The 68,145-nt window shown below is 58.4% G+C and overlaps 4 protein-coding genes across 5 annotated transcripts in view; 1 reads left to right on the top strand and 3 right to left on the bottom strand.

Moving 5' to 3' along the window:
• The window catches only part of TBCD (tubulin folding cofactor D), a 130,618-nt gene extending 112,648 nt beyond the window's left edge, over positions 1-17,970 (bottom strand). Inside the window, exons 1-7 of the mRNA XM_036034290.1 lie at positions 17,669-17,970; positions 16,554-16,604; positions 14,309-14,406; positions 13,282-13,383; positions 10,646-10,792; positions 8,602-8,657; positions 2,735-2,867 (exon numbers count right to left, since the gene is read on the bottom strand). Coding sequence (XP_035890183.1) covers positions 2,735-2,867; positions 8,602-8,657; positions 10,646-10,792; positions 13,282-13,383; positions 14,309-14,406; positions 16,554-16,604; positions 17,669-17,864 — 783 coding nt within the window. The 5' untranslated portion in view covers positions 17,865-17,970. The remainder of the gene's footprint in view (positions 1-2,734; positions 2,868-8,601; positions 8,658-10,645; positions 10,793-13,281; positions 13,384-14,308; positions 14,407-16,553; positions 16,605-17,668) is intronic.
• A 1,346-nt stretch (positions 17,971-19,316) lies between these two features.
• On the bottom strand, positions 19,317-28,131 carry FN3K (fructosamine 3 kinase). The gene is made up of 6 exons (XM_028520381.2): positions 27,801-28,131; positions 25,502-25,653; positions 24,633-24,724; positions 24,183-24,265; positions 20,617-20,739; positions 19,317-19,788 (listed from the first exon to the last, which is right to left on the bottom strand). Exons 1-6 carry the CDS (start codon positions 27,939-27,941, stop codon positions 19,450-19,452), a joined length of 930 nt encoding a protein of 309 aa, XP_028376182.1. The 5' UTR covers positions 27,942-28,131; the 3' UTR covers positions 19,317-19,449.
• A 3,246-nt stretch (positions 28,132-31,377) lies between these two features.
• Positions 31,378-40,286, bottom strand: LOC114503158 (fructosamine 3 kinase related protein). 2 transcript variants are annotated; one of them, XM_028520586.2, is made up of 6 exons: positions 40,053-40,286; positions 35,748-35,899; positions 35,256-35,347; positions 34,201-34,283; positions 32,874-32,996; positions 31,378-32,591 (listed from the first exon to the last, which is right to left on the bottom strand). In XM_028520586.2, exons 1-6 carry the CDS (start codon positions 40,191-40,193, stop codon positions 32,253-32,255), a joined length of 930 nt encoding a protein of 309 aa, XP_028376387.1. In that variant the 5' UTR covers positions 40,194-40,286; the 3' UTR covers positions 31,378-32,252. The 2 variants fall into 2 exon arrangements, with proteins under 2 accessions (XP_028376387.1, XP_035890182.1); XM_036034289.1 differs by lacking the exon at positions 40,053-40,286 and adding an exon at positions 37,073-37,622 and having other exon boundaries at positions 32,200-32,591.
• Positions 40,287-46,982: 6,696 nt separating this feature from the next.
• RAB40B (RAB40B, member RAS oncogene family) lies at positions 46,983-67,845 on the top strand. Its single transcript, XM_028521087.2, has 6 exons — positions 46,983-47,228; positions 62,857-62,917; positions 64,177-64,237; positions 64,928-65,005; positions 65,710-65,932; positions 67,241-67,845. Exons 1-6 carry the CDS (start codon positions 47,066-47,068, stop codon positions 67,510-67,512), a joined length of 858 nt encoding a protein of 285 aa, XP_028376888.1. The 5' UTR covers positions 46,983-47,065; the 3' UTR covers positions 67,513-67,845.
• Positions 67,846-68,145: the final 300 nt, after the last annotated feature.

Here is a 68,145-nt window from a genome sequence, read left to right as displayed (position 1 = left end):
GCCTTCTCCAGCCGAAGAATGTGCCTCAAGGGAAACAAAAATCAACTCACAGGCCTGGCCCAGCAGTTCAGGGGGTCAGAGCATCACCCGCGTGTGCCCAGGTGGCAGGTTCGGTCCCCAGGATCAGGGCACGTACAAGACCCAGCCTGTGAGTGAGCGCATGAATGAGCAGGACAACAAACCAGCGTCTCTCTCTCTCTGAAACAATCGATAGTAAAAAAACAAAAATCAGCCCCTAGTTTCCGTGGTACTTATACGTTCGCCTGGCTCACCTAACCCACACTGATGATCAGGCGGATAAAAATAAAGCCAGAGTCGAGGGACCGGGAAGCCATCAGGGCGTCTCACGGTGGCTGGAGCACACACGCCCCACTGCCCAGCACAGGGCACCTGCCCCCTGGCCACAGCCACGCCGCTGGCTCCAGCTCGCTCGAGGGCGCTGCCCCTGCAGAAGCAGCGTCACGCTCAGGCGGGACTCACTGTCCCCCCTGCAGGCCACATTGGACGGACAGGCTCCGGCCACGTTCTGTCAGACCTTCCACGGTTTCTCCATGACCTAAGACTTCTCCATGCGACTCATGGCAAGAAATCAGGAGTCCACTTACACCAAAACCTTCAAATAAACCATCTCAACCCCATCCACCCTCCTCCACCAGAACTGCCTAAACACAAATGCATCGCCCCAGGACCCAGACCACGGCGGCCGGGGGCACACGCTGTGACCTGCACACCCCCACGCCGCACTCCGCACTGGGCAGCCTCCCAAAGAGCCTCACCCCCATCGACTTCCACCACAGCGGTTAGCCACACGTCCCAGGGAGTCCAGGGCACCCCCCAGGTCCAGCCGGAATGAGAGCCACCTGAAGGCACAGGCTGGGCACCCACATGTGTGGGCACCCCACCATCAGCAATACGGCAGATGTGCAGACAGAAAGTGTTTACAGACCTCGTAAACGAGAATACTGAAATTGTTAAATGTACTTCAAACGCTGCTGTTGTGTGCCCAAGGGAAGTGCGCACTGGTGCTCAAACAAAAACTAGCACAAGGGGGTCCAGGGCAGCATCGCCCGCGGCAGCCAGGACACCCGTGAAGGGTGCATCACGTGGCATAAACGGGAACGAGGACCGACATGGGCTGCAGCACGGGTGAGCCAGAACGCACACTCAGGAGAGAGGCCAGGCCCCGAGGGGACGCCCGCGGGTCCCATGCGTGTGAGACGACGGAACGGCGAACCCACGGCTGCAGTGAGGGAGCGGGAGCGACTGCGGACAGGTGTGGGCTTCCTCCAGAGGCGATGAGAATGTTCCAGAAGTGGGCAGTGGTGGCGGCTGCACGGCCTTGTGCACACGTAAAATACGTGCACTAACCGCACTAACTTACACAAGTTTCTTTAAATTGAGGCATAACATTTACATAAGATGGAAGAAAAAATAAAAAAACATTACTTCAATGGGAATCCTGGAAATATTTTATTTTTCTAGATTTCCTTTTTTTTAATTTTATTTACTTTATTTTTAAACAGGGGGAAGGGAAGAAGAGACAAACATCAGTGTGTGGTTGCCTCTCACATGCCCCCTGCTGGGCACCTGGACTGCAACCCAGGCGTGTGCCCTGACTAGGAATCGAACTGGCGACCCTTGGTTCGCAGGCTGGCACTCAGTCCACTGAGCCACACCAGGCAGGACTCTACGTTTCCGTTTTTACATGTCTCAGATATTCTCATCACTTGAAAAGGAATCCCCCCTGAGGACAATGGTAACAGGAATGAAGAGGGACAGACATGGAGAATGTCTCCAGGAGAAAACCAGGCAGTCAGCTCCCGCCGGGCCTGAACCCTGGGGAGAAGGGTTAGGGTTCCCCTCGGGGCCTGCAGCTGGCCACCAGCACCCTGCCTCCCACACCCCTGCCCACTGCCCCGGGTTATCACACCATCGCTCCACTTCCCACTGGCCCTCCCAGCCTCCCACACCACCTCATCAGAACCTGCAACAGCCGATGAGAGCAGACAGGCACACCCAAGAACCCGACATCACACTGAGTCACGGGCCCCAACCCCTCGATTTAGACACAGCCCACAGCGCCCTGCTCTCCTGAAAGGGGGCGGGGGGCCTCTGCAGCCTCCCGGAGGGGGACAGCAGTGGCAGCTCCCCACTGCAGTCAAAGAGCAGCAGGCGGAACAGGAGGGCATGGAGCTGGGTGCTCTCCAGGAGGGTGCGCTGGCCCACAAGCCCCTGGGCATGGACGGCCGGACCCTTTCTGCGGAACCTGAACTAGAAAAGGCAACGCCACAGGTGAGCAAAGCAGGACAGCCAGGAAAGGTGAGGTGTCAGGTCTGTGTTTAACCCAGCCTTAGACACCCCAACCTGAGCACCTGCCTGATTTCATCAGAGCCCGTTCCAGTAATTACACTCCTCAACACCGGTGAGCAGTAGGAAACCAGAGGAGGACACACCCTGCCTGCCGCCCGGACAGCTCCGCAGGCACCACTGCCCCCTGGTGGCGACCAGCAGGCCGCTCAGCTCCTTCCCACAGGAACGGAGAGCCCTCGGCAGCCTCAGGTCCCGTCCAAAGCAGCGGAAAGACACTCGGCTCCCTGCCCTGTCAGGGCTGGACACCTCCCTGCGTCCCAACTACTTCAGAACGGAGACAACGGGACTTGTCCCGCTGCCTGGACAGCGCGGCACTCTGGCCACGGACAGCTGCCCCCCACCCCCACCCCAGGGCCACGTTTACCAGGGCCTGCAGCGTCCCATCCATGGCGATGACCCCCTCGATGGTCTGGAAGGAGGCTCGCGCCAGCGTGCACAGGCTCCAGTCCAGGAAGTCCGCCATCATCTGCTGTCTGACGTCAGGCCGCGTGATGAACCTGCCAAGGAAAACACAGGCGGGCAACAGCTCGACCCGGGCCCGGCCATGGAGGACTCGCCCCACCGCCCACCCCGTCCCGGTCCTCATCCTCTGGGGCCGGGTCACGGGCAGACCCCGGCAGCACGGCCGATCTAGGGGACGAAGGCGCTGCCCAGACTGTGGTCCTGGGGGCGACTCCCGACCATGACCTCTGAAGCCACACGCAGGCCACACACCCCCCTCCCCCTTACTGGGACCCCTCCTCCCGAGGCCCCGTTCACCACAGGGCCACCTTCACTGGCCCCCACGGCTGCCCGGGAGCCCCACCAATGCCCACGCCTCAGCCCTCCTTCCTCCGCAGACACTGCCCAGCAGCAGGCCCGCACCTCTCGCCCTGCGTCCGTGGTGGGTGCCCTTCCCCGCGCAGAGCTCCAGCGGCTGTCCACGACCCCACGTGCCAGGCCTGTGCTCAGCACTGCGTGTGTGCCCCCAAACCTCGGACGGGGGTACTGGCTCTCGTCCGCCCACGCAGACACCTGGTCTGGGCCTGCAGCCATCCTCCAGCCCCCACACCAGAGTCAGGCGCTCCTTTCCTCCCCTGTCCATCCACACGCCAGCCCCCAGCTCTCCAATTCCGTGTCCTGCGCTGGGCCCCCGGGGGAGCTCGCACTCTGGGGGCAGACACACAGGAAACAAGCAAACTGACACAAAGCAAGCAGCCGAGGAAGGGGGGTGGCAGGCAGCACAGGGCCAACCTCCCAAGGGGATGTGCGACCAGAGAACAGCAGGAGGAGGGCCCCCAAACTCTGGTGAACGGTGAGGATCTCACACTCCACTCAGCAGCCCCCAGAACACTGAGGGAGGGTCAGCCCTAATCCCTCTTTCACGACATGTTGACATTCTTCCTCCTCCTCAGGTGGTAAAGCTCCACACTCTCCCCCTTGGCACCCTGGGGAATCTCCTGCCCTGCCCCCCAGGCCGCTGCCCACAGGACAGCCACAGCCCGTGCCCATGGCAGCAGCGCGGCCTGTGATTGCGGAACCCCAGAGACAAGGAGCCGAGCAAAGGCCCCAGGACTGCCTTCCTGCCCCCGCGTCAGAGCGCACACCTGGAGATCGCCAGTCACCAAGTATGTCCATGAAACGTCAGGATGCCAGTGACAAAGGCCAACTCATGTGTTCACCGCAAAATGTGGTGTCTCACAGGTCTGGAGGGGCGCCCAGGGTTCTCCCTCACAGTCTGCACCTCCGGGTGCCTGTCCACCTGCACGGGCATTACACAGACCCTGCAGCAACGTCCTCAGTGGCCCTGCTTCAAATCCCACGCTCCCAGGGGCACAGGGTGAGGGCTACGTGTGCAGCAACCTGCTCCGCAGCCCGACCCCCACCTTGGCCCTCGGGCCGGAGACCGCAGGGCAGCGTGTACAGGCCCAGGGACCACAGGGTGCTGAGCCCCGGACAGAAGAGGGCCCAGGGCTGACGGACTGGTCACAGCACCTGACACTCAGGCCACCCGCCCCTCCAGAGGATCCTGCCCATCCTGCCGCCACCGCGACCTTCGCCTGACCATCACACCTGTGCCTCCGCGCCGCAGCACCTGGCCAGGAGCTCAGCGTTCTGTGTGCTGCACGTCAGGGGTTCCCCCTCGAACAACCTCACAAGGTGAGTTTGCACATTCAGGTAAAAACTTAAGGCTCCTCTGAAAGAGTTAAGTATGTTACTTTATGTTTTTCTCACTAACAAAGGAACACGTTTACAGGAGAGGTCCAAAGACACAGGCGAGCAACAAAGAAAACGGTCTACCCTGCCCAGAGGAAAGGGGGCCCTGGCACACAACCTGAGACCCCCTGAACCCTCGCCCCCTCCGAGGGGACCTCGCCTCTCAGGCCCCGCAGCTCAGTCACCCACCCCGTGCAGGAGGTTCAGAGAGCAGCCCCACGACATGGCCAGCACGACGAGCAGCAGAGCCGGGACCAGACCGCCAGCACAGGACATGCGGGGCACAGCCGGCCACTCCAGGTGCTCGTCGGTGCTGTCAGCACACCCCGAGAACTCCGTAGCCTGGTCTCAGGGGGGAACAGCACAGGGGAGGTGACGACCCTATTCTGCTGAGGACCTGCCGTGCTTGTAAAGAGTATCATAAGTTAACGGAAAAGCTAAACAGGCACAGAATGGCGCTAGAACAATTAGCCACCTGTGAGGGGAGAAGACCTACTGTGGAACCCTATACCAAAAGACATTCCAAATAGGTTAAAAGTTGTATATTAAATAACAAAAAGATAGATAAATGTAAATGACTATTTGTAAAGTCTCTTAATAAGATAAAACTACGCCCTGGCTGGCGTAGCTCAGTGGATTGAGTGCGGGCTGCGAACCAAAGCATCGCAGGTTCGATTCCCAGTCAGGGCATATGCCTGGGTTGCAGGCTACGGCCCCCAGCAACCGCACATGGATGTTTCTCTGTCTCTCTCTCTCTCCCTCCCTTCCCTCTCTAAAAATAAATAAATAAAATCTTTAAGAAAAATAAGACTAAACTTAAAATAAAAATAACTAAATAAATAAAAGGGAAAAACTGCCCTGCATGAAAATTTTAGTCCAAGGAAGAAAGTGGAAGGCACGGACCCCCTGGGGCCATGACCCACCTCGCCGAGGCGAGGAGCCCGAGCCAGTGGAGACAGAAACGCCCCAAGGAACCACAGATGTTGGAATCCGGGTCACACGGGGCCACTTAGAGCCACAGGGAAGACGAAGTGTTAGAGCTCACTGGCTACCGGGGCCCCGCGCCAGGGGGACGCGGAGGCGCCCGCTCCACGGGGACGGGAAGCCACGGGCAGCGAGTGTGCGGTGCGAGGTCGACGTGAGACCGGCACCGAAAGCGGCACAACGACCCGAACGCGTGTGTCGTGTGTCGGAATTACAACTGTCGGGGCTTTCCCTGCTCCTCTGTGCCCCACAGTCTCCAGCTCTTCCACACTGTAGGAGCAGCTTCTACAATCACACAGACACACCTGCCTCTGACACGATGTGACCAGCAAGGGTAAGGGCAAGCCGCTCCATTGAAGAGCTCCTGTAACGGAACACCCGACTCTAAAGTGACAGAAAACAAGCAGAGGACAAAAGCCACAGGCGACCCACCCTGCCCACCCACCCATGACCTTATCATAGCAACCCACAAAAAAGAGACTGAGAAACGCGTGGGTCAGCACCCGCCCGGCGCATGCCACGAGGTGGGAGGACCGAGGCCAGCTCTGAGCCTGGCCCACGAGCGCACCACCCTTCCCGACCAGGAGCACCAGGGTGGGCACGAGGGCAGAGCAGTCCGAAGCGCTGAGAACCAACCACAAGGAGCACTGGCTCGCACCCACCACCAGAGGGCGAGGGCGAGTCCTGCCCGGGGCTCAGCCTGTCCCCACACAGCACCTGAGTGGGTAGCTGTCACCTTTCCTAGGGCCCACCCGGGAGGAAATGAAGGTTTAGCGTCTCACCTCCTCGGGCCTCGGCCTGAAGCTACACAAAGCCAGGCCCGGCACAAGTCTACCAAACCCTCCGCATCTCTGGTAATAAACAAACGTTCTTCATTCGTGAGGTGACACACAACTTACGGGTCCATGAGGGGAGAGGTCTGTGGCTTTCGCCTTGCTTGGCCTTTCCAGTGATTTCATTTGAAACCCTGACATGCTCGTCCCACTCCCAGAAACACACCCCTAGGAATCGCCAGGAATGGCACAGCTTCACGCAGGATGTTCGTGGTGGGACTGACCATACTGACCAACAGGAGGCTGGAGAGACAACCTGGTCGCGGGGTGAGCACGTGGGAAGAAGCCGAGGGGGCCCCAGGGCTGTGGGACCAGGAGGGCGCGCGCCCACCCACGCCGGCAGGGCTCCGGACACGAACGGCCGCGTCTCCAGGATGAGAGCACATGCGAGTTCACCCTGCACTCTCCTTCAGCTGCCAAACACACGTGGTCCCTTTCACAGTCCTCGGGAAAGCCACGCGCTTCTCAGCCTCCCTCACAGCCAGGAGGGCTCTGCCTGGCGAGCGTCCCGGGCCGCTCCCGGCCCCACCACAACCCCACACTCGGCCTCTTCCCCGGCCTGCCCCCTGCTTCAGCAAGTGCCCTCACCTGCGTCTCCCCAGCGCCCACGGCCCTGCCAGGCAAGGGTCTCGTCCCACTCTGGGCAAGGCCATGGCCAGACGGCTAAGCAGGAGGTGGCCCCAAATGAGGTGTGGCCCATTTCCCAATCAGAACACCCACACGTTTTTAGAGCCAACTTCCAACTTGCACAAGTGTAGCGGGAACCCACAAATGCCAGGTCTTCTGACTTACTCTACACACATTTCAACCACACGTCGCACAAAGGATTAACTTAGAAGCCTGCTTCCTTCCATTCTCACGCTTCAGGACACAAGCTTACGCAGCCTCCACGCGTGCCTGGGGCCCACCGCCAGCCTCCCCCGGCTCCTAAGACAGGACCACCCTTGCCTGTGTGAGGCACAGCCCACCGTTCAGTTAGCACAGCACACCTGGGGGTCTTCGCCCCGAGCCACAACCACCCCAGTGTGAACTGCTCTCTAGAGGAGGACCCCAAAACCCAGAATTTATTTATAAAAAACTGTGTTTGCTTTTAAAGATTTCATTTATTTACTTTTAGAAAAGGGGAGGGAGGGAGAAAGAGAGGGAGAGAAACATCAGTGTGTGGTTGCCTCTCATGTGCCAACTGGGGACCTGGCCCGCAACCCAGGCCTGTGCCCTGACTGGGATTCGAACCAGTGATCTTTGGGGTCACAGGCTAACACTGAATCCACTGAGCCACACCAGCCAGGGCTGTATTTATTCTCACATGTTTAAACTCCAGTCACTTCAAAGTGCTCTCCAACTGATGCAATACACCTATTGAGACGTTTTCCCACTGCTCAAAACTTTTTTGAATGTGTCACTTTTGATGCCTTTTAGTGCTTCTGCCATTTTTTGTTTTGCCTCTTCCACATCAGCAAAACATTTCCCTTTGAGGACTTTTTTTCATCGGGGAAACAAAGGAAATCCCCTCGGGGTGAGATCAGGTGAACAAGGAGGGGAGAACACGGGAGCTGTGCCGTTCTTGGTCAAAAACTGCTGCACACTCAGCATGGTGTGGGCGGGTGCACCTGTAAACCACCCATCGTGAAACGGGCAAACACGCTGAGTCTTCGAAAAAACTCACCGAGACCGAATGTAGCCTCTCACAACAATGCTAGCCGGCGCACTGATCCAGATGGGGGAAGTCTGTCCTGCATGGAGCCCTCCCTCCAGAAGATGACTGGTGGGGTTTTTGGGTCCCCCTCGTAAGTGACATTCAAAAGCTCATGTAACTGCCACCACCATAAAAGTGAGCTCACGCCCCAGGTGTAACTGCTACACCTATTCCAAATCTGCCCTCCACTCAGCCAATGGGCTTGTCAGATGGCCTCCCTGAGCCCCCAGCCCAGTGTCAGGGGACCTGTGAGGCCCCCAACCCAGCACTGGGAGACCTGTGAGCCCCTAGCTGTCATAGTCAGTGGTCACCGGAGGCTCAGAGACCCCCACACCCTAACAGAGCCGGTGCTCCCTCCAAGAACAGGGCAGGACGAGGGAACAGAAAAGACTTCCCCAACCCAGCGTCCTCGTCTGCAGACAACAGACGCTCGGGGACACTGTAGGTAAGACACACCCTCGCAGAACGCGCCAGTCACACGTCGACCAGCAGCAGCGCACCAGAGGTCAGGCGGGCACTTACTTGGACACGAGCACAGCAGCTGCGTCCCGGGCCTTGTCGCTGACGACCAGGTAGGACTACGAGAGAGGACAGAGGACAGGGTGAGTCTCCGGGGCCCGCCCACACGCAGCAGCCTCCCGAGGGCCCCGGCTGGAGAGGCCACAGGCAGAGGCCACAGGCCAAAGCCGCACAAACCGCTCCCAGACTGGAACCAGCGGTGGCAGTGGCCCCGTGCTGCGCTCACCCTCAGTGAGGCGCCACACCCACACACGGCGCGTGGGACCCGCCAACGCACTTGACAAAGCAGAAGAAGAGTGAGCCCCATGTCACCCACCCGCACCGACCGCGGAGTGCCCGTGGAGCAGGCCTGGGCCGGTCGGCGTCTCGGGTCAGAACGGTCAGCCGGCCCCCTCAGACGGAAGGACGCCTGGGTCTAACACAGGCGACTAGCTTTGCTCAGGAGGCCCGCCTTAAGCGAGTCCTGAGTCTCATCTCAACGAACGTTCTCTGAAAGAAGGCTCCCCAGAGCTCCTCCCTGGGGCAGGCATTCTGGGGAACAACTGCAGACAGAGTCCCAAGGGGCTGGAAGTGCGCCGCCCTCCCCCAGCGGCCCCGCGGCGGGGAGAGGCGCCCACAGGGCCGGACTCGCCGGTGCTCCTGGCCACAGCGCTAACAGACACCCCCAGAGCAGGACGTCCACCTGTGAGAGGACAGGAGCAACCCGGGGGCGTGGAGCACCTCTCCCGTGAAGACCGGGAGGGGGAACTCTGACACAGACTTTCAGCGCGGGCTGCCAAGGGCCGCAGACAGCAGGACGCCAGAGGCCCGTGCACGTGGGCAGGGAGGAACGCGGTGGAAAGCACACGCTCGGGAGCAGAGCCACCCGGGCCCGAGCCCAGGTCACCATTTCTGAGGAAAGGAGCCACCGGAGTCATCCTCGTGCCCACCGTCCCCTCAGCATAGTGAGGGCTGCGGCCGAAAACCGACTCCCAGGGGAGGGCGGCACGAGTCACGTGTGGTGGGAAGCAGTCACGTGGCGTCCACACGCAGCAGGCACGTGCACGTGGGAGGCGCCAGGTCCTGCCTGCAGGCCCTCGAGCCCTGGGTGGCCCTCCCGTGTGGGCCAGACAGCCACTTGCTTCTACCAGGAGAATGTGGGGGGCGGGCAGGGAGGTGGGCTGAGCGGGGAGGGAGGTTTCATGACCCCAGGCTGCCATGTTGGGGGCCCACGTGGTAAGGAACAGCCAGCAGAGAACTGAGGCCCCCACTGCAACAACCCTGAGAACTTGCCAGCAGGTCCTGCCGGGAGCCCGGAGAGCTCACTGGCTGGTGTTCAACTGCTCCTGTTCAGGCAGCTCTTTGAGCAGCAGTGGACACCCAAATAATCTATGTCTATTTACATTTGCACCAGAAGTTTGAAAACTATACATAAGTATTATCTCCTCACACTAGAATTTGAGAGATTTTATTGTCTTCGTTGCTTCTCTATTTTTCAGTTTTCCTACAGTGATCATATATTATCTATGTAATATTAAAATGTAAGTTAAAAATGGCCCTGACTGGTGACTCTGTGGATTGAGCGCCAGCCTGCAAACCAAAGGGTCGCCAGTTCGATTCCCAGTCAGGGCACATGCCTGGGTTGCAGGCCAGGTCCCCAGTAGGGGGCGGCGCACAAGAGGCAGCCACACACTGATGTTTCTCTCCCTCTCTTTCTCCCCCCCCTCCCCTCTCTCTGAAAATAAATACTGTAAAATCTTTTAAAAGAACAGACCTCTATTTTCTCTCACCGATGCCCCTGAAACCTCTTATGTTATTATGCTCAGATTATTTGCAATGTCTATTACAAAGAAATGAGGTTTGCTAAAGTAATGCATCCTGACCCCTACAAATTATCACCATTTCAAAATAAGTTATGAAGTAGAAGTTCACCCCGCTGAAAAACAACCAGCAGCAGCTGCAGAGACCCGGAAGTGTCGAGCGTGCCCTGATTATGCCCCGACCGCGCGGCGGCACAGGCACAGGAAAGGACCCGCACCGGGGCAGGCCTCGGCAGGGCCACACCCACCTGTGCTGTCCGGAGAACACGGTCCATGATGGACATGCGCATCTGGCCCGGCTGACAGAGAAGGTTCCCGTCGAGGCGTGAGAAATCGAAAGGGATCAGGCAGATCACGGAGAGCCACAACAGCAGCACGTAGCGGGTCTCCCACGTCTGAGCAAAGGAAAACAACTCCTGCAGAGAGAACTGAGGTGGCCTGCACACCCCACTCCCGGCCCTGACGCCCGCCACGGGCCCCCCCCCCCCCCCGACACCACCAGCTGCAGGGCGAGGGTGGGGGGCCCACGGTCGTTCCCAACACACACACACACACACACACACACACACACCCCGTCACGGACTTGGCTACTGCGGGAGATCAAAGAAACAGCAAAGTGAACAACGAATAATCGTAACAATCCCTCTCACAGCTTGTCTTCACCCTTCAGCATGCAACCAGTCTTTTGAGAAAGCGGAAAGCAGAAATCAGGTAAAACAGAAGACTTGAGAAGAAAAAGAAATTCAACCTCGATCAAAGGCAAGTGCCTCAGTTTCAGCAGGAAGATGGGGCTCCGCTCTGGCCCTCGAGTCCCCATGGGGGCGCGAGCAGCAAGCGGGAAAGGCGCGCCCCGCCGTCCACCGAGAGCAGGCAGACGGCCGGCTGCCCTCCTGCAGGCGGGGCTCTGGGAACCTGCTCCCTGACGGCCCGGGGGACGGACGAGGCTGGTGCTGATCGCCTGCTTCCCTGCTGTGAGCCTGAAGTTATAGCGTGTGCTAGGCAGAGGCAGGGTACCCACGTGACCAGCCCCCACAGAAACCCCGGGTGTCTCCATGACCTTTCATGGGGGACACGTCACACGTGTTGTCACAACGCGGTGCTGGGGAAGTACGAGTGCTCGGTGTGACGCAACCAGGAGAAGGCTCTGGGAGTTTGCTGCTGGTGTGACCTCACCTGTGTGCCTTTCCCTTTGCCGATGTTGCTATAATAAACCCCAGCCATGTAGCACCACTGCTGGGATGGGCAAAACGTTCATTTGTGGGGTTTTTTCCCATATGATGGCTCTAGTGGTGCTTAGGTGTCCTTAACTTCATTCAAAACAATTTTGTTAAACTGTACTGTGAAAGCTGTCATGTCAGCGTGCATTAAAAAAACTTATCAAAATTGGTGAATTTTTGTGCAGACTTTTTAATATTGAAGAAGGAAGAAAATATGCAACATTTTCAACAGATTGTACTTTATTATTTCAAGAAACATAAAATGCAACTGAAACACACAAAAAAGCTTTGTGCAGTGTATGGAGAAGGCGCTGTGACTGATCAAACATGTCAAAAGTGGTTTGTGAGGTTTTGCGCTGGAGATTTTTTGAGGAAGATTTTTCGCTGGACGATGCTCCACAGTTGGGAGGACCAGCTGAAGTTGACAGCGATCAAATCGAGACATTACTTGAGAACCATCAACATCATACCACGTGGGAGACAGCCAACATACTCAAAATATCCAAGTCAATAAAGCTGAACATGAAAAATGTGTCTTCTATTTTATGGAAAAAACTAAACGGACTTTTTGACCAACCCAACACGTGCTGACTCCTGTGAGTGGCCCTAGGAAATCGAACTTGGGGGTGGTCTGGGTGACCCCAATGTAGTTCATTTTAATTCTTCAATTGCAGTTTACTTTCAATATTATTTTGAATTAGCGTCAGGTGTACAGGGTTGGGGTTAGATGATCGTACTTCACAAAGGGACTCCCCAGTACTTCCAGTACCCACGTGGCACAGGGCAGAGTTACCTCTGTATTCCCTACACTGCACTTCACGGCCCTGCAATGATTCTGTAAGTACCAATCTGTACTTCTTCTCCCAGTCCAGGGGTGTCAAACTCACCTTCACTGGGGGCCGCATCAGCCTCACTGTTGCCTTTAAAGGGCAAAATGTAGAGCTCCTTGCCCCTAGTTAGGGAGAAGTTACATTTACACAGTCCTAAAATTACATCTGGCCCTTTGCAGGCAACTGTGGGGGCAATGTGGCCCCGGTGAACATGAGTTTGACACCCCTGTCCCAGTCCCTCAAGCCCCGTACCCTCTGGCAACCACCCGTTCCCTCTATGTCTACGAGTGTGCTTGAATTTTGTTTGCTCATTTACCTTCTTCCTGAGGTTCCACAAATAAGCAAAGTTACACAGTATTCGCCTTTCCCTGACTTAGTTCACTAAGCAAATATCCTCCAACGTAGTTGTATTTCAAGTCAAAGAAAACTGGATGGTGATATAGTTATCACCATACTGTACAGGCATTTTTTTAAATCATTTTATTTATTTTTTAAAAAGAGGGAAAGGGAGAGAAACATCGATCAGCTGCCTCTCGCACACCCCTAACCCGGAACCTGGCCTGCAACCCAGGCGTGTGCCCTGACTGGGAATCACACAGGCAACCCTTTGGTTCGCAGGCTGATGTTCAACCCACTGAGACACACCAACCAGGGCCCTATTTTTGTATAAAGGCATTGTTTTAAAAGAAAGTTTAAATATGTAAAAGTAAGAAAGCCAAAGAATAAAAGAAATGAGAGTGACCAGATAGAACCGAAAGAAACGGGCAGCCGACGGCACCAGAGCAGGAGGGGGCGCACGGGGAGGGGGGCTGGGGGTGGGGGACAACAGACACTCACCTCGTGGTCTTTGGGATTCTGGTTTGCCACCATGTCCAGAACCGGACACACGTCGGCTACTTCATGAGGAAACAGGCGGAGAAATGTTTTATACCCTCGGACCTACCAAATGAAAAAAGGCACTGAATTGTCACATGATTAAAAAACGCTGGAAGGAGCAAATTACTTTTCCTCATCGGAAGTCACCACCTGCGCCACCCGACGATCAAAGACAACCCACTGCATCCCAGTGACACAACTCAGGAAGAGCGAACAATAAGCAAACCGTCTTTGTCTCCTCAGTCACCTCCCACAGGCATGCTCGGTCCCCGTCTGACCGACACATCCCCCCGTGGCTCACCGCAAACACGCTACGAAGAAGTCTGGCCCCAGCCTTGTCTGTGTGAAGACAAGTGCTCGGGTCAACATGAAGACTGAGTCCCAGAGGACCTCGCAGGTCCCAGGCTCAGGAAGACTCCCGTGAAATGCAGCGGCACCACACCTTCGGGGGGACCCTACTGCCACGTGTAACCCCCAGAACCACAAACCCACCCCGAGATGGCTGAGTCGCCCCCTCCTTCAAAACCCCCGTCCGTGAGTGCAGGCCAGCACAGGGGCCTCTTGAGAGCTTGTGAAAACGAAGCCCATCGGGCCCCACCCCAGACACGCCCACAAGAGCTTTCATGACACCGAGGTCCCCAGGACATTCATCTCAACACTCAAGTTTGGGGAGCACTTGCATTTCCACCAAGTGTGTCTGCTTTTCCCTCGCACAGAACTCTGCTGGATGAGTCGCTGAGTTCCGTCTCTCCTCCTTTCTAGTTAGGTGGTACTTGCTCTGTGCAAATGCAAAACCCTCAGTGCCTGGGACACTGCTGCAGCGGAAGGAACCCCTGGGTCACTAATATCGGGTCCCAAAACAGGGTAAAACTCACAACTTGTGGGTCCAAACCACCTTTTCCAAGAAATAACATTTTGAAAGGTAACTTGTGGAAGAAGTGTATTAAGAAAGTGTTCTGCCAACCACGAAGTACTAGGTAGGTGTTACCTTGGTGATGATGTACAGAAATTTAAAAGCCAGGTGTACGAGGTCATCTGGAGACGTCTTATCTTGCACTATGTCCATCAGCATATTCATCATCCACTCTGGAAAAAGAGAGATATAAAGCATCTGCTATAAAACTGTTAATTTAGACAAGTCACAGAGCTTCCTAATCAGGCAAAGACTGAAAACTGAAAGGAGAAATACGCAAGCCTGTACCTACAGCGGAAGAGCTCTGTGCTCCTCTCAGGATCCGACAGAACGAGCGGAAGGAAAGCCAAAGAATACAAAACCACACGACCATCAGGAGGTGCAGAAAACGCATCTGACGAAATTCAGTGTCCTTTCGTGACCCAAACCGTCAGCTAAGCGGGAGCACACCTCCACACGGCAGGGCCACGCATCACAGCCCACAGCCGCCACCACCCTCCGCCGAGAGGCTGCGAGCCCCTCCTCCGGAGGACAGGCGGCCGACTGGCCCACACGTCGCGCCCACGGCACGGCGCTGCAGTCCCTCTGTGCAGACGACAGACGGCACGGGAGCCTACAGGCTGCACAGGAAGCATCGGAGTGAGTGACTGCAGCGGAGATGCGGGATGCAGAATCGAGAGGGCTCTCCAGAAGCAACACCACCGGCAACACAAGCTCAGAAACAGCGTCCACGTGCGAACCACAGACCGAACGGCGGAGCCGTGAGGAGAAGAACCACCAGGGACCCGGAGGGCAACTCCAACGCCCAGCCCCAGGTGCAGCAGAGAGGGCAAAGGCAGAGCGATGACCGCGCACACTCCAGACGCAGAGCCCCTCGTGCTGAAGGACACAGCCTTCAACCTCAAACTGCCCGGTGCGGGAAAAGGCGGCCCGGAACAGGGCGCACCCTCGCGAAACACCAGGTTCTAGAAGCTCTTAGGGGAAAAAGAGCACCTGAAACAGAAACTCAGCCCTGGGCCTGGGCATCACTGGATGCAGGTCCCACCTCACCAGCCAGGCGGCCAACCAAGGACGGCCCCGCCTGAGAGCGCAGGGACCTCAGGAAGCTCACCTTCTAGAAACCCGTTGGTTACCTGAACACCAGGCACAGCACGAGCCCCCTTTCCGAAGGTGCATGTGTGCAGGCGAAGCTAACCCTCGGTGCCTACACGTTCACACCGTTCTTCCTCAACCGCCCAGGGCGGGGGGGGGGGGGGGGGGGCAGTGCAGACAACCCTGGTTCACAGGTGAGGAGGCTCAGGCGCAGAGCAGCGGAGTGGTGGGGCTGGGACGTGAATCCAGGTGGTCTGGCTCTCGGCTCACGTGCCCATCCTCTGCCCCACCCTTCCTTCCTCCATCCCAAGCTCACCACCAGAAGCATGTATTACTTTTTATAGGGGAAAACACTGCTATCAGTATGAAATAGGTTAAAAATACATAAAAAGAGCTCTGGTTGGCGTAGCTCAGTGGATTGAGCGCAGGCTGCGAACCAAAGCATCACAGATAAGATTCCCAGTCAGGGCACATGCCTGGGTTGCAGGCCGCAGCCCCCAGCAACCACACATTGATGTTTCTCTCTCTCTCTTTCTCCCTCCCTTCCCTCTCTAAAAATAAAATAAAATCTTTTTTAAAAAAAGTAAATGTCTTCATTCATTGATGATGCATACTTATGGATAAATAAATAAATAAATAAATAAAAAGAGGGAAGATACCAAAAGATCATTCTCCCACATGCAAGTTATGGAAACACACCCTCACGGGTGTGGCTCCGGTGGTTGGGCATCGTGAAAACCAAAAGGTCACCAGTTCCATCCCAGGTCCAGCACACACCTGGCTTGCAGGTTCAATCCCAGTCACGGAACGTGCAAGAGGCAACTGAAGTTTCTCTCCCCCTCTCTCCCTCCCTCCCCTTCCTAAAAACAAGCAAGCAAGACCCCACAGTTGTGAAAACCCAAGCTGCGCTCCTGGGAGCACCTGCCTCAGGTGCTGTGAGGACTAAGTGGTGACCCATCCAGAGCACTTGCTCCCGTGCAAAAAACACACCAGAGGCGGGCAGAGCAAAGCGTACACGGAGAGTAAAGGCGTGTCCTTTCCCGGCAGCAGAGGAAAGCAGCTCCAAGACACGGCCCGCAGCCTTGAGGGATGGGTGGGGCTCCCGGCCCCGCTGCCCAGAGCCAGGAACTTTGTGCCGACACCCTCAGCAGCAGGCGCGCACACCGAGCCACTTGGGACCGCCTGCAGCTGAGTGACCAGAATCAGAGTCATCAGCCCCTTCTCTTACCAAGATGTGGGTCCAACAAGTGAGGCTGCTCCTGGTACTTGTCCATTATTGCTGAAAAGAAAAACGTGAGAATTAACAGGACTGAGGCCAACAGGCACAGGAGCCCAGAAACACTCGAGTTCCCCTCCGTGACTTCCAGGGCAGCCCCCGACAGCCCTGGGCCGCGCCGGTGCTCGGGGCTTGGTGGGCACACCCCCCTCTCAGAACCCTTCCTCCCTCCTCCTCCCTCCTCCTCTCTCCCGTTCACTGCCCATCTCCGGTCTCCCCTCCCTTAAACACAGGCCCCTCCCCGCTCTGGTTCCCCACCACCACACGCCCTCCCAGCCAGACCTCCTAAGTTTTAGCCAAAAAGGTCCGCAAACACGGTCTCAGCTGAATGACTACACTACACTAACACGAGCGCCACGCACCACCCGACACTCCCGCTGACGGTCCGGGGACACACCCCCCGTCCGCAGCTTCTCCTGGACGAGGAGCTGGTCCGAGGGTCCGGCGTGAAACCCCGGCAGGCGCAGCTACAGACACCAGACAGAGGCACCCGCTCACCGCGGGCCGGGGCCCACGGACCGGTGAGACCGTCCCTGCTCCAGCGCTGACTCCGATGAAGCCCCAGGGGAGCACTGCCCCCCGGCGCCACCGCGCCTCGGCCCCGCGCGAGCTCCCCGGCGCGGCCGCGACCCCCGAAGGCGCGGACAACTCCGCGGGTGTCCCCACCCCGCTCTGCCGGCAGCGGCGGGGATCCGTCCTTCCACGCACGCTTGCTTCCCCGGTCTCAGGACCGGGAGTGGGGCTGCACGCCCGGGGCCCGACCTCCTCCCGGCCGGCACGCGGCTCGGCAGCCCGCGCGGGAGGCTGTCAGCTCGCGGGCCTTTGTCAGGCACCGGCTTCCGCCAGCGCTCGCGCTCCCCGCTCCCTGCCCCGGGGCCCCGCGCGGTCCGAGGACCCGAGGCGAGGAGGCAGGTCCCCGGCCCACGCGGCCACCCTCCGCCCTGGGCGCGGTCGCGCCCGCACCGCAGCGGCTCCCAGGCGGTCACGCCGGAAAGGAAGCGGGTCCAGCCCAGGGCGCACCCCGGGCAGCGCCAGGGCCCCCTGCCCGCCCCCGGGACCGCACGCACCTCGGAACCGCTGCAGGACGCCCTCCCGGGCCGCGCGGTCCCCCAGCACCGCCCGCAAGCCGCCCAGCAGCGCGCGTGCCTCCGCGCTGTCGCCGAAAGCCTCGAGGGCGCCGCCGCGGGCCAGGACCCCGTCTTCCGGCTCGTCCTCCAGCCCATCCTCCGGCGCGCCCGCGGGCGGCTCCTCGCTCAGACCCATCCTCGGCACCGGGACGCGAGATGCAGGACGCCGGCGACCGCTGAGGAGGCTGAGGGACCAGCCGACGCAGACCGCGCCCAGCGACCTCTGACCTCACGCGCGGGGCCCGCTACGGCGCGCGTCGGCCGTCAAAATAGGGCGCGCGGAGGCGGAGCCCAGCTCGGGCGGGGAGGGGCGGGGCGGGGAGGGGAGGGGCGGGGCGGGGCGGGGCGGAGCCCGGGAGAGCCGAGTCCCAGGGCGTGAAGCTGGGGCGGGGAGCGGGTGGAATCCCTGCAGAGTCGGGAATCTAGGCTAGGGGGTGAGTGCGGAGTCCGGCGGTCCTGGTCCCGTGGTGGGGGCGGAGTCAGGAGGGTCTGGGCCCGTGGTGGGGGCGGAGTCAGGAGGGTGGGGGCGGAGTCAGGAGGGTCTGGGCCCGTGGGTCGGGGCGGTGGGGTTTGAGCTCGTAGGGATGTTGGACCTAGGGGCCTGGCTGGGATGCAGCCCACGCTGGGGTTTGGAGTAGACTCTCCAGGCCTGGGCCCATCGGCTCCCTTATGCCCTGTCCCGCGTGGCTCCCAGCAGCCATCCATCATCACCGCAGGTCCTGCAGCCGCCCTGGCCGCCTCTGCACACTCAAGCTCCAGCTATCGTCTCCCGCAGACGTGGCTGCTGCCCACGGTGGCGGTTTGCGTTTGAGATGGTCAGCTGTCTAGAGGAAGTGTTTGGGGTGGAATTCCTTCTATAAAGCCTTCAATAGGCTCCTCTGTCTCCATTGGGGATGAATCCCACTAGACAACCCCACTTCACAGAAACGAGAAATTTGGGCGTTCCTACCACTGTGAATTAATGGGTAATTTTTCGAGGAGTGGTAATCACGTGGCCTCCTGACCTTGGAGCCACACAAGTGAAACCCGGATGCCCCAGCCACGATGTCCCAGAAACACTGCTAGGTACTGCCTGCCCCCAGACAGCCCGACATCCCAACCACCCTGTACATCGCAGATGTCCTGGCTGTGGGGCACACCCCAGTGCCCAAAGCCTCTCTCCCTGCTGCCCCCCTCCTTTTTACCCAGCGGAAAACACACCAGCTGAAAAATGGAGAGGAGAGGGGCTGGGCAGTGGCTGCAGCCCAAGCGCAGAAGGGCCACAACATCCAGGCCCTTCCTTGCATCTGTCCCACCTCAAGGGTGGACATGAAGACCCACCCATGCCCAGAGGTGCTTAAGAAATGGGACACAATTTGTGGTCCCCCACTCTACCTGAGTTAAAACAGGAGCCCCACGTCCACAGGGGTGGGACACCATCTTCACATAAGCAAACCCCAAATCTGTATGAATGTCTATACAAGTATTGTGAAAACCCAAACTTCAAATACCCCCCAGACGGATATGTAATGAGTCCACTAGAAACCTTCCGGTGGTCTGGGCACCCTGTAAACACCCGGGTGCACAGAGAATGGAGATGCAGGTGGACGTCAGACACAGCAGTTCCATCCCTGAAGCCCCCACTGGCTTTATTAGTCAGCCCCTGCAGCTGGCCCTGCTGTCGCTTCCCCCCAGGTGTCTGCTGAGGAGGTGGACAGGTGGGCAGCGGCACGGACAGGTTGCTACTTGAGCAGCTTCCTCATGGTGCTCAGAGACGGACTCCTGTATTCCCGCCCAAAGTGGTTCCAGTGGTTCAGGTAGTTAAAGAGCTGGTACAGCAGCAGCCGCCGGTCGAACCCCGGAGCCTTGGGGACCTTCCGGTGGTAGGCGGTGAAGAAGGACCTGGGAAAGCCACCGAACATCAAGGCAATCGCCAGTTCAAACTCAGAATGGCCATAGAAGGAAGCCGGGTCATAAATAATGGGCCCGGAGTCGTCCTCGGCCACATTTCCTGCCCAGAGATCCCCGTGGAGAAGGGCGGGGACGACCTCCACGCCACAAAACAGATCCGGGATCTTCACCTACGGAAATAAGTAGCGGACGCTAGTTATCACGGGACTATCAGCCAGTCTCCTCATGCAATACAGGGATCTAAGGCAAAGATGGCCTCGTGTTTGTTCAAGGTCCAAGCAAGGCCAGAGATAGGGACCCTCCGACCCCAGGGGAGTGTCACTTTGTCTTCCCATTGACCTCGGACTCGGGCCCAGAAGCTCTACAACACTGATGGTTTCCACACGGTACTGGGCCTCAGAGGTTGTGGTTTTAATGTCCTATAGAACAAGGGCCATACAACTTCAGTGAAGATGTTCACTGAACAAGCAAACTTTCTCCACTTGTCTTTTATTTACAGCACCTTGTCAGCACCGCTTCTGTGTCCTACCAGTTACCTCACTGAAGAGTTAAACACTTCTTCAATGCACGCTCACCCTAGATTGATATGCAAATTGCATTTTTAACATTTTGGGTGTTGTTCTGAAAGCAGGCCCTCAGGCATCTGCTGCCCCCATCTGCTCTAAGAGCTGAAACGCTGGTGCTGTGGCAGAAACGGAAGAACAGGGTAAAAGTGGACAAGAAAGTAAAGGTAAATGCCAGCGTTTACGACCCAAGTACCTGTGTTTCACATGAGCAAGGTCTGAGGTTTAAGAACCTGGGGACACTCAGGGGACAAGCGTGCCCTTAAGTCCCACCCCTCCCAGTTTCCCCATCAGGTCAGTAGTCAGGCACCGTGAGCCCTCGGCTTGACTAGCTCCATCCAGGGCTCAGTGGCCCCAACTCCAGAGGGCCCCACACCAACGTGGCGGGCTCGCAGGAGGACAGCCCCTCTCTCAGAGGATGACTGCCATGCCCACCTGCAGCTGGGACCAGAGTTCTCGTGCCTCTCGGTCAGCATAGTCCTTCTCGATGAGGTCCAGCTGTGCCTGGAGCCGGTGCCGGGCGAAGAAGGTCGGCCAGTCGTCCTGCCACTCGTTCACCTAGGCAGCAAGGGAGAAGCGGGTGACGCTGTGGCCGGCGGTCACAGGACGGCTACACACAGAATCTGCCTACATCCCGGATCAACTGCTGCAAGAACACAGCAAATAGTACACCTAGCCCACAGCGGAGATAAGGTGGAATCATTAAATATCCACAGTTAATCCAAAAGAGAGAAAAGTACTGGATGGTATGGCTCAGTGGATTGAGCACCAGCCTGCAAACCAAAGGGTTACTGGTTCAATTCCCAGTCAGGGCACACGCCTGGATTGTGGGCCAGGTCCCCAGTAGGGGGTGCACAAGAGGCAACCACACATATTTATCTTTCTCTCTTTCTCCCTCCCTCTCTAAAAGTAAACAAATAAAAAACAAAAGAGAGAAGATAAAGAGGAAAAGGGGAACAAAGAACAGACAGGACAAATAAAAAACAAATAGCGAGATGACGGACCCAACCTAACCATGTGAATGAGCACATTACAGGTGAACGGTCTAGACACCCTAGTTCAGTGACAGGCACGGGCAGGCTGCACAAACGAAGCAAGACCCAAGTGTAAGCTGCAGAGGAGAAGTGCACCTCACGTGCACAAACAGGGCCAGGCTGAAAGGACAGACACGGTGTGCCACGCCGACACTAGACAGAAGGAGGCTGGAGTGGCCCTGTCACCAACAGACAACGCAGGTTTCCGCAGAGAACGTCACCAGGTACGGGAAGGAAAGTCATTCACAGCGAAGGGGGCCATGGATGAAGAGGACAAAATAACCCTGAACGTTTCAGCCCCTCTTATGTGGCAAGCGGGCACAGGAAGAGATGCTCCAAATCACTGCGTCTCGGGGAGAACAGCTTCAGTGAGACAGCACGTCCCACTCACTGCAGCCGCCAGTTTTAAAGACAGAAACCACCAAGTGCGGTGAGCACGTGGAGGGACCGGAACTCTCATACACGGCTGGTGGAAACGTAGATGGCACAGCGCTTTGAAAATGTCTTGGCAGTGTCTTAAAAAGTTAAATGTGAACCTACCACGTGATCCAGGGATTTCCCTCTCAGGTATTTATTTACCCAAAATAAATGGCAGCATTGGTCCACACAAGCTCCTGTTTGCAAAGGTGCGTAGCATCTTTCTTTGTGAAAGCAAAACCTGGAAACAGCCCGGCTGTCCACCGACAGGTGAACACACAACAACAGAGACTGAGGTTTCTGCGTGCAGCAGAGCGGACTGCAGACACACGCGGAAACGTGGGTGAACGTCAGAGTGGTTCTGCCGAGTGAAAGAGGCCGGACCCAGGGTGTTTACTGTGTGATTCCCTTTACACTGAGCTCCACACAACGCAGCTTGTCTGTGGTGACAGGAGGCAGCTCAGGGGCGGCGGCAGCAGGGCCGGTCAGGAGGGAGAGAGAACAAGAGGACACTTGTTGGGGGTGACAGACGGACGGACTCATCATGCCGACTGTGGCGAGAGGTTCACGAGGTCGAAACTCACCACATCGGGTACTTGAAATAGGTGCAGTTCCTTTCATGTCGACTACACTTTAATCATTTTTTGGTTGTTTTCTTTTTTAAATGCAGAGCCGATTTTACACAGAGGGTTCCTTTGTGCAGCTCCGTAGACAAGGAGCTTTTCAGGGAGCCATCCCGATCTCCCTGGGCAGCTTTGGAGACACTCCCTGTGCTGGGTGCCATGGTCACTCAGCCCCTGGGCTCACCCCCTTGGTGCTGGGTGCACCTCAAGAGCAGGTGGGGAGGCCCTGCTCCAACAGCCTGAGGGCCACGGGGTGGCCTTCCCTGGCTCCCTGCAGGCCTGCCTGGGCCCCAGCGGCCAAAGCTCTGTCTTCCTCCTGGATGACCAGGTCATACAGGTACAAGTTGGGAGCTGGAGGCCAGCACTGGCTAGCCCAGTCCCTTCACCTGGACAGAGGGACCATGATTTATTTTCTCACCCACGGGAAGCCATGACCTTCCCCCGAGCTACCAAAGGCAGGGCCACCTGGGAGTGCAGTAAGTGGAGGGACCGCCCTTCACCTTGACAGAGGCACAGGGTAGTGTGGCCAGTTAGCAGCCAGGCTGGGGGTCAAATCCTGGAGCCTCCACTGACTAGCAGCCACACGACCTCAGGATCATTGCTGGGCTTCTCTGCGCATGAGCTTCCTCATCCACCTGCTGGGTCAGTATGACCCACCTTATCAGGTTGCTGCAGCAACAGGGCGGGTTGAGCAGGATAAAGCACCTAGAAGGGTGCTCAGGGAGCAGCATGTCCGTCACACAGCTGAGCCCCTGGTCCCACCGGGACTCAGCGCACCAGCCCTCTGACGAGCCTTCCGCCACCGCTCAGGGTCACTCCACCAATCGCCACAGTGCCCCAAGGAGCAGGAAGCCTCCTAGAACTTTGGGCCAGTCCTTGGGCCATCTTGTCATACCACAAGGAGGTGTCCTCCCATCCCTCGCCCCTTCCTGGCCGCACTGCAGCCGACCTGAGTTGGCTTGTTGATCTGGACTCTGAAGGGCCACTCAAGAGCCGCCTGTGCCCCTGATGGACCAGCCCTTCTCACCTGCTTCACACCTGCGTCTGAGTTCATTCCTTGGTTCTCGAAAAGCCACTGTGTGAGGTCGACATCTGAAGCAGGACAGTGAGCCCCATTCAGCCGTACTTGCTGGGGACCGCATGGCTGTGCTGGTCACTGGCTCCAGGCAGGTGCGGCCCTCCCCCCAAGGAAGCTGGCTTCTGCCATGAGATTTAGGGGGTCCTAGCAAGCCCCACATGTGAGGCCTGCTCCTGGGCTGGGATCCCCAAGTCTGCCTCAGACTCGCCGTAGTGACCTCAGCCTGGAGCACCGCCCGCCGCCCACACTGGGGAGACACAAAAGGCTGGCCACTGGGCAACGGCACGTCTGTGAAACGTCCAGAATGAGAAATCCAGAGAGAGCAAGAGATTCGTGGCTGCCAGAGTTTGGGGTGGGGGCAGTGGGAGGCACGTCTCCCGGAAGTGGGCGGGGCTGGTAGCACAGCGTTGTGAATCCACTGGAAACCACCGGACTGCGCCCTTTAAAGCAGTGTTGGCGCCACGTGGGTCGCATCTTAACAGTATCGTTGGTTTTTTAAAGGCCCCAGGAGAGGGGCTGAGAGACCAGGACTTATCCCCCGACCTCATGTGCCGCTTCTGTCCCCCACCCAGCCCCCCATGCGTCATGTGCCTTCCTGAAATGCGGCCCCTGAGCCTGCTGTTCCCTCTGCCTGGACCGCTCCTCCACCTGCCCCACGGCTTCCCACCCCTGAGCTCAACTCTCCCATCCCAGGCATCACAGCTCACCCTCTGCTTTCAGAAATTGGGTGGTCAGTGTTCCCGGTGGCTGGGGACTGGCACGCTGCCACACACAAGGGGTGGGGTGCCCGGCATGAGGCTGCCGGAGCCCGCCGTCAGCTCAGCGGGCACGTACTAACCCGGCACTCACCTGCGGGATGAAGCCGCAGCACGTCATGGTGTGGAAGCCGAACCTGCTCACAGGCTGGGGCTCCGCGCCCTCCGCCCTCCGGCCTGCCAACAGGAAGAGGCGCCATCTTTCCCCCAAACCCCAGGCCCCGGCCCCACGTCAGGGCAGGCCTGGCTGCCCTGCTGGAACTCGGGTGGTCCGAGGGCGCACCACCCAGGCTGGCAACTGAGCAGCACGAGAGTCGGCCAGGACCCTTGGCCGCGGCCCCCTGGACGGCAGGGCTGGGTGTGAAAGGGGTGAGGAGCCCACTCCGCGTGCCCATCGGCGCCATCAACACTGCTACCCAACAACCTCACTCCCGCACTGAGCGCGGAGGGTGGGGACCCGCTCCTGAAACGTCGCCCTGAGCGCCAGCCCAGGTGGGTGCACCTGGGCCAAGCACGCACGGGGGGGGGGGGGATCTGAACGCACCCACTGTGTTCTCCGCCTCCCTCGACTTGTCCCGGAGCTTCCGGTTGTGAAGGTGCAGGTCCGCCACCTGGTCTCCGAGTCTCGACGCCTGGCTGAAGAAGGAAGGAATGCGCCCATTAAAGGAAGAAATGTCAACCGCCAGCTAGCATGTTCCACACTTAGAAATATTTTAAACACCTCAAACACCACTCCCCGTGCTATAAAAAGTGGAAAAAGAATGGCAGGCGGTGACCCTTTCCAGAAAGTCGTGTCAAATCGCCACGCGGCGGGAAGCAGGTGGGTGTCCACAGGAGCCGTGGGAAGTACTGAGAATGATGGGACAGATGCTCAAAAAGTAACGTCAAGTTAAAAACCACACCCCAATTTTTGTAAAACAAACATGAGTCACACACAAGAAAAAGGCCAGACTGGGGGTGGAGGGGCGGACAGCGAGGGCACAGGGGGTCAGCCGCGAGGGGACGCAAGGGCACGGGCTAGGCTCTGGGCGGGGAGCGCGCAGCGGAGCGGGCGGTGACGCCCCAAAATGTGAGTGGTGGCTGCTGCCTGCTGGCGGAACCACGGGCGGCCTTATGGATTCTTTACGTGAGTTTGCATTTGCCACCTTTCTTTTTCTAAGGTAAGTATATGTAATTTTAATAGTTTTAAAAATGTAAAGACCTCAGATATCACTGGGCCAGGCCCCGCTCTACAGCGCGGGCGAGGGACGCGCCGGCGCACGTCTCTGACGCAGCTTCGCCGGCTCCACGCCAGGCTCACCCATCCCCCTCCACGGAGCGGGAGCTCCTGTTAGCGTCAGGAACAGTGGGTGGGCGGGACCACTGCCATGGCAACCAGGCTGAGTTACCTGGGCGGCTCACGCTCTCTCTCACCTGTTCAAGCTCCTCATCTTCAGGTACTCCATCACAAAGGCGGCACCACCCCCAGGCAGGTCGATGACCTTGATGGGCCGAGGCGCCCGCACCAGGCCAGTGCTCCGGAGGGCCTCCAGGCTGGCCACCTCCCCCTCAAACATCTGCCGGGCCTGCGTCCAGAACACGGCCATGAGCCCCCACTCCAAGAGAGGCCTCTGCAGCCCGGCTGTGGCTCAAGGCCCTGGACAGAAGCCACTGCGAGGGGTCACAAGCACCCAGAACCCTCAGTTACTGAAAACTGGCTGGGGAGCAGGGCATCAGCCCCTCAGAAGCAGGTGCAATGTGGCTCCCTTAGGGTGGGAGGAGCTACGGGGGGGAGGCTGAGCTGGGGCTTGGGATGGGCAGGAGGAAGACAGCCCTGCAGGGAGCACTGGCTCTGAGAGGGACGGAGGAAGCACAGGCCACAGGGCGAGGTTCCAGTGGGGATGGGGGCCCACAGGGTGCTGCAGGCTTCCACGGGGTGTTGGGGGGTGCTGGGGGTGTGCCGGCAGGGGGGATGCCGCACAGTGTGGGTTAGTGGAGGATCAGGTGCTGACCCTGGGCTCCCCTCCAGGTTGCCCACCCCCTCGCTGCCTGGAGCAATCACAGGAAAGGGAAGAAGGCCTAGGGTGGCTTGGGGTGGCATGCCACAGTGACCGGGGCAGGGGGAGGTCAGGGCTGGGGTCCAGGGCTCCACAGAGATCAACGCCCAGCAGGGCCAGGGGCTGGGAAGGCGCCAGGCACCCCACTCTGGAGAAAGATAGGCCACCCCACAAAGCTGAGGAACTCTCACCGTAGGTACACTCTGACGCAGTTAAAAATGTGCTTATTGCTCTGGCTGGTGTGGCCCAGGGGACTGAGCACCGGCCTCCAAACCTTTAAAGGGTCGACGGTTCGATTCTTAGGGCACATGCCTGTGTTACAGGCCAGGTCCTCAGTACGGAGCATGCGAGAGGCAACCACACATGGATGTTTCTCTCCCTCTCTTTCTTCTTCCTTTCCCCTCTCTCAATATACATGATTTTTTTTCATGTGTTTATTATTGTGGTGTGTGAGCCACTCTGACTGTAGAATCAAACCTCACAGGTGAGACCAGAGCATCTACGTCCCTAACCCATGGCAAAAGGATCCATCCTTTAATTCGAAATGCCAGCAGGGGAAACTAGGTGAAGTGCCCTCCTAGCAGCATCCCCCACGCCTGGAGCCCTGCAGAGCGGTGGCCAGCGCCCCAAGCGCTGCACTTGTCACCTGCTCTCCTCCTGCGTTCACTGAGCCCCTGCTACGTGCTGGCATCGAGGGTTTCAAGCATAAACAGTGGGGGCCCAGCCTGGCAGAGCGCCCAGGGTCCAGCTGTGCAGATTCCAGAGCCAGCCTGAACCCCAAACCCCAAACCACTTTCCCATGAGTGGGGCTTCTCCTTTGGAGGGATTTCTTCTGATCTCAGACTCCACAGCAGTTCTTGGGCCCACGGAGCAGGGATGCTGGGCCAGTCCCCACCCCGGTCCCTCCCAGATCTGGACGGTGCTGCGGGGCACTGGGGTGGCCTGTCTGGATCCCCTCCAGCCCACAGCCAGCCCCCCCACACACACACTGCCAGACCCCAAAGGGGCCAGGCCGGCTCTCGGGGCCTGGGTGCACCTGCTGTGGCCAACTGTTTCCATGCGTAAAGTGCTGTACTCTCATACACATGAGTGTTTAACGAAACCAGTGTAAGCAGGAGATGGAACCAGGTGCGAACACCAGCAGGGCCTGTGAGTAGAGGGAATTGGGAGCCCCGTCCTTGGGGTCCTTGGGGGTCCTGGTGGCCTTTCAGCCTCTTTCACACCTGCTGATGGTGGGAGGCAGGGAAAGCGGGACAGGGGCTGCGGAAACCCGAGCCCCAAGCCCAGAGCTGGGGCGGGAGAGTGGCAAAAGCAGCCCAGGACTCAAGCCCCACCTCCCGTAGAAATTAAATCAAACAACCGAAAACTGGCGCACGCTGGTGAAAGGTCGAGGATTACTAATCCTGCAGCGGATGAATCCCCAGGACCCGCAGGGAACGCTGGAGCCCTGCTCGCCCGCAGAGCTCCGCTCCAAGGCCACAGGCTGACCCCGGGGCAGCGACGCTGGGCCTGACCCAGGAAGGGGCCACCCTCGGCCAGGGCTCCTGCCCAGCGTCCCGTGCCCCACCCCCTCCCCACGCCCCAGCACACGTTGTCCACCCCCTCCCCCGTTTCCACCCTCCCCTCTTTCCACCCTCTTTGCACCCCAACCTCTTCCCCCTCTCCAGTACCCGCACCTGCGCCCTGTGGTTGACCTTGACAAACACGGGCCCCGCGTCTGTGTCATAGGCGCGCCCCTCGCTGATGTAGCCCCCACCCGGGCTTGCGAAGGCGCGCAGGGTCGCGGTGCGCAGCTCTGCGCGCAGCAGCTGCTCCATGGAGGCGGGGGACAAACGGAACTCAGGGACTGGGGCTGGGGCGGCCGGGGGACGCGAAGAGGGACCTGGGGATAGCGCCGACTGCCCAGCGTGGGACGCGAGCTCGCCACTGCCCAGGCCGCTGTCTGCGGGGGAGGGGACGGGTGCGCGAGCCAGCGGTATCTGAGCACCAGCCCGGGTGTCTGCCTCCAGGCCCCGCCTCCCGGCCCCTCCTCTCCGGGAGGAGGAGGGAGCAGGAGGAGGAGGAGGGGGAGGGAAAAGAGGGAAAGGCTCCGATAGGGGCACAGAAGTGGGGCACTCCCCAAGCATCTGCGTAGTCAGTGTGCCTGGATAGCGGGGTGCAGTTTCCACCCCCTGGGGTCCGCAGGGCCCGACCTCCCCACACAGAGGTTTCGTGAGCCCACACAGGACTTGGAACCCTCCCCATCAGCAGACGAGGACAAGGCCCAGGGGAGATGGCTACTGCAGGCCATCCCCCTGGCTAGGTCTCACACTGACCCGGCCAGTTGGGGGTGGGGGTGTCGGGGTCGGTCTCAAGTTCGTGCTGCCAGGACCAGGCTCTGCCCGAGGACACCCACCGCTGCAACGAGTCAGCTCCTCAGGGTGCCCAGTGCCCACAGCCAGAGGCAGCTCTGGGGTTCCTGATACCACCAGGCCGACCCCACCCTGCGAATGGGACTCCTGATTACAGGGGCCGCCACTCGGGGAACTCTCCATACACACGCTCGCGCACGCGTGTGCACGGAGGCATGCACACACCTATGCACACGCGTGCTTGAGGTCAGAGCAGGTGGGAGGGGAGATGGTGCGGCCACCTGCAGGGAGGGCCCCCAGGTCGCCGTCCTCCCAGCTAGTCTCAGTCTGGTGGTGCCGCCCTCTCAGTGCATCCAGTGCTCCTGACGGCCCTCCCTCGCTGCCACACAGCAGCGCCCCCTCGAGGCCCGCACAGCAGCCTGCACCCAGCTTGGGGCTGACGCAGCCGCCCACGGCCCGAGGAACCTCGGCTTTCTGCATTCAGGGCAGCACCGGGCTCCGGAGGGCCCCGTCCGTGTCTCAGCCATGGGTGTCACGAGCCTGGAGAGCCCTCGGGCCTCGTCCTCGTCCAGTCAGAGGCCAGGATGGTTCCTGAAGGGCTTGGGCACAAAGGGAAATGAATAAATATGGCAGAAGGACGGGTCTCCGTGACCCCCGTACACCAAAGAGGAGGACCCCTGGGCCCGCTGCATGCGGAGCGACCAAAGGGCGCTAGCCAGGGGACAGCGGGGACAGTGGGCGGTGCACTGACTCTGACCCCGGGCGGGGGGGGGGGGGGGGCAGTGCAGTGGCGCCCTCTGGCTAAGGCAGAAAAGCGCCCGTTCCTTCCAGGGTCGTGGGAAGTGAACCTCAGTTACCTGAAGACACGCATGTGTGGAAAGGCTGCTACCCTGACAGCAGCAGATAACGAGGTGGATTTTTTAAAGATTTTATCTTCACAGAGAGAAGGGAGGGAGAAAAGGAGGGGGAGCAAGGTTGCTCAGTCGCCTCTGGCACACGGGGGATGGGAGGGGACCCGGCCCACAACCCAGGTGTGAGCCCCGACCGGGAACAGAACTCTCGACCTTTCCAATTGTGGGGCGACGCCCAACCCACTGAGCCGCGTGCGTCAGGGCAGACGACGAGGTGTTTTGATACAACAGTCCCATTTTCAGTAAGAACTGAGTACAACTGTCCCAGTGATGAGACCCAGGGCAGCGGCCATCTCCCTGCGATGCTCACGGCCACCCCAAGGGCAGGGACGGCTCCTGGCTCCTCCCGGACACCGCCAGCCGGCAGGTGGCGCCGAGTCTCCCCACCCATGCAGACGCAGCAGGCGGCTCTGCACCGACACCATCACACGACTGTCCCCCGAAACTGTTCCCCTCGACCAAAACCGCATCTCCTGCCACCCCCACCCCCATTTGTGCCAGCTCAGCCAGGCCGGGAACCCAGAAAACAGAGGCTGGCCCCCAGGGGCCAGGGGCCTGCGGGGGGGCTTTCATTCACGGAGAGCGGCTCTGGGTGGGTCCAGGGGCCTTCCGGCCCGAGGCTTTTGGTTTGGTTATGAATGTAAAACTGGGTACAAAAGTAAGTGTTTTAGAACGAGCCAGGGCAACAAACCGAGAAGGTGAAAAAGCCGACAGACCCTGCACCATCACGAAGCCGTCGTCAGTGACCCTCCGGACCCAGGCGCAGCGCCGCCGCGGTCTCCCTGGAAGACGGACATGTTCTTGGCGGCGGTCCGGGAAAGCTCCGGCCTCCGCTCCTTCCCGGTGACGCCGTGCTGCCTCTGCGCGAGGTCGGGGCCCAGGAGGCCGCAGTGGAGCAGAACCAGCCATTCCCTGCACCTGGCCCAGCACCCGAGAGAAGTCTCTCGGGACGGGACCTGGGACGCTCTTCCAGGCTGACAGCCCAGCGGCCTGTCACCTCCTGGGGCGGCCAGACACCAGGGAGGCTGCCTCCTGTCTCAGGCTCTCTGAGCCCAGGAAGGCCTGCCAGGGCCAGGGCCCCCGCCGGGATCCAGAAGGCGTCCCTTCCTCTGACCACTGACCCCAGGTTCCCAGACGCCCATCTGGGCACTCGCCTACTCAACGGTTCCCACGAACTGCAGGAGCGTGAGAGGAAGACACTTCCTTTAAGATCTGCGGTTGGAACGAATACGCATTCCACGCAGCGTCTGCCTGCTGACCCGTCTGCTCCTGCTTGACCCACCACAGAGAGGAAGGGCAGCCCTGAGCCGCACCCCAAAACTGTCTCAGCCGCCTGTAGTCTCGATGAAGCTGGCTTGGGGCGCCCTTCCCCTCAGAGACAGGTATCGGTCTCTCCCCAGCGTCAGAAAAAATCAGCTGAAACCTTGGCCGGTGGCAGCCTAGGAGTCACGACGTGCGCAAGGCCCACAGCCACAGGCTGTTGTCACAAGTCCCATTCTGGCCCCGGCTGGGCGCTCAGTGGGTGAGAGCCCACGGAAGGGCCAAGGTTGTAGGTTCCGTCCCTGGTCGGGGCACTTACAGGAACTGACCAACGAATGCATCAGTAAGTGGAACAACACATCTTTCTCTCCCCATTTTCCTTCCTCCCCCAAATTTACAAAAACCCTCCCAGTCCTCTTTCCCTTCCCACACAAACCTCTGAAGCATTGTTCTGCTTCTGGGTCACACTGAGGGGCCCGCCTGTCCGGCCCACCGCAGGCAGACCAGGGGCGCCCCGACACTGGGCGCTGCCTGCTCGACCCCAGACCTCGCTGGGGCCACTGATGAGCTTCTTCCTGAAACAGGATTTGACCGTTGCTGCTTTTGACCTCCCTTCACTGCTCTGGGAACAGCAGTCAAACTGCATCCGGGTCAAACGTTACAAAGTCCTCAGGCTGCGCCTGCCCTTATTTTGAAGCCATTCTCTTACTCAACCAAGTCAAGGGAAAACCACTCTTTTAAGAAACAATTTATTATGATGATACATTACAAAGGTTTCCTGGCAAACAGCTAGAAAAAAAACACCAAACAGTTCAGAGGAAGCAAACAGTCTCTGGCATCGCTGGAACCACTGAAGTTTACGCGGAAGGACTCGGCAGCATCAGGGCCCTCACCTCACGGCTGCAGGGCGGGGGGAGGACACCAGCTTCTCGCTGGCGGCCCCGACGCATGGGGAGCGGCGGACAAGATGCGGCGCTGAGAGGAGCAACGCAATGTGGCTCCCACGTGTGCTGGGGACACCCCGAGGCCGGCAGTCTGGTCGCTCCCCAAATCATCCTCAGACTCGCTCAGCCTGGGGCTGGTCCCGAGGTCTCTCAGGAAGCACAGGGAATGTGCTCCGTGCTGGGGCTGGTCCTATCAGATGCTCCTAGAAAGACGGTTCTGTGCCCAAACCCACACCTCAGCCATCGAGTAGCTACACCTGGAACTTCCTGGAAACGAGACGGGAGGGGCTGGTGGCAGGTGCTCACAGCAGCAGCAGGGCAGGGGGCACCGGCCACTGCCCTCCTCTGCCTCTGGGGCAGCTGTGGCTCGACGTGGCCCACGCTCCACGGGTCCCTCTGTTCACACCACATTGCTAGTGGTGTGAACTGGCTTACCCAGCTATGAAGACTAACAAATGTGCAACTTTAGGGTGACCTTTCTTCTGAGACACTACGTACTTCCCAAGGCTCGCGAGGTCGGTCTGAAGCTGCCCCAGGTGCGTGAAGAGGACCGTGGAGGAGCGAGAGGGGCTGGCCGCGGGCACCGGGCTAGGATCTGGTACACCTGACCTTGAGGCCCCGGCAAGCTCCTCAAACCGGCCTCTCTCCAGAGGAGAGCCAGCTCACTTGACGAGATTCCTCATGATGTTGAGGGAGGACCCTCTGTACCCGGACCCGAAGTGGTTCCAGTGGTTCAGATAGTGGAAGAGCTGGTACAGCTTCTGGCGCTTCTCAAACCCGGGGGTCTTGGGGATCTTGCTGTGGTAGGCCGAGTAGAAGGAGCTACTGAAGCCCCCGAACATGCCGGCGATCGCCAGCTCGTACTCTGAGTGGCCGTAGAAAGACGCCGGGTCAAAGATGATGGGCCCCGAGGAATCCTCTGCCACGTTCCCCCCCCAGAGGTCTCCGTGGAGCAGGGCCGGCACGATGTCCAGGTCGAGGAACAGGTCAGGGATCTTCAGCTGCAGGAGGGAAACGCAGCCTCAGCAGGGTGAGCAACGCACACGGGAGGGATGCAGACGCTCTTCCGGGCGCGGTCCTGCACGCCCGAGCACAGCAAGGCAGGCAGATGCACACGGCCAAGCACGGCTCACGCGGGGTGCAGGGACATCTCCTGGCCGGCCCCGCCTACCTCCTATGCACACCCACACCCACACCCACAGTGGGAGGCTGTGCCTGCCTTGGCCTCACGCCTGCTGGGGCTGCAGCATTGGGGGGCACCGGGTGCAGGGGGCTCCACTCACCTGCAGAGCAGACCAGAGCTCGAGGGCCTCTCTGTCCCCGGAGCCCTTCTCCACCATGTCCATCTGGGGCTGAATACGCTGCTGGGCATAGAACGTGACCCAGTCCCTCTGCCAGTCATTCACCTGCGCGGGCAACAGCCAAGGGGAAAGCAGAGGTCAGAGGGACACGCCGGAAGGGGGACCCGGAAGTGGGAAGGGCTCGTCCCGAGAGGCACCGCTGCAGCGACGGGTGGGGAAGGGGTGGGAGCTAGCGGGACAGCATGGGGCCTCGTGGACCTGGGGGAACCTCCCCAGGACAGAGCAGCAGGGTCCGCTCAGAAGGGCTCTAGGGTGTCTCCCTCCCACCTATAACCACACAGGAGCACAGAGGTCAGAGCTGGTGGGCCTCCTCTGGCCTGTAGCTCACTTCTGCCCACCCACCTGGCCAGAGAGGACCCCTCCTTGGCTCCTCCCAAGCAGCTAGCACTGCCCCCTCCCGAGCAATAAGGTGGGAAGTCATGTGGAGCCCTGTTCCAAAAGACCAGTGAGGGGACATCCCGGCCACAGGTGCGGCCACCCAGGAGGGAAGCAAGACAGGTGCACAGAAGAGCAGGGGGCACGGGGGGCAGTGTGTGACACCAAGTGACGGAAGATGTGCAAACACGTGCACTCTCACACAAATGCACGAGCTCACACGGCCACACGAACTCACACAACCAGAAAGGCACAGGGGGGACAGAAAGGAGCAGAACCAGCTGAAACACCCCCGGGAAAGCGCGGAGCAGGAGGCCTAGCCATCAGCCACCGGCCAGCCCGCCGGACAACCCCCCCAATGTGTCAGACTCTGACGTGTGCCCGCTGCCCCTGCTGCCCCCACTGCCCCCCGTGAAATCACCGCAAGTCTTCTCCAGCACGCAGCAGCCCCTCCCTAGAAGCCAGCACCCCAGCCACTCTGCACTTGCTGGCAGGCAAGAAGAACTCCCACCCCCACCCCAGCCCGCTGAAATTCCCAGGGGAGCCGACCGTAAAATCATAAAACTCAAAGTTTACATCCCTTTTCATTATGTGATCTTTGAGAGCTTACTATTTAAAAATAAAACATTTTTAAATCTCTAATTCTTGCCCACCCTGAAAGCCGTTGTTCCGAAGCCACTGGCCGCCTCCGTTTCTCTGAGCTCACGTAGCCTGTGGGGGGCAAGGCTCCTGTCAATCTCTTAAAAACCAGCAGAAAAAGACAGGGAGCTGAGACTCATTGCATTTCACCAAAAGGGAGGAGGTGCGCTTTCCCCAGCTGTTCTGAACGGCTGTCCCAACTGGGAAACTGAGGCAGAGCGCAGGTGTGGCTCACCTGGGGGAGATACCCGCAGCACGTCACCACGTCAAACCCGAACTGGTCCACGAAAGGCCGGTCCGCCTGCCCACCGCCTCTGCCTTGAGAGCCAAAGGGAAACGAGGTGGGCAACTCGCTGCCTTGCTCCCTCGGGGCTCCGAGCACCTGAGGCCTGACTGAAGCCAGCATGCCCTTCCTCCTGTGCCCCACCTGTGCCCCACCCAGAGACAGACAAGGGCCCTGGTCTGCACAGACCCCAGGGCCCGAGACTGAGGCCTGCTCGTCACCCTTAACCACCGAGGACACCCACTACTTTCCAGGAGAGACACCCAGAGGACGCCCAGCACGGAGTGGCTTGCAGGGGCCAGCTCGGCACCTGCCACTCGTGAGACACAAACTGCTCTGCTTCAAAACGGCCTCTGCAGCTCCCCAGGCTCCCAGCCAGCCCTGACCAGCAGCGCCTGTGGTCTGGGAGGCACAGAACAGGCTGACAGACCGACCTGTGTGTCTCCCACACGGCCTCGGACGGGAGGACAGGAGTCCGTTGGGTCCGTTTACCCAGCACAGTGGGTTCTCAGCTGCCCGCTACCCTGCTGAGCAGAGGCACCACACGGGCCACACGTGGACTGCCACACGTGGGCTGCCACACGTGGGCTGCCACACGTCAGAGGATGGAAGTGCTGGAAGACACTCAGTGCTGCCAGTGCTGGGCTCCGAAAAGGTCGGACATGACTGCCGTCCCTGCGAGCCTCACCTAAGACTTGTCTGAGGAGAAGGGCACTGCACGGAAGGCCAGGGCAACTCCGGCAGACCTCCTGCTGCAGAGCAGGCGAAGGAACCGTGACATGACGGGGCTGGGTCCAGGGACTGTCCCCTGTCTTCGCAGCACACCTGTGCTACACACGCTAACCGCACTCACTGCGTTCACCGTGCCCCAAGCGTGCACCTTGGGGTTGGCGTTCCCTTCCCGAGGCATCAACACAGATGTCTGGGGCATGGCCCCACCCAGACACCCATAAGATCCGAATGTCCTCCTCTGGGCAGAGCCCCCCCTGGGCCACCAAGGCTCTCACCCACGGTGCCAGCCTCCTTCTGCAGCGTCTCTCCAAGCTTCTTGTTCTGCAGGTGCATATCTGCCAGCTGGGCCCCTAGCTTCGCGGCATGACTGTGAATCCAAAAGGCAGCAACTCAGTGCACACCCAGACGCAGACACACACCCACCTGAAAGGGCTCAGGCCACGTACAGCGGGTCAGACGTTCTGAGGATATCAAGCCTGTCTCGGTGGCGAGGCAAGAGGAAGGGAAGAGGCCCTCAGCGCCTGATGGTCCGTCCCAGCCTCGCGGCAGCCAAGGCCTTGGTCGGCACCACACCTCGAGAGGTGCCTCCCCTGCCTGCCTCTGGCTCGCAGAGTCCGTGCTGCTCACCCTGCAGGACCCACAATGTGCAGGGCCGCGGGCTCCTTGTGTCACAGCCCCCAAAATTAGACCCCGAACACACACCCCAGGTATGAAGGAACCACCCACAGAAAAACAAGGCCGACCAGAGGGGAAGCACCAGGACATACCTGCCCAGATACTTCATGTCCAAGTGCTCCATCACCAGCATGCTGCCCCCTCCCGGGGCATCGAGAACCTTGAGGGGTCTGGGCGCTTTCACTGTGTGCGTTTCCAGGATGGCAGTTAAACTTGCCATCTCACCTTCGAACATCCTTTTGGCCTGTCGGGGGCGGGGGGGGGGGGGGGAAGGAGAGAGTGTGGTCACTTCTGGGAAGGTCCCGTGTGGACACGCTTTCTCAGGCACTGCGGTGCTAAAGCAAGGCTGCCCTGAGTGCAGAGCTGGCAGGCACAGCTTCTTCGGCCCCACAGAATAGGGACAAGGACCGTGCTTCCCAGCGCCGGGCCCTGTTTCTCTGCTGTCGTTGAACCTGAGCTCTCTCCGGAGGGAGGGAGGGAGGGAGGGAGGCAGCTACTGCTACTGCACCGAACGCCAGGTGCAGAGCTGGGCTGCTTACGGCTCACCCCCAGAGCACAACCACCGTCCTGTCCCAGTCCTGTCCCCACAGGCCCAGCTCACACTGGCCTTATCCTGCTTCTAGCAAGACACTGAGTTGTTTTTCCGGGACGACAAAACAGAACTCTATGTCACACTGAAGTATGCACAGGGGAGAGATTTTTGACCTTTTTTTTTTTTTTTTTTTAAGATTTTATCTATTTAGGGAAGGGAGGGAGAGAGGGAGAGAGAGAGAGAGAGAGAGAAACATCAATGTGCGGTTGCTGGGTGCTGTGGCCTGCAACCCAGGAATGTACCCTGGCTGGAAATCGAACCTGGGACACTTTGGTTCCCAGCCCGTGCTCAATCCACTGAGCTACGCCAGCCAGGGCAGATTTTTGACCTTCAATACCCAGAACCAAAAAGCTCACTCGCTGGTCCCTAATGCCTCAAATTTCACCCAAACCCACCATCAAGGAGACAAGAGCTGAGTCTTGTCTCCTTGTCAACTGACTTTGCCATAAAACCTTTTCTCTCCTCAAAAGCCAATGTCACAGCACTGGTTCCTCAGGTGCAGGTGGCCCCGTGTGCACGTGCCAGGAACCCGTGGCTGCTTCTCACCTGAGTGGACCACCAGTGCTACGACATCTCCTACCCAGCGCTGGAAACCGTATCGACTTGAACACCATGGCCATCGCAGTCCACAAGTCCCTGTCCCCTGGACTGCAGGGACCACCTCCACCTGGCTCCCCTGCTCAGTACACTGTAGTCATCCTTACAGAGGGCCAGTGCCCCCCAGGGAACACACCCTGCATGTCGTCCCACGGGGTGACCCTGCCCTCTCCCCACCCTCACCCAGGGCCCGGCTCGGGCTCTACCCCTCACACCTACACCCCCCTCCCCGTGCTCCTGGATTACATACAGCCTTCTTTGTTTCTCAAAACTCCGCTGCTTCCTCCAGGCTTGAGGCCCCCACACACCGCACCCCCTCTGCCTGGGGCACAGCCCCCCAGCTTTGACCAAGTCAGCGCCTTCCCGTCTCGCTTCAGACTTCAACAATACCAGGCTGACTTCCGAGACATCTTCCCTAACTTCCCAGACTGAACTACTCCTCCCCCTTCAGGCACCACGTTGAGTGACACTGCTACAGAGGGAGACGCGGTACATGCACAACTCAGAAGCGTCCAACCCTAATTCTCACACGGTCGGCAGGTCCGCGTGGCTGCAGCACAAAGAGACCAGACGTGCTGACCGGCCCCTCTCCTCCCCAGCCACGGCCGTCCCCAGCCCGCAGACCTCTTTTGTCTGCTTTGTCATTCCACACACAGAGGCACGTGCTCTGGCTTCTTGTTCCCGCCGCATGTATCAGCAGTCCAGAGTTCATCCCCACTGCTGTCCAGAGCTCTGCTGTGGAATGTTCCAGAGCGTGTTCATCCAGGCTACTGTTGATGGACAGCTGGGCTTCCGTTTGGGGCTACTATGAACCACGCTATTCTTCTACACATTCTCATGGTTGCTAATTCTGTGACCTCGAGCAAATTACTTAAGCTCTTGTGCCTCAGTTTCCTCATCTGTAAAATGGGGTCACAATAGTAACAATATCATGGGCTTGCTGCCATGGCTATCGAAGTTAGCAGCTAACACATAATCCATTCCAAACACTTTGTAAGTATCATTATTACACCACCTCCAAGAGCCAGTCACTGAGGAGAAAGAACTGTGTCTTAAGGAGGATTTTCAGAGCATTCTCTTCAGAGATAAAGAAAAACCCCCGGACACCAGCTGTATTTTGTACCAGAGGTCTGGATTTGAAGAGTAACGTAATGGGTAGAATTTTTTTTTCAAACACAGGGAGAGGTTTAGGAGGACCTGTGAGCCCAGGCTCCACACAGACATATCGACAGCTGCGTGGTCCTAAGTGTCTAACCGGCCCTAAGATCACTGTCACTCTCGCCCTGGCTGGTGTGGCTCAGGGGGTTGAGCACCGGCCTGCGAAGCAAAGGGTCGCTGGTTCAATTCCCAGTCAGGACACATGCCTGGGTTGCAGGCAAGTCCCCAGTAGGGGACACATAGGAGGCAACGGTACACTGATGTTTCTCTCCCTCTTTCTCCCTTCCCTTCGCTCTAAAATTAAATATATAAAATTTAAAAAACACTGCTACTCTAGAGCTGAACCCAGGTAAAAGGACACATCAGCTGAGACCAGTGCTACAAAACCTCCACTAAGGGAGGAGTACGGAGAAAACCGATTACACAGGTTTGTTAACGGCTGATAAGAATAATCAAGCCCTGGCCAGAAGGTCAGTTGATGAGAGTGTCACCCGGATGCACCAAGGTTGTGGGTTCAGTCCCTGATGAGGGCACATATGCAAGAATCAGCCAGTGAGTGTGCAAATCAGTGAAACAACAAATGGATGTTTCTCCCCCCGCCACCCCCCATCTCTCTAAAATTCTAAAAAATCTTTTTAAAAGAATGCTCGAGAGGTGAAAGAACTTGGACAAGGTCCATTCGAGCAGGAGCGAGGAGGGTAGCCAAGACGTCTGGAAGAAGACGGTTCCACCTCCTCAGAGACCCCCGCCGAGCCCCCCTTTCCACACAAGCAGCAGTGGCTGTGCCCCCACAGCACGTGCGTGCGTGGGACTCGGTCGGTGCCACAGCTGGGCGAGGGCACGTCGGAACCGTCTGGTAAATGCCTGTGAGGAGCTCACTAGATAAGGAGGAATTAGCAAAGTGCCGAGAAAACGGGCTTTGACGACAAAATGAAAAGTAAGAACCCGAAGGAATAGCAGAACAACGCTTAAAAACTCTGCCAAGTGGTTTCCTCTTCGTGGACACGAAACGGAATCGATGCCACGTTCTGAACAAATACCGGTGCAGGTGGAAGCACGGTCCTGAGAAGGACGGGGCTGCCCAGGAGGGGGAACTCCAGGGAAGCCAGCCCCACCGTAGAAAGTAAGCTGGAAGAGCGGCTGCCGCCTGAGCCCTGCCGGGGGCACAGCGGTGTGAAAGGGTAGCTTTCACCCGCGAGCCAGCTCGCACTCAGGGGTGTGCACAGGACCGGGGAGGGCCGAGTGGGAAGGCGGGCCTTGAAAGCACAGCAGCACCGCAGAGGCCGACCCCGCGCTGGGCAGGAGGGGGTTCGTTTCGGGCGAGAAAAGGAAAGGCCGCGAGAAGGGCGTCTAGGAAAGGACGGCAGCACTGCGGCGGGGCGCAGGGCCTCCAGCCTCCGGGGAGCGGGGTGACCTGCCCACCACCTGGGGCCCGCTCTCCCCTGCAGTGGGGCCCGCAATAAACTAAATGGTTACCCCCCGCCTCGCCCCCCAAATTCCCGAGTGGAAACCCACCCCCACGCCGTGATGTTGGGGGCAATGAGGTCACGCCGGGATCAGCGCCCTCCCTCCTGCCCGCAGCGCGGACCCGCTCCCCCTACGCCGGCCCGGAGAGAAGCGCGCCCGGCTGGCGGAGGCAGCCGGCCCGTGCTGCGGCCCAGCAGCCCAAACAGCCCGAGGCAGCGGTTACTCGGAAACGGCTCTGACGCCTGCAGGTTCGGACAAACCCCAGGCCACGGAACTGCCGCTCCCGCCCCGGATCAAAACCCGCCCAACGTGGGCCCTCGCTCCCAGCAGCGGCCTCGCCGACCCGAAGACACAGCCAGGCCTTCGCCGAGAGCAGGGGCACCGCAAGGCTCGCCGCGCGCGGCCGCGGGCCGGACCAAAACGACCGCGCGCGGCCGCGGGCGGAGACGGCGCCGGCCGCCCCGGCCCCAGAGCAGGGCCGGGCCCTCAGGCTCCCACCCCGGACCCCGGACCCAGGACCCGCACAGCGGCCCCGCCCCCGGGCTCAGCCCTCTGCGCCCGCCCGACTCCCCGCGGCCCTGACCTCCGACTTGGAGTTCACTTTCACGAACACTCGCCCTTTGTCCGTGTCGTAACTCTGGCCCTGGCTAATGCACCCGCCCCCCGAGTGGCCCGTGGCCTTGACGGAGCTGCAGCCCAACTCGCGCTTCAGCAGCTGCTCCATGCTCCCGGCGCCCAGGCTGCAGACCCTCGGGAGGCTCGGAGACGCCTGCGCCCGCGCGGAGGCGCCCGGGATTGGGAGAGGCGCGTTTGCGTCATGTGGGGGCGTGGCCGGGTTGACGCTCGGGCGTTGGGAGAGGCGCGTTTGCGTCATGTAGGGGCGTGGCCCGGTGGAAGCTTCGGGGTTGGGAGAGGCGTGGTTAGGTCTATAGGGGCGAGGCCGGGTTGACGCCCAGGGATTGGGTGAGTGGCGGGAAGACTCCGCGGCGGGAAGACGCCAGGCTCTGCAGCTCCATAGGCCCCTCGAGGCTCCCGTGGCATTTCCTGCATTCTGTTCGCTCTGGATCTGCCCCTGACGGTGCCTTTGACCTGCCGTTGACCAGGTGTGGACTTTGCCTTGCCCAAACCTTTGTCTCCTCTGACCCTGGTCTTGCTCTTCTTTTGACCCAGCTGCCACTGTCCCCTTGTTTGATCCTAAGCTCGAGGTCAGATGGTGACACCGCCGGGCTTTCCCTGACCTGGACAACTCCTGCAACAGCCTTAGGGGTGTCATCTCCCCTTTTTCTCTCTCTTTTTTTTTTTTTTTGTACATGATTATTCAATCAGCATCTGTTTTCCCAGCTAGACTTTAGTGATTTGAGGGCAGAATAAAGTCTGCTTTGCTCCCTCTATTAGTCGGGGTTCTCCAGAGAAACCGAACCAACAGGGTGTGTATACAAATCGAGTGATTTATTTAAGGAATCAGCTCACACACAACGGTGGAGGTGCAAGACCAAAACCCGAAGGGTAGACCAGCAGCTGGAGGCGCAGGGGAGATCTGCCGGCAGAATTTACTCTCCGTTATGGGGAGGTCAGCGTTTCTTCTACCCGGGCCTTCACTAAGCGCACAAGGCCCTACCCACACTGTCGAGGGTATTGGCTTTACCCAAAACCCACCGATTTAAACGTCAGTCTCATTCAACGCACACCTTCACAGAATCAGCCAGAATAATGTTTGGCCCAATACCTGGACACAGTGCCCCACGTTCACCACTGTTTCACAACGCTTAGTGCATGTCCCTGTAAATCTGGGACCCGATAGGGATACACTCGCAACAAAAAGGTGAACTGCAAGTGAGTCTGAATGTGAACCACCCCAGAGTCTGCTTTTGCGTGGTTTTGCAGCCCAAATTCATATCACTTGATTATCGAGGACACGCGTAATTTTTATTTAAAGCAAATAGGGAATACAGCTGCCCCAGGACTGGAAGACAGACACAAAACCTCCCCCAAGGAGTATATCTTCTTACCGGATATCACAAAAGTCTCTTGAATTATTTTCCAAGGACAATCAGCATCATACAGTCAAAAGCAAGCAAATGTTGCCCAGGCTGGTGTGGCTCAGTGGACTGAGGGCCAGCCTGTGAACGGAAAGGTTGCCAGTTGGATTCCCAGTCAGGGCACATGCCTGCGTTTTGAGCCAGGCCCTCAGTTGGGGATGTGCGAAAGGCAATCGATTAATGTATCTATCGCACATTGATGTTTCTCTCCTACTCTTCTGCACTCACTTCCCCTCCCTCTAAAAGTAAATAAAAATAAATAAATTAAGCTGAGTCCTTAAAAAAGTGACTCAGCAGATTCTATAAAGAAACAAAAAAAAAAGCTTTTAGAAATAAAAAACTTAATAAATACATTTTAAAAGCCAAATGGACAGATTTAGCAGATTAGACACAAGTGAGAGAATTAGTGAACTGGAAGATGTCAGAGAAATTAGGCGGAATGTGGCAGAGACTAAGAAGGAAAATACAGATGAGATTAAGAGACATGGAAATAGTGAGAAGTCCTAGCAGAAATTTAAATGGTGTTCCAGAGAAGGGGAAGGGCAGAGGCTGTAATTAAACATAAAATAGCTGAGAATTTTCTAGAACGGATGAAATACACCAATCCTCAGACCTAGGGTCTGCCCAAAAATAACAATCTGGGTACATTAAAAGAAATTCACACCCAGACAAATAACAGTGAAACTGCACAAGACCAAAAGACCCAGGAAATCTCTAATGTAGCCAACAAAAGTCAGACTATTTTGAAAAGATTGACCTCTGGTGTCCTCAGGGAGAGTATGTTTTGAAGGATGAAAATGAAATAAAGACGTTTTTCAGACTGAGTACCATTTGCTTGTATTCCTGGCGATGTTGTTTTCAAGCAGCGGACCCTAAAGGGTGTTTTCATCCCAAAGGGAAGTGATCATAGGATGTAAAGCCAAAGTGCAAGGAGTAAAGAACAAAACGAGCCGCGTGTGTGTGAGAAAAATTCAATAGCATCGATTCCACACAACAATAAGCCTCACGTTCGATTCTTAAAAGGAATGTCTTAACAATTATTTTTGTATTTTAATTCCAAGGGGTAAATTGTTATCAGGCCTTTGTGTCCTCAAAGGGAAAAAAGTCTTTGATAAATTGAGTATGGATTTTGTAATTTCTAAGGTAAGCACTAAAAATTGGAAAGCTCATTTATAACGTTCCTTTTAATAGAAGGAAAAAATAGTCCCAAAAGGGAGTAAAAATAAAAATAACAAATAAGGATGGACCACGTGGGACAAGTAGAGCACACATGTGAGAAGGTGAGGGGCTGGAGGCCAGGGCGGGAGGGGGGCCAGAGGGTCCCCTGCCGCCTCCCGCAGGCCTAGCTCGTTGTGTGCGGGCTTCCTTCCCAGCACCAGGAACTAGCCTTCCACTTGACTTCAAGAGCCACCACATTGGCTCAGCATTTATTCTTATCGGAAGTCTCTCTCCTTGGCCACGGAGCGGGGTTTACCGTTCCCCAAACACCGAGTTTGAGTCTGGGAGCTTCGAGGGTGTGGGCATCTGGAGCCAGGTCTCCGCTGGGGCTGCGCGAGCAGAATCGGCTAGAACCTCAGTTCTCCCTTCCACCTTCTCCACTCGGGCTGGCCTGGTGTGACCTGTCCTGAGTGGTAAAGATGGACAGTTGTCCGTGGGGGCTGAGGAGGGACAGCGCAGCAGCCACAGGCTGCCAGGAGGTGGCCTGAGACAGAGGCAAGCCTTGGAAGCTTGACACTCCCAGGCCTGGAGGCTCCAGTAGGGGGCGGAGCTGAGTGGAGGGACGTGGAGGGGCGGGGCGGGGCAGAGCCTTGGGTGGGCGGCTTGGGGCAGAGCAGGAGGGGCTGTGGGTGGGCACTGGGTGAAGCATCTGGTGGGCGGGGCTTGGGTTGGGCTCGACAGAGCGGTGGGCGGGGCGAAACCTACATTATAGGGATTTCGTGCGGCACTTTCTGAGCATCCATGAGGTTACAGCTTTGCTTAAAATAGTTTTTCTTTCTTTGTCAGAAGAACAACTGGCACCTTGACTGTGAATTCTTGGTGAGTCATCAGCAAATATACACCAGCGTCAGAGTCTGACCAGCTGTTAGTTCCTATTTACTTCTTGACAGCAGGGGAGAGAAATAAGAAGAGTTAATTGGTGTGTGCAAGTGCCAGGGGCTTTGGAGAAAATATGGTCGGCCCCGTTTTAGTTCTTCAGTCTATTTTTATTCAAGCACCAGAGAAAGAAACTCAAGACATGTTTTTTCACCGTCAAGTGGGACACAAACTTTACATTATGTAAAGACATCCCTTGCGTGTCTCCAGGGATGGCAGGCATTCCTTTCTCCCCACCTTTCACAGTAGGTGCTCCGACTGTGCTGCCGGCCAGAGGCCACGGAAACCAGCTGCAGCGTGAACCGGGAACAAACCCGCAAACGGTTAAGCGGCTACTGTGCAAACCAGCAATTCCACCCCTACATATATATTGTATATGCCCACAAAATAAAAGCGTGTCCACACAGACACTTGAACACAGATGCTCATAGCAGCCCAAAGGTGCAAACAACCCAAATGTCCATCTACAGATGAATGATAAGCAAAGTGGGTTCTGTACATGTAATGAAATATTTGTACATGTAGCGGGGTCTGTACACATACTGAAATATATATCATTAAATATTACCTTCCTTTAGAAATAAGGTAATTCTATTGACAACATGTTAACTGAAATAAGCCAGGCACAAACGGATAAATACTGTATGATTTCATACAGAGCACCTACAGTGGTCACACTCAGAGACAGAAAGTAGAACAGAGAAAGCCAGAGGCTGGGGAGAGGAGATGGGGTGTTCACAGCTCTTAATGGGGACAGAGTTCAGCTTGGCGAAGACGACAAAATTGTGGGGACGGACAGCTGCACAACAATGAGAATGCACTTAATGCCACTGCATTGTACACTTAAAATGGGTAAAATGGTAAATCGTATGTTATGTATATTTTACCACAATTTAAAAATGAAAACAGGACAAAACTGAGCCCGTGATGCTGTGCTGACCACCACCTGCAGTGGAAGCCACTGGCAGGACCTCTGGACATCGTGTTTTCTCTGAGCCCTCCTTTGTTGCAGTAGCGGCGGGAATCATAGTCCCCACCTCTCAGCAACAGGGGAAGGGAGGGAGGAAGAGAGGGAGAAAAACTACAATGTGTGGTTGCCTCTTGTGTTACCCCTGTTGAGGACCTGGCCCATAACCCAGACATGTGCCCTGACTGGGAATCCAACCAGTGACCCTTTGGTTCACAGGCCAGCGCTCAGTCCACTGAGCCACACCAGCCCGGGCATCTGTAGACGTATTAATGATTACAGCCAGGGAGAGGGATGCTACTGGCAGCTCACAGATAGGAGTCAGGGATGCTGTTGAGCATCAGGTGATGCACAGAACAGCCCCACGACAGAGAATGCTTTGCATCAGAGGTCAAAATGCCCATGGCATGGCGGCATGGCAGCCTGAGCTGATGAAGACAGGCCCCTTCTCTAAAGCAGTGGCCCTGGTAGGGGCTTCTCATGGTCGTATATGTTCGTGGAGTTTGCACAAGTCACATATTTACCCACAATTGGCTAAGAGCACCACAGCTTTCCGCTGTGATATCTGTCCTATTCCCTGTTCCTCATTCCAGGGAATAGTAAAGCGTTTAGGGAATCCTCCCCTGAGGTCGGAGATGGTTTTCATGGGAAATGGTTATGTTGTTCTCAGCCACTTCTGGGTCCAGGGAGTCACCACCAGTTCTGAACTGGCTTCAGGAACTCCACCACCACCATGTGGACCCTGCCAGGGAAACAGAGGATGCAGGGCCAGGGCTGCCTCTGATAGGTGTTCCTAGGAGGCTTGTCTCTGGAGGGTGGAGGGGAAACAAGTCTTGCACACCTAGGGAATAACTCTTATCACCACATGGCTAAGGTTCTGGAGGACTCGGCTTCCTTTGGCTCCTAGAGAGTGGGACACTCTTGTCCATCAGGAATACTTGCTAACCTGCACCCAGTTACAAACACTGAATGTCTCAAATCACGTGCCTCAGGCCTTATCAGAAAGCTTGGGTTTGTAAAGCACACATCTGTTCACACATCTCAGACCACTAAGCCTCGTCTGGGGACCTGGTGGTTCCAGACAACACAGCAGGACAAAAATCTCCCTTCTCCTCAATCTATTATCACAACACACTGGCCACAGATTATGCAAACAAAAAGTTAAAACAGACGTTGCAGACTCAGTTGTTGCCTTAGGTGTGTGGGTGACAGTATCTACTGTGGGCACCAGGTACCCTATGCCTGGGGACGGCAGTGGGGCACTCTGGGGTGGGCAGACCTCTGTCCCTGATGGACCCCTTGCCACCCTGGGGTGGGGAAACCCAACATGTTCTCCACATCGCCCCCCCCCCCGGCCTCCGCGAGGTCCCCAGCAAGACTGAGCCCAGGTGTCCGAGGCAGTCTCAATAGTCCTGAAAATGCAAGTAGCTGCAGAGGTCTCCAACATACAGCAATGTAGGTGTGAGCCCGGACAGGGCACAACCCTGTGTGGGTGTCCTGACCTCCCCCACCCCGTGCTCCCGTGGGACTGAGGTCTTCCCACACCCGTCATCATCCCACAAAGCTGATGAATCACAACCAGCAGCAGGTAAAATAAAACACTTCATACATGTCACGATTCTCAAAACAAATTATTCTTTTGGTTTTTTAACCAAATGATTCTTGTTGTATTTTGATCCAACAGGGAAGGAAAATGTGATGATATGGAAGAGAAAGTGGGCATTCGCGCGAAAGATTAGACCCCCCGAGCTGAAGGTGGTCTAGGGGCTAAGTCGGGGACTGCCTAGACCAGGAGGGAAGCAGGAGGCTGGAGGGTCCACGCCTTCTCCTCGCCCCCAACACTTGTGCCAACACGTGTACGGACTCACACACAGACGCGCACACAGGCACACACACTAGCACGTGCACACGTACACAGGCGCACGAGAACACACAAGCACGCACACCCACGGACTCTGAGTGGCTCTGGGACAAGGACAAGGCCCTGGAGCAGCTGTGGGGAAACACCGCGAGCTTGTCCCAGACAGGGGCCCCTGGCGCCAGGAGACCGGTCCCGGGCATCCAGGCCACGCGTCAGAGTAGGTAACCTGCCCACCGCGCCCCACGCCGGCCCACGCGGCTGAGTAAACGCCCGGCCCCGCCCCCTGCTGGTCCAGCCCCGTATTGGCTACGGGAGCAATGTCCCCGCCCTCTGTCAACTCTGGCTCCGCCCCACCCCGTCTCTAGACGCCCCCGTGGCCCCGCCTCCCACACTCCACAGGCTATGGAGGGGGTGGGCGTCGCCCTGGAGGCGGAGACGACAGCAAGATAGACAGGCAAGGTAGCCAATAAACGTGCGCAACCACCCTAGCAACTGCGGCCAGCCAATGGCGCGGCGGGGCGGGGCCGCATGCTGTCAAGCGGCGGGGGCGCCGAGCTGCAGCTTTCCGCGGACTGCGGGTTTGCGCGGCGTCTGGGTGCCTGGCCGCCGCCTCTACGCCGTCCCGCGGGCCGGGCATGGGCGCCGGCGCCGGCACCATGAGTGTCCTGGGCAGCCCTGTCCGCGCCTACGACTTTCTGCTCAAATTCCTGTTGGTGGGCGATAGCGACGTGGGCAAAGGCGAGATCCTGGCGAGTCTGCAAGACGGCGCGGCCGAGTCCCCATACGGCCACCCGGCGGGTGAGTGTGGGTCCGGGGAGGAGCTGGGCTGGGGCCCCGGAGGAGGAGCGCAGCTGGGTGCCGGGAGCGCGGGGCACAAGGCCGGCAGATCTCTGCCTGGATCGGCCCACACTACGTGGGTGGCCCCGGTTGCACCCCTGTTCCGCACGTGGGGGTCGCAGGCAGCTAGTGGGGGGCTTGGGGCCGACGCAGTGGCACCTCCTCCATCCTTTCGCTACACTTTGCATGTTGGCGGGAGTGAGTGGCTGGACAGGCCACAGGGTCCTCCCGACCTGGGGGTGACTTCGAGGAGGAGAGCAGGGGGACAACTCAGCCAGAGGTTGGGGATGGGGCCCTACAGGGAGGCCCACGTGCACGCGACGCGTTTGGAAAGAATGCGTGGGATGTGGAGACAGCGGGAGTGGCTCCAAGCGTGGGATTCGAGCTCAGGCTCCCAGGTGGCGGCTCTGCACGTGGGTCGGTTGGAAGAGGAGGGAGATAAGATGAAAGAGGCCTAGTCCAGAGACCTTTCAGGGGTTCCTGGTGTCCTTGCCCAGGTGGACAGGCCTGGAAGGGCAAGGAACCCAAGCGACCCTCCAGAGTGTGGCCTGGGCTTGAGGAAACGCAGGACAGTGGGTTCCAGGACCAGGGGAGCTCCAGCACCCAGAGCTGGAGGGGCAAGGGGAGAACCCCAAGGTGTGCGGTTTGGCAGTAGCAGCCCCAAGAGGGAGTGGACATTAGGAGGGAAGGAAGGACAGCAGGAGAGGAGAGGAGAGTGCACTGGGCATGGACTTGGGCCAGGACAGGGAGGAGAGTCCACCTGGTGGTCTCGTGTTGATTCTGATAGATGCTAGAACAGCGTTGTCTGAGATGATGCTATTAGGCACACAAGGCTTTTTAAAAATTTTTAAAGATTTTATTGATCGATTTATTATTGGAGAGAAGGGAAGGAAGGGAGAGAGAGAAACATTGATGTGACAGACAAACATGGGTCGGTTGCCCCTCCTTCGCGCCCTGTCAGGGGACTGTGCCCACACCCCAGGCCTGTGCCCGGACGGGGAACCCAATCAGCAGCCTTTCAGTTCACAGGACGATGCCCAACCACCTGAGCCACACCAGTCTGGGCGGCCCTTTAAGTTCAAAGTAGTTACAATGGTACAGTTAAAGGTTTGCATTAGCCCTCACTACCCAGCGATTCCACTACTAAGAACATGTCTGAAGAATCCCGAAACACTATTTCAAACGAATACATGCACCCACGTTCACTGCAGAGTTATTTACCGTCGCCAAGACCTGGAACGGCCCAAGTGCCCATCAGTAAATGAGTGGGCAAAAAAGCTGTGGTGCATGCACACGATGGAACAGTGCTCAGCGGTAGAAAAGAAGGAAATCTTGCCTTCTGCGACAGCACGGATGGACCTGGAGAGCACGTTAAGTGAAATAAGCCAGTCAGAGAAAGACAGATACCATGTAATTTCACTTACATGTGGAATCTAATGAGCAAAGTAAAGTAACAGACAAAATAGAGACAGAATTATAAATACATGGAACAGACTGCCAGCTGTCAGAGGGGAGAGGTGGGGGACTGGGTAAAAATGGTAAAGGGAATAAGGGGAAAAACACAAAGACACAGACAATTTTAGGGTGATTGGCAGGGGGAAAGAGGGTGGGGGGAGGCGAAAGAGGGCAAAGGGGATGCATGACGACAGGAAGAGACTTTCCTTTGAGTGGTGAACGCATAGCGCAGTGTGCAGATGCTGTGTCAGAGAATCGCACGCTCGAAACCTGTGTGCCTCTGTTGACAAATGTCACCACAATAAATTCAGTAAAACATTTAAGAAAACACTTTTGCATCAGCCACATTTCCAGTGCTCAACAGTAGCATCTGGTTGGTGACAACACGGAGGTGGCAGCATTCCAGACAGAGCAGCCCCGGAGTTTAAGCTCCGGGAAGGCAGAGGCTGCTTGCTGCACAGCTGGGCCCTCAGGGCCCGGCGGTGAGTGGGGGAGCCACGGCGGAGGTGAAGGAATAAAACACTCAGCAGGTGAAGCCCGGTGCTTTTCGAACTGCGCGGGTCTGAGGAGAACAAGCTGGGGGGTGCTCCGAGCCGTGCGGTAGGTGAGTGAGGACGACATAACCTTGTAAAACTCCTGCCTGGCTTGAACAAGTGCTTGGCTAAGATTCTGTTGCATTATTTCCTTTTTGTTAGGTAACGGACCCAGGATTTCTAAAGACAATGCCTTTTTCTAGAGCAAATGCTTTCTTCTAAAGTTTTTTCCTTGGCACAGAGGGGAGGATTTAGGCTAAAAGACACTTTCCACAAAAGCTTTCGTTGTCAACTTGGCTTGAGATGCTACAGAAAAGAACTGATGTCGTGCATGTGCCCCTCATGGGTTTTTGATTTGCTGAAAGACTTTTCTAGGGTTAAGAAATGAAATTATGGGCTCTGGCTGTTTAGCTCAGTTGGCTACTGCATTGTCCTGATACACCAGGGTTGCAGGTTCAATCCCTGGTCAGGGCACATGCAAGAATCAATCAATAAATGCATAAGTAAGTGGGACCAAAAAAATCAACATTTCTCTCTATAATTTCAAAAACTTAAAAAAGAGATTATTGCCCTGGCTGGCATAGCTCAGTGAATTGAGCGCGGGCTGCGAACCAAAGCATCGCAGGTTCAATTCCTAGTCAGGGCACATGCCTGGGTTGCAGGCCATGTCCCCAGTGGGGGCCATGTGAGAGGCAACCACACATTGATTCTCTCTCTCTTTCTCCCTCCCTTTCCCTCTCTAAAAATAAATAAATAAAATCTTTTTAAAAAGAGAGAGATTATGAAAAATTGTAAAAAGTCAGAATCTTTTTTTCAAAGACATGTTTCACTGAAACTATGGGTGCTCCTGCTGTCGAAAGGACAGGGCATTTCCAGCCTCCGTCTCCACTCTCCTCCACCCTGGCTTCACAGGCCGGGTCCTTGTTTCCCCACTACCCAGGCCTGTGTCTCTCGCTTGTGCTGTAGCTGCCATGACTGTGACCACTCACCAGTGGCTCGCCCTTTAAGGACTCAGGGTTCACCGCCAGTCCTGGTCGCCCCTCTGTGGCAGTCCATTCCTCATTCTGCTGTCCCTCTAATTAGCTAGATTTCACTTTCCATCATTTTCCAGGATGGGCTCGTGAGTATTTCCTGAACACTTCCGTGTTTGGGAACATCTAGCCCATTGTCTTTATCTTTGAACGGTATCTTGGCTGGGTATAATATCCTTAGGTTATACATTTTTCCCCTCAACACTTTGTAACTATTGTCCCGCTACACCTTGGCATTGGACATGCTGTGATGAAGCCTGAGGTCAGCTAATTTTCCCCCCACGTGGGTGATTTGCTTTTTCTTCTGAATTTTGGAAGAATTCTTTTTTTTTGTTTCATGCTCCATTAGTTTAACCAGATCACATCTCAGAGCTGAATGATGGGTATTAAACTTCTAGTATGCTCTGCATTATTTGAATTTATAGAATTGTTTTTTAGGGAAATTTATTTTAATTTTTTCAATCCTCACCCAAGGACATTTTTTCATTTTTTTTTTTTAGAGAGAAAGCAAAGGAGGGAGAAACATCTATGTCAGAGAGAAACATCAATCGGTTGCCTCCCATATGCACCCAGACCCAGACAGGGATCAAACCTGCAACCTTTTGGTTACAGGGCGGCACTCCAACCACCTGAGCCACAGCGGCCAGGGCTCAGGAAGATTTGTTTTAATGTCCTTCTGTTACATTTGTTGGTGTTGCTACTTCAAGGACACCCATTACATTAGTTTCCTCTTGCTGCTGGGTAACTCGCCACAGACTCGGCGGCTACAAACGGCGTAACTGTATGATCTTACAGTCTGGGGCCCAGAAGTCAACGCAGCCTCACTGAGCTGAAATCACCGTGTGGGCAGGGCCGGGTTCCTTTCGGAGCTGCTGGGGGTCTGTCTCCTTTCCTTTCCCAGTTGCTGGAGTCCGCTCGCGTCTGTACCCTGTGGCCCTTCCTCCCCAGCACTGGCCTGGGGAGCCCTCCTCACTTCTCATCATTCTGGCGCCGACTCTGCTTCTGTCTTGTCTTTTAAAAACTCTCGTGATGACGTGGGGCCCACTTTGACGATCCAGGGTAATCTCCCTACCGTAGGGTCAGCTAATTAGCAAACTTTATTCTCTCTGCAACCTTCATACCCCTTGGCCATATAACCTAACGTGTTCACGAGACCTGGGGGTCAGGACTGGGGGGTCTCTGGGGGGCGGGCATCATTCTGCCTGCTGCACCAGTTCCCCTTGAGTCAGGCCATTTTCGTTTGCCTTCCGTGTCCACTCGCTTCTCCCCAGTTGCTGCTTTGGTCTGTTCATCTTCCTCCTCTTCATTTCTGCAATTATCTCAAACCCCTCCTACCTCTTGGTAATTCTGATTTTAGTGAAACGTCTCTGTTTCTAATACATTATGTTAGTCCAGTAATGATGTTGCTTCGGTCTCTAATTTCTTCCTGACTTTTACCATTTTACTTTTTTTTTTTCAATTAAAAAATCTCTTAAATATTTCAATAAAAACCCTTTGAACACTTACTTTTTACTAACTTAATGTTTTTATTAAGTAGTTCTGAGAGGGGACCGAGATGGAGACCTAGGCAGAAATGCTTCTTACTTGCACAACCAAAAGAAGGAAAACAAGCAATTTAAAAACAAAGAACAACCAGAACTGCCAGAGAAACATCTGCACAGAAGTCCCACCACCAAGGACTTGAAGAGACATTTGGCAGGAGGGGTGGAGAGGACGCTGCAAGGCCGGCTGGAGGACGGCACACACAACCCCACATTCGCGCAGACAGGCCTGGGGGAAAGCGGGGGAGCAAGACAGACTGCGAAACCCCAGGCTGCCACACCAGAAACTAAAGACTCAAATCCACAGTTTGAGGGAAAACCTGTGGGGACTGTGGCTGCGGGAGAAACTCCCAGCCTCACAGGAGAGTCTGTTGGAGAGACCCGCAGGGTCCTGAACTGAGCACAACCACACCCGCCTGCAAATTAGCACCGAATGGGCACGAACAGCTTGTGGGAAGCAGGGAAGTGATGGGAAGTGGGAGGAGAGTGGAGCAAGTGGCATTGTTCCTGCTCAGATCCCTCCCTCACTGACAGCACCCCAACGCAGCACAGAGGGTGCCTGCCCCAGGGAATACCTAAGGCCCAGCTGCTCACGTGGACAGGTGCACAGAGACAAAGCAGCATGGCCCAAATGAGAGAACAGATCCAAGCTCCAGAAGAAGAGCTAAGTGACAAGGAGACAGACAACCGATCAGAGGCAGAGCTCCAAACGCTGGTGATCAGGACACTCACAAAATCGGATGAGCTCCGTTGCAACATGAAGGAAGAAATGAAGGTTATACAAAGTGAAATGAAGGAAAATGTACAGGGAACCAACAGTGACGGGAAGGAAATTGGGACTCAGATCAACAATTTGGAACAAAAGGAAAAATAAGCATCCAACCAGAACACAATGAAGAAACAAGAATGCAAAAAAAAAAAAAAAAAAGTGAGGAGAGGCTTAGGAACCTATGGGACAACTTTAAAAGTTTCAACATCCAAATCATAGGGGTGTCAGAAGAGGAAGAGCAAGAAATTGAAAACTTATTTGAACAAATAATGAAGGAGAACTTCCCCAGTCTGGCGAAGGAAATAGACTCCCAGGAAGTCCAGGAAGCTCAGAGAGTCCCAAAGAAATTGGACCTAAGGAAGCACACACCAAAGCACATCATCATTACATTATGCAAGATTAAAGATACAGAGAAAATCTTAAAAGCAGCAACAGAAAAGGAGACAGTTACCTACAAAGGAGTTCCCATCAGACTGTCAGCTGATTTCTCAAAAGAGACCTTGCAGGCAAGAAGGGGCTGGAAAGAAGTATTCCAAGTCATGAAAGACAAGGACCTACATCCAAGATGACTCTAATCCAGCAAAGCTTTCATTTAGAACAGAAGGGCAGATAAGTTAAAGTTACAAGAGTTCACCATCACCAAGCTCTAATCATATGAAATGGTAAAGGGACTTATCTAGGAAAAAGAAGAAGATAAAAACCATGAAGAGTAAAATAATATCAAACTCACAACTATCAACAACCGAACCTGAAAAAAAAAAAAAAAAAAAAACTAAGCAAGCAACTGGAACAGGAACAGAATCACAGAAATGGAGATCACATGGAGGGTCATCAGTGGAGAAGGAGAAGGGGACAATGCAGGGGAAAAGGCACAGGGAACAAGAAGCAGAAGAGGTGGGTACGAAACAGACAGGGGGAGGGTAAGAATAGTGTAGGAAGTGGAGAAGCCAGAGAACTAGCACCGACGACCCATGGACATGAACCGTAGGGGGGGGGGGGGCGGGGCTCGAGGGGGAGGGGGCCGGCGCAAGGAGGAGGGAGGTAAAGGGGAGGAAAAAAGTTGGGACATCAGTAATAGCATAATCAATAAAATATATTTTAAAAAAGTAAAAAAAAAATGTAGCTCTATTGCATGAAGTGATTGGGATGGATTTCCTCCTGTTCCTTGGCTCGTGCTCCCGTCTAGGGAGGGTTCTTTGCCTCCTCTCCTCTCCCTCACAAGGCTCCCTCGGGTGGGAGATGCAGGTAGAGCAGTGCGCGTGTGGGTGCCGCACGGCTCAGTGAGCCCCCACCAACCTCCCACGCACGTCCAGCGGCACCCAGACCGAGGGACGGACGCTGCCTGGAGCCCCGCGCTCCCCCAGCCCCCACGTGCCCCTCAGCGGAACCGTGGGCCTGGCCGGGACCCGCGCGGCTCTGCCCGTGTCTGTTCCGCGTGGAAGCGGGGTTGCGCCGTGCGGGCTCTCTGGTGGCCGTTCCTCGGGCCCCATCCCGTGCGACAGTCCCTGTCCTCTCCGGTGTGCGGTCCTCCCGCGCGAACCTCCCGCGGTCTACTTACACCGCCCACCCGGGCCGGGCCGCCCGGCAGCGTCCGGTGTCTGACCTGCGGGCGCGGCTCTGCTGCGGACACTCCTGCTGCTGCGCGCCTTCGGGTGCCCACGAGGCGCGCTGCCGTCGGAACAGGCCTGAACCTCGACTGGCTGAGCGTCCGATGCACCCACGTGTGCGTGTGTTCAGGGTGCGGGGGTTCCCCCGAAAACTCGCCAGCTCCCACTCTCCCCGGCGGCGCAGGGTCCTGGCTGCGCACTTCCGCGCCGGCGCTGGGTGCGCCGGGTCTCCGCCGCCGCGTTCCGACCGTTCCGGAGAGTGCGCGGTTGAAGGTGCGTTTCTCTGGTGACTAACCAGGCCGAACAGCTTTTCGTGTGCTTGCCTGGATTTCCTCTTTTGTGAAACGTTCGAGTCTTTTGTCAGCCCGTTTTTCCTATTGGGTTGAAATTCTTTCAGTGGTTCCTGGGAGTGTTTTAAAACTACATTCTGGCTGCGAGCCCTTGGTCAGAAATCCGTACTGTGGGTGCCCACTCTCACCTGCGTTGCCTTTCTACTCCTGTAATCACATTTCGGTGGCCGTGAGCCCCTCACGCCAACGTCATCCCAACGCCCACTGCTCCCCGGTCCGGACTGGGGTCCTGAGACAGCGTCCCGGCCGGCGCCTGGGCGAGGAGACGATGAAGGAGTCCTCCAAACACCCTCGTTTTACCTGTGGCATCGGTGGCTGCTTTCCCGCTGGGATGACATTTCAGGCTGCAGTCAGGACAGACTTTCTTCCAATTGGATGTCCGGCTGGGGAGACCCCCTTTCCCTGCACACACCCTCCCCTCGGTCACGGCCCTGCTCTGGCTCTGGCCGTGGGCCTCGGCCTCCCCACCCTGTGCAGAGACCGAGGTGGGCATTCTCCTCAGCTGGTGGGGCGGCCCGGCCGGCACACCGTGAGGCCGCATTGTCCCGTGTCCTGCTGGTGCTGCGTCTGACCAGCTCTCCGCTCACAGGTCGTCTGGCGAGGCCCGGCTCCTCCGTCCCGCACCCACAGCCGGAGGGCAGGAGCCTCTGCTCTGGGCCTGTCCCCAGGGGCCTCTGGACGCCCCTGCTGAGGGCCCACTGCCCGGCGGGTGGGGGGTGCGGGTCTTCCATGCCCACCCTGACACCGCACACTCCTGGTCCTGCCCAGGCCGCTGCTGGCCCTGGAGCCTCACTCTGTCTCCCTCGGGGGAGCAGGGGGGAGTCAGGGCCCCAGTGGGGCGGCCTGTCTGCTCATCCTCCTTCCACATGGTGCTCACCTCCCCGAGGACGGGAGCGGGAAACAGATTGAACTGGCACTCAGTGCTACCGCGTCTTGCCTCCCGATTTTTTTCCCCAGCAGGAGACTATTTCCTCTCACTACTGTCTTCCGGCTCTTTCTCCAGCTTCCTTTCCCAGCAGGAACATCCCACCTTTCTTTCTCAGTTTCGTTTTTGCGAAGAGCTAATAATAGTGCCTCCCATTTGCCGAGGGTGTGGGAGAGTCATCTCATGAGACAGGGCGCATTGATAGGCCCAGAGAGGGTGAGTAACCCCCTCAGGGTCACACAGTGTGTGTGTGTGAGAGAGCCGAGTGGGACGTGGTGGCTGGCCGAGGGCCTCACTCTGGACGGCCCGTCTGCTTCGGAAGAGGCTCAGGGGGGCGGCTTTCCTTCCCATGAGGAGCAGCGCCGAAACACCTTTTCCTAAGGTGACCCCGGGGTCAGGGTGTTCTCCTTCCTTTGACAAACCCCCCCTCCCCCGGGGGAGACGCTGCCGCTCCAGTGTCGCCGGCACCAGCTCCGCAGGCAGCAGTGCGCCTGCCCGTGTCACCGCCGCGCTGCGGTTTCCCTGACAACCGCCGGAGATGGGAAGCCTGGTTTTTCATCAGGTTTGACCTGAGCGTTGCATCGTGTCTCACCCTCTGGGTGTGACGCCTCCTAGCCTTGCACTCCCTACCCCTCTAGGGCCACGTGTGAACACAGATTTTTTTTAATGTGTTGGGGTTTTTTTTAACCCTCACCTGAGCACATGTTTATTGATTTTAGAGAGAAAGGAAGGAAGAGGGGGGAGAGAGAGAGAGAAACATCGACTTGTTGTTCTACTTCTTTACGCACTCAGTTGTCGATTCTTGTTCGTGCCCTGACCGGGGATCAAACCCGCAACCTCGGCGCATCAGGACGACGCTCTAACCAGCTGAGCCACTTGGCTGGGGCTTTAAAATTAAGCCATAAATGCTTCTGTGTAACAGAACATCATAACATTACAATAGGGTCAGATGTTCTCTCTAACGGCCTATCTCCTCTGTCTGTCCTGGGGGGTCTCCTCTTGGCAGTGGGAGTGCCCCTCTAGTCTGACCTCCGACCCCTGCAGTCCCTAACCCAGGGCCCACCTGACTGCAGGTGATGGGCAGGGAGGGGCTCCGAACGCCTGTGCTGGTTGCCTTTCCCAGAGCTCTCCCTTCTTTGTAGTCAGATGCGTTGACGTGTAGCTCACACCGGGAAACCCAGCCCTTTCTGAGACTGACCCGGGCTGGGGTAACTGCCACCACAGTCAGGACGTGGAGCAGCCCCAGCGACCCAGACGCTCCCAGCCCTCCGTGGACACTGCCCGCCCCCCCAGGCAGCAGCGTCTGACGCCCGGCTCTGTCCCCCTGTCGCTCTGTCCTCGGAGGACAGGGTGTGGTGGCGTCCCGGTCTGGCCTCTCACGCGGCATGCCGAGCCCTCTCGGACGTTTAGTGTCCTGAGACCACAGTCGCTTAACATAAAATAAGGTCCCTGGCACCGTGCAGGCGAAGGGAGAGGATGGTAGAGTCCAGGTGACACCTGGAGCCCTGGGCGGTTTGGCCTGCACCGCCTTCCGGAGCTCTGCCAGGCGACCCGGGTGCGGTGGGGCTCTGGGGCAGTCGCTGGGACAAGTGTGACGGTGATGAGTGACGAGAGCCTCACTGCGGTTCCCCTCATCCCCCGACGCGTCCCACCGTCTGAGCTTCTGCTCCAGAGAGGTGACGAGTCAGCAACGAGTCAGCAACGACTCAGCCGGGGTGGGCGCCGCCCGGAGACAGGCGCCTGGACGCACAGAGCGCGGAGAGGAGGCTAAAACAGACCGGTTTTGCTGACCCAGCAGGCGGATGGACTGACCGCCAAGCGGCCGCAGCAGAGGGGCGGAGGCAGAGCCCCCAGGCCCACGGCACGCCGGGCAGCCCGTGCCTGCACCGGGCGGAGGCTGCCGCTCACACCGAGAAGCGCACACATGCAGGTTGCGGGGCCGCCCCAGTGGCGTGGCGGGGCGTGGGGGTGCTCTCGCAGCCTCGAGGCCCCGACCCCGGGCTGTCCGCCGGCCCGGCTGTCCGGAGTGGGGTGCCAGTGAGCAGTGCACCGGCAGTCGGTGCAGCCGGCTCTCGTTGAAGCCCCCGGTCTGGTTCCAGAGCACTCCCTGCCTGCCCCTGGGCGCTGCCAGGCTTCTGTCAGGCATTTTCACTCAACATAACACACATTTCCCGAAAGTCAGGCTCTCAAAGACGAGTGTGTCTGTGGACGGGGTGTAACCAACACTTACGCCGTAAGCAAATCCTCCTAGGTGGCAGAGCACGCGATGTCGGCCGCCTCGCCGAAACAGGGCGAAGCAGGTGGCGGGGCCTTGAAATAGGAGCCTGAATTATTTATTCTCCCTGCGGAGCTAAAAGTGTAGCGACTGGCTCAGCGCTGGACGCTTCCTATTTTTTTAAAAGGCTAAAATTATCTCTCGTCTTGTCTCCTGTTCCGACTCCCTGGAACATGCCGGCAGGTCCCGTTCTGGAAGTCCCGTGTATTTTCACTTTGTTTCCGAGGGACAGAGCTGGCGGTGAGTGAGCTCAGGGCCGGGAATGAGACTGTTCCCGACACTGATGTTACTGCTGTCCGTCGAAAACGTCAGCTCCTCGTGAGCCGACATGGAACAAACACGCAGGTGAGGAGAGGAAATGACACACAGAGGAAAACATGGCGGAGAATAAAAGCCTGGCTCAGTAAATACGTTTATGAGAAAAAAGAGATTCTTCTCACAGTGCGACGTCGAACCTGGACGTGAAGGGAATGACTGGGGAATTTTCCAGCGGCCGGCACCCCTGGGTGGGAGGGTCCGTCTTCTGGGGCCAGAGGTCGGGGGCAGGGAGGGGCTCTGGCTGAGCTGAGGCTGCTGGCGAGGGGCACAGGGCCGAGTGGTTGAGGCAAGTGTGTTCTGCCAGGCGGCGGGGGAAACTGAGGCACAGGGAGCAGGAGGAAGCGGCTGGTCGTCAGCACTGGGGTTCGATCCCAGGCACACAGAGCTGCCCCTTGGGGTGCCTTCGCAGCCCCGGGGAGCCTGTGGGCGACCCCAGCAAGTTCAGTTGGCCTCTGCCCCCCCTCTCCCGCCTGGTGAGAACTGCCTGCACATCCAGTGGGGGGCAGTGTTTCTCCACACTTTGCCCTCCCCTCTCCCGCCTCCCCTGCCCCGCCCGGTCCCAAATTCTCAGGGGCAGAAATCCAGGTCTCTAGGGCTGGGCCGCACAGCTGGCCGGAGGGGCGTGGAAGGAGGCCTCCAGTCGCCACCCTAAAGGCAGCTGGCGCGGTGGCCACCACGAGGCCCGGGTCAGTCCACACCCCGCGCCGCTCTGGGAGAGCGCCCCTCGGTGCCCGAGCCAGAGGTGTCCACTGAAGGGCAGCGGCTCAGCACGGCTGCTCTAGGGAGTGACCACCTGCAGGAGTCACTGAGTTCACTCTGAGTGACGAAGGTTAATAAGTAAGTCATTCCTGTTGGTCAGATCACCGTTTAAACGCTTGTTCACGGGGAGGGGGGTTCTGGGATGGGGAGGCCGTTGCTGCTGCTGCTCTGGGAAGACGTGCGGGTGCATCTCCTGCAGCGCCCGTGCGTCGGACCCTCCTGGTCCCGTCCTGCAGTCGCTGGGGGTCCGGGGCTTCCTGTCCGACAGGGCGAGTTTGCTGCGAACAAGAAGCCAGCCAACGGGGCGCAGCACAGAGGGGCTCGCTGCCGTGTGGACCCCGCCCTCGGGGGGCAGGGCTGCTGTCAGGCCGCTGAGCCGCAGGGGCCTGACATCTGGGGTTCTCTCTGTACTGTTCTTTGTCCCCAAACCCACTCCATCTGTGCCTTCCGGGAGGAAAGGCCCACCTGTGGTCAAAGGATCTGGAGTCAGCTTGAGTCCTGGCTGGTGTGGCTCCGGAGACTGAGTGCCCGCCTCTGAACCGAAAGGTCCCCGGTTCGATTCCCGACCAGGGCACGTGCCTGGGTTTCAGGCCAGGCCCGGCCCACCCGCTGGGGGTGTGCAAGAGGCAACCGATCGATGGATCTCTCACACACTGATGTTTCTCTCCCTCCCTTCCTCCCTCCCTCCCCTCTCTCTAAAAGTCATTGTTTAAAAAGCCATCTTTAAAAGAGAAAATCGGTTTGAGGTCTGCCGTCTCAGCAGGGACAAGGCAGACCTTGATGAGACAATGCTGCCGGGTCCGAAGGAAAGCTATTTCCTGCCTCGGTTGTGTGCCCGTCCAAACTCAGCGAAGAGTGAGGGCCGACCGAAGACGTTTCAGGCATGCGAGGTCCCCAACGCTGCCTTCCAGGGCCCCTTCCAGGGAGACAGGAGAAGGACTGAATCCAGAGGGGAGACTGGGTGCAGGTGAGGCGGGAGGGGAGGGCCCAGGACGCGGGGCTCCTGGGCTCCGGAGCAGAGGGAGGCAGGCAGGCGGTCTGCAAAGGTGCTGTGCAGACGTGGGAAGTGCCGAGAGGAGACCGGGAAGACGGGGGGGGGGGGGGGGGGGGGGCGGGGGTCGCAGGGATGGACTGGGGGCGAACTTGGAGGGGAACCCCAGCAGGTGAGCAGGCGCTTTCTAACTCCAGGGAGAGCGGAGGTTGTAGTGAAGGAAGAATGAGCACAGTGTCCCGCGGGGCTCCCCTGTGGGTGGTTTCCTTGGTCGAAGTGATGTTAGACTAATATTGAAGTAGCCAAAATCGCAACATAATTATATTCCGTGTGTGTGTGGGAGAGGGAGAGAGACAGTCAGAGAGACACAGAGACAAACAAACAGAGAGGGGGAGGCCGGTGGAGTGTCAGCGAGACAGGCCCGCATTTCCCCTCCCGGCGGGCAGTCGACCGAGGCCAACAGCGGAGCGGTCAGGACGCAGGGGCACACCCACCGCCGACCGTCTGCAGACCCGCGGCAGGACACACGACGAGCAGAGACGGACCCGGGGGGCCGCAGGGGCAGCTGCTGCTCTGCACACCGAGCCTCCGAACGATGGGACGTTGGAAGCTGTGCGTGTCCACGACTCTGACAAAAAGAAAACTGAAATACAGCTTTTTAAACTCACAGGGTACTGAAAAAGACCATTATGAGAAGTTTTAAAGAATTGTCTGGGCCTCAACCATAAGCACCCGCGGGCTTTCCGAATCCAAGAAGCCCGCCCAGCACAGGGGGCCTCGGCGGCAGCAGAGGCGGCGGGGGGGGGGGCCCTCTCACTGACTGCCAACAGCCCCAAGTTACCCCCAGATCCAAGACCAGATCCCCAAGTGTCCTCGCTGCTTCACGGAGACGGGGGGAAAGCTGAATGTTTCCCCAAATAACTCTGAAGTCGTTAGATTATCCACTGCACTTTTCAGACTGTAAGACGCACCTTTTTTTACCACATTTTTTGCTTCAAAATTGTCCCCCTAGGTGGGGTCCACCTAGGTTTTAGAGGAGAAAAATAGGAAAAAAATTTTTGAAGCAAAAAATATGGTAAAAGGGGACATCTTATCATCCGAAAATTCGGTATCTTCTAGCAACTTCCAAGTTAACTGACTGACTGTAGAGCTAGTGTTCCGTGTATTAGCGGTGTGCATGTGTGCGTTGTGTTGATGTACTACATGCGGCCATATATTCTTTTGTTTTAAAGATTTTATTTATTTATTTTTAGAGAGGGAAGGGAGGGAGAAAGAGAGAGAGAGAAACATCCATGTGCGGTTGCTGGGGGCCGTGGCCTGCAACCCAGGCACGTGCCCTGACTGGGAATCGAACCTGCGACGCTTTGTTTCGCCGCCCGCGCTCGATCCACTGAGCTACACCAGCCAGGGCGCCGCCATATATTCTATTCACTGTGTGCACGTGTGTCTCATGCGACCCACACCCAGGCCGGCCGGCGGGCCGCAGGGAAAGGGGATGCCGGCCCTCGAAAGAACACTGGTGGGACCTTAAGGAGAGGCGAGGTCGTGGTGGCCAGTCGCTCCGAGGAGCCACTTCACAGGCCCGAAGCCACTGGCCTAAACTCGCTGCCAGACCTGCGCTCTGCCCTGAACAGCGGGGCGCCGAGCCCCAGAACCGAGTGGGGCTCTGGTGTTGCCCCCCAAGGCTCACCTTCTGCCCTCGACCTGCTTCAACGCCGGGAGAGCTCCCGGATGTGACACTCGGTTTCTTGTGGCTTTTGTGTGTGTGTGGTGGGGGGGGGGGGGGGGGAGCCTGAGGTTCTAGACCTTCCCAGGGGCAGGAGGCCAGCGCTCGGGAGCGACACCGCCCCCTTGTTGCTCGAGGGAGCCGCCTGTTGCCGCCCCCACAGCAGCACTCCCCCCGGCCGGGCCTCTCTCCTCTCTCCCCGTCCGTCCACCTCCGCCCGCACTTGCCAGTGTGAGCGTTCAAAGTCGGGGCGCGTCCCGAAGCGCCCCCCAGGCCCCGCCCCTCAGGGTCCAGCGCTCTGAGGGCCCCCCCACCACGTCTGTCCGTCGGTGAGGCCGCTCCAGCACACGGAGCCTCGCGGGCGGGAACTCGGGGGCCCGGCCGGTGCTGCGTCTGTTTTGGGGAGGGCTCCCCTCTTCCCCTCCCTGGCTGCGCGCCGGCGTCCGTGGGAACGCCGTCCTCCAGTGCCGCCCCCCCGCGCTCCCCGCCCGCCCGCCCGCCCTCGGGGTGCCCGTTCTCCCCCGCCGACCGCGACCCGCCCTGGAACCCAGCACCGGGTTCTCGGAGGCAGAAGATGGGTTCCTGGTCGAACGGGGAGGAGTGTTTCTCCTTTAAAAGAACGATTATTGCTTTTTTTCTGATCCAGAAGACATCCGAGCTCATGGAGGAGAACGGGAAAACAGAGAAAGGCTATAAATAGAGAAAGTAAAGGAAAACCCACCAAACCCGCAACCCAGAGATCTCCAGTGTGGGCTGGGGCCCGGTCCTCAGGCTCCTGTGCGCGTGCGCACCCCCCCACCCCCACGCGCGTGTCTGGCACCACCGAGATGACATTCACATCAGATCTCCTGTTCCACCCATTTCACTCCCTGCGCTCAGCGGGACACTGTGGGGGGGCGTCTCCGTGTTTTAGCCCCTCACGGGGCGCAGTCCCAGGGAGGTGGGGGGAGGAGGGCGGAGGAGGGTCGGCAGTGACAAGAGGCCGGAGGCGGGGCTGCCCGCAGGCTGCAGGACAGTCCACGGGGTGGGAGGCAAGTCTGAGCCCCCGGCTCCTGCTGGACCCCCCTCGGGCAGGGTCCAGGTGCTGGCCTGGAGGCCTCTGGTGATGACAGAGGAGAGGAGGGTGGGCGCCAGAGAGGGGGGGTCCGGGGGTGAGCAGCCTGGGGAGACCCGCCGGCAGGGTCCAGCCCCACCCCCACCTCACCCACCTCACCCACCTCACCCACCTCACCTGGGAAACCGCGCGTCCGCAGGGCGGTGGACACCCGCCCTGCCGCCGGCCGCATTCAAGCCCCGCCCCCTCCCGCAGGCATCGACTACAAGACCACCACCATCCTGCTGGACGGGCGGCGGGTGAAGCTGCAGCTCTGGTGAGTGAGGGCCCCGCCCCAGCCCTGAGTCGGCCCCGGCGGCCCCGGCCGCCCCGGCCTCTCCGTCCTGGCCTGGCCTGGAGGAGCGGGCAAGGCTGTGGTCCGGCTTCAGCCCCAGCCGGAGGGGAACGCACCATCCAACCCGGGCTCTCTCAGCATCCCATTGTGTCTCACCCGGGCAGTCCGTCTTGGTAAACCCCTCCATGGCCGGACTCTGGGCTCCCCCCGGTGCCCACGTGGGGCGCACCCCCAGCGCGCAGAGAGCAGGGCCTGGCACGGGCGGCCAGGTCAGCCGTGCAGCCGTCCCGGCCGGCGGGACACTGCTCCCCTCTCACAGCGGCCCCACAGGCCCCACTGCAAACAAAGCTGCACACCCGTCTCCAGGGCTCCAAGGCTCCTTGCCCACGGCGTTCTAGCAGCTTCCGCCTGTGGGCAAGGCCTCAGCTCCCGAGGTTCTGCTCGGCCTCGTCCATACTCAAGGCGCTTCTCCGGCCTCTGGCCCCTCCCAAGCCCCAGGCCCCGCTCTTCTGAGTCTCAGGGGGCGGGTCACCCACAGGGGACGGGGAGAAAACAGCACGTGTGTCCTCATGCATGCTGTCACACGTGAGGACTCGCCTGGCACACAGGGGACTTCGTGTCTTGAGGCGTCTCCCGTGGAAATGGGTGTGTTAGTTGCACACACAGATGAGTGTCCACGTTGCCCTGAGCAGAGAGCCAGCCACGGCGTCCACTGGTCCCGAGAGCACTGGGCGCCACTGTTCCCTGCCTGGACTTCTGCTTCCTGGAGCTCCGCTCTGGCTTTCGGGGCCTGGGGTCAGCCCCTCGTGTGGACACATGCAGGGGCGTGTCTGTGGCTCGCCGAGACGCTTCAGAGTTCATGGATGTCGAGGGACCCCACCGAATCCTTCAGCCTACCCTCCCCCATGTGGACTGACATCCGTTGCCACTGAGAGCCCAGCTCTCTGAAATTCCACACCACTTTAGAAACTTACACTGGATTTATTTAAATGTCAGAATCACAGTGTTGAAACCCACCACGATTTTTTCTAGTTTAACTCACACGATGACAACTAGACAGGAGAATGAGCCCGAAAGACACCCTGATGTCCAGGTCACTCCAGGGGACAGCGTGGCCGCTGAGTTGGGGTCCAGGATGCTTGGTGGCAGGGCCGCCCGTGGACAGGTGTCCCAGGCTCAGCAGCCCCGCCGCCGGGGAGAGGCAGCGAAGTCTCACCCGTCTCTGCCACCTTCCCTTCCAGGGACACGTCCGGGCAGGGGAGGTTCTGCACCATCTTCCGTTCCTACTCGCGGGGTGCACAGGTAACAGCCCTGAGTGGGCGTTCACTCTGAGGCCGGGGGCTCTCGAGTGGACGGGGGAGGAGGCGGCTGTGCCCTGTGTGTGCGACCTGAGGCCGAGTGTGGAAGCGTGCCGCAGGGTGCTGGCGGCTCGCAGCCTTTGCCAGCACCAGGGCTGCGTATGCACACGTGTGCATGCATGCCTGTCTCTGTGCACTGTGCTGGTGCAGGTATGTGCAGGCATGTGAAGCATGAGTGCGCACACGTGCATGTTTGTGTAGGGGGCATTGTGCTACGCATGTGTGTTCATGCCTGTGTGTATAGACATGCACCCAGGTTGGAATACATGTGTGTGCACATGCACATGTGCCACCGGAGTCCATGATCCTGTGTGTGTCTGTGCGTGTGCACCCGAACACCCCGTCCAGGTGGGTGGGCTCTGCCCCTCCTGAGCTGCTGACCCCGACACCCCCAGGCTGTGTGTCCCTGGAGCAGCTCGTGGACGTGGGAACTGAGTTCTAGTCCCCGGCTCACTGTGACATTGGCGGGCTTATCAGCCAATGAGCCTGTGAAATAATGGGCTGCCCCCTGGGCAGACAGAGGCCTGTGCTGGAAGATGCACAGTGGTGCCTCAGGGGGCTGCGAGCCTGCGGCCGCGAGAGGCCCCACCCTGCGCCGGCCCCTGCCGTGCCGTCAGCTGGCCCCTCTCCCCAGGGCGTGATCCTGGTCTACGACATCGCCAACCGCTGGTCCTTCGACGGCATCGACCGCTGGATCAAGGAGATCGACGAGGTGCGGCCTGGGGCACGAGAGCTCCCTCGGCGTGGGCGGGGGGGTGTGAGGCCGGGCCGGCGGCCTGGGCACCGGGCACGAGGCTCCAACGACAGGGAGGGTGTGTGGGCTGCCAGCACAGCATCGGGCCCCGCTGGGGGGGGGGCACCACCCAGCCGGGGCGTCAGGGCCCTGCGCGTGGTCTGGAGCCTCAGCCTGCCCTGCTGTGGTCGGGTGGGCGGAGGCTGCTGGCTGCGGGCGTCCTGACCAGCGCAACAGCCTGGTCAGTGGGGACATGGAGTGGCCGGGACCGAACCCACCGCATCAGTTTCCCGCAGCTGCCAAGACAAATCACCACAAACCAGGCGGCTTCCACAGCACATTTACTTTCTCACATTTTGGGGGCCCCGAGTCCAAGATCGAGGTGTCGGCAGGGCTGCCACTCCCTCCCAAAGTCCCGGAGGAGGGGCCTTGGGAACGCAGACACACCCCTGTCTCTGGTCACTTGTGTCTTCTCTGTGTCCTCTTCTTGCGAGGACGCCAGTGGCCGGCTCTGTGCTCGCCCCGGCTACACCCGTAAAGACCCTGTTTCCAAACAAGGACGCGTCCCCAAGTTCTGGGTCGGTGTGGGTTCGGGGGCGTGCCATCCACCCCACACGCCCTCGGTGCCAGCAACAGAAGCTGGCACAAGCGACCCTCTTCCTTGCCTTTCTCTCGACCGTCAGCACGCCCCCGGCGTCCCTAAGATCCTGGTGGGGAACCGCCTGCACCTGGCCTTCAAGCGGCAGGTGCCCACGGAGCAGGCGCAGGCCTACGCGGAGCGGCTGGGCGTGACCTTCTTCGAGGTCAGCCCTCTGTGCAACTTCAACGTCACCGAGTCCTTCACGGAGCTGGCCAGGACCGTGCTGCTGCGGCACGGGATGGACCGGCTCTGGCGGCCGAGCAAGGGTAGGTGCCGGGCAGTCCCGCCGCCTCTGTTCTCCCGGAGTACACGTGTGTTCTCTCCGGGGAATCACACTCACGGCTCTGTCGCGGGTCCACGAGGGGCTTCAAAACTCTGCACACGGGCGGGGGGCAGGGGGGGGCATGCATAACCAGGTGGCCGCCGGCCTCCACCGGAGGCAGGACCCCGAGCCCGTACAGATGGACCCCAAGGGCAGTGCACGTGAGGCACGCGGTGGCCGAGAGACCTCCACGCCCGCGGCTTCAGGGAGAGCTCATCGCCATAGGGTGACTCCCTTTCCACTCACTCTGTTCACAGAGAGGAACTCGGGAAAGAGAAGTACGCAGGATATTTTTAACAGAATGTAACCGGCAGTTGGAACATAATATCCAAACTCCTCAGTGTTGAAGTGGGAGACCTATTGTCAGTTTCCCTCTGAGTAACTTGTCAGCATTTTACTTTTATAAGACAAAGATGACGAAATGCATGTTCATTGACTTGGCAGCACGATGCCGATTGCCACCCGCCCCCAGAATCTCTCCCACCAGGCAGGCCAGTCCTCTGTGCCCCAGGGGGTTGAGCGTCACCCCTGGCCCCCACCCTCCGGTAGTGAAACCCACAGTGTGTCCAGGTGCTGCCAGATGTCCAGCGATTCACAGTCACCCCCAGCTGAGAACCACTCTCGGCAGGACTTTAGAAATGAGCCCAACCCCAGGTCATGTTTCCTCTCCGAGTCCTTCAGGGGCCAGGAGTTGTTGTGACCACAGAGGGGTGCGCTGCCATTTCTGCCCCCCCCAGCAGGCCCCCCCAAATCCCGCCCCTGTGTGGGCGGGAACCTGGCTCACACCACCAATGACGTAGCTGACATAGAGATGGCAGCATTTTCTTCCCAGTGTGTTCTCACACGCCTCCCTAAAGCTGACAACACGAGGGGTCGACATCAGCTGTGCAGTTGAGGCGGAGACCTCTTTCGGAGTTGTAGCCTGTGGTCTCTGACCCCCAGCCACGATCCTGTGAGTCCTGAGGTCACGTCCCGCCACACCCCCCTCCCTCCAGGTCTGCTCACCTCTCAGGCCCATGGGGAGGGACGTGGGCTCTCAGATTCGGGGTAAACTGAGTTGAAGGCGATGAGACCTCGCAGGCCCTGCCAGAGGCTGCTCGTGGACGGGCAGGGAGCAGCAGCCCTGGTTGTCGGGCCCACCTGCCCCAGAGCCCCGGGGAGGGCAGGCGAGGACAGGCGGGTGGGCAGGCTGCCCTGCGGTGGCCGCGTCAGGGACGGCGGAAACTCAGCCCGTTTTCTGGTCTCTCCCAAGTGCTGAGCCTGCAGGACCTGTGCTGCCGCGCGGTGGTGTCCTGCACGCCCGTGCACCTGGTGGACAAGCTCCCGCTGCCCTTGGCCCTGAGGAGCCACCTCAAGTCCTTCTCCATGGCCAGCGGCCTGAACGCCAGGATGATGCACGGCCGGTCCTACTCGGTGGCCGCCGGCCCCGCGCACAAGAGGAGCAGCCTCCGCAAAGGCAAGGCCGCACGGCCGCCCCAGAGCCCGCCCAAGCGCGGCGGCAGGAACAGCTGCAAAGTCTCCTAAGGAAGGAGGAAGGCTCAGGAGGGGCGCCTGCCAGACCCCCGGACCCGCCGGGAGAGGGCGCCCCGGGGCTGGGAGGCCGTTCCAGGTCCGAGAGGCGCCGGCCCACCCCGCACGGCGACCGTGCGGCTCTGCGCGGCGAACGCCCGGCCCACGGTTCGCCTCCAACGTTTCCACGTGGGTGTGCATGAAGCTGTCGTGTTAGTCGTGTGTCTACCACGGGGCGTCGGTACTCCGAGTGTTACCTATCCCACGATTGCGGTGCAGCTTTCCCCTCGAGACAACTGCTCTTACGCGAAGGGCGGTGTGCGGGCGCTGCGTGCAACGCCAGGGGACTCGGACTCGGGGTCCGAGTCCACGCCAGGGGAGGGCCTTTCCCCGACCCTGCTCTCCGCGTGCGAGCCCTGATGTGTACCCGCCGCCCGCGCCCAGCGCCCCGCCCAGCTCCTGTACCAGAGGGTTTGATAAAACTTTTTGCTATGTTATTTACTACGTTTGGGGATTAATAAGTGATTTATATGCATATTTTTCTGTACATCTACATTTTTTGTATAAAATACCCCACGAGTTATGAAGCTAAGAAACGAAAATGCCAAAGATACCTCGAGTTCCATGGGACCGAGCCAGGGCGGGGGC

Source organism: Phyllostomus discolor, chromosome 8 (genome assembly GCF_004126475.2).
Source record: "Phyllostomus discolor isolate MPI-MPIP mPhyDis1 chromosome 8, mPhyDis1.pri.v3, whole genome shotgun sequence".
In the NCBI taxonomy this organism is placed as follows: Eukaryota; Metazoa; Chordata; class Mammalia; order Chiroptera; family Phyllostomidae; genus Phyllostomus; species Phyllostomus discolor.
Note: the sequence above shows the minus strand (reverse complement) of the source record. Positions and strands in the feature narration are given on the sequence as shown.

Bases quoted from the DNA above. Each gene is read 5' to 3' on its own strand.
- FN3K (XM_028520381.2), bottom strand. From the start codon at position 27,941: ATGGAGCAGCTGCTGCGCGCAGAGCTGCGCACCGCGACCCTGCGCGCC. The intron at 24,266-24,632 runs GTGCGTTCAGAT...TCCTGTTGGCAG, and splicing joins GGAGGCGGAGAACACAGTGG to GCCGGAGGGCGGAGGGCGCG. The intron at 19,789-20,616 runs GTGGGCATGGCA...TTATTTCCGTAG, and splicing joins AACTCTGGTCCCAGCTGCAG to GTGAAGATCCCGGATCTGTT.
- LOC114503158 (XM_028520586.2), bottom strand. From the start codon at position 40,193: ATGGAGCAGCTGCTGAAGCGCGAGTTGGGCTGCAGCTCCGTCAAGGCC. The intron at 34,284-35,255 runs GTGAGAGCCTTG...TTGGCTCTCAAG, and splicing joins GAAGGAGGCTGGCACCGTGG to GCAGAGGCGGTGGGCAGGCG. The intron at 32,592-32,873 runs GTGAGTGGAGCC...TCCCTCCTGCAG, and splicing joins AGCTCTGGTCTGCTCTGCAG to CTGAAGATCCCTGACCTGTT.
- RAB40B (XM_028521087.2), top strand. From the start codon at position 47,066: ATGGGCGCCGGCGCCGGCACCATGAGTGTCCTGGGCAGCCCTGTCCGC. The intron at 47,229-62,856 runs GTGAGTGTGGGT...CCCCTCCCGCAG, and splicing joins CCCATACGGCCACCCGGCGG to GCATCGACTACAAGACCACC. The intron at 62,918-64,176 runs GTGAGTGAGGGC...CTTCCCTTCCAG, and splicing joins CGGGTGAAGCTGCAGCTCTG to GGACACGTCCGGGCAGGGGA.